The 63696-nt window shown below is 39.8% G+C and overlaps 3 protein-coding genes and 1 pseudogene across 9 annotated transcripts in view; 2 read left to right on the plus strand and 2 right to left on the minus strand.

Annotated features, from left to right (window-relative positions):
• The window catches only part of ATPAF1 (ATP synthase mitochondrial F1 complex assembly factor 1), a 26252-nt gene extending 8628 nt beyond the window's left edge, over positions 1-17624 (minus strand). Inside the window, exons 1-10 of one of the 4 annotated variants that reach the window (XM_025052019.1) lie at positions 17237-17370; positions 16521-16597; positions 14590-14771; positions 13707-13815; positions 10632-10682; positions 9964-10026; positions 7083-7133; positions 5820-5867; positions 2183-2278; positions 207-314 (exon numbers count right to left, since the gene is read on the minus strand). In XM_025052019.1, the coding sequence (XP_024907787.1) occupies positions 207-314; positions 2183-2278; positions 5820-5867; positions 7083-7133; positions 9964-10026; positions 10632-10658 (393 nt within the window). In that variant the 5' untranslated portion in view covers positions 10659-10682; positions 13707-13815; positions 14590-14771; positions 16521-16597; positions 17237-17370. Of the gene's footprint in view, positions 1-206; positions 315-2182; positions 2279-5819; positions 5868-7082; positions 7134-9963; positions 10027-10631; positions 10683-13706; positions 13816-14589; positions 16469-16520; positions 16598-17236 lie in introns of those variants that run through there. The other 3 variants (XM_015595245.2, XM_006919156.3, XM_025052020.1) reach the window with 3 other exon arrangements.
• Positions 8036-8154, plus strand: LOC112485894 (annotated as a pseudogene).
• Positions 17625-20864: 3240 nt separating the features above from the next.
• TEX38 (testis expressed 38) lies at positions 20865-22280 on the plus strand. Its single transcript, XM_006919157.2, has 2 exons — positions 20865-21042; positions 21673-22280. Exons 1-2 carry the CDS (start codon positions 20940-20942, stop codon positions 22278-22280), a joined length of 711 nt encoding a protein of 236 aa, XP_006919219.2. The 5' UTR covers positions 20865-20939.
• A 1658-nt stretch (positions 22281-23938) lies between these two features.
• On the minus strand, positions 23939-57581 carry EFCAB14 (EF-hand calcium binding domain 14). Of its 4 annotated transcripts, XM_006919160.3 has the most exons (11): positions 56411-57581; positions 54757-54905; positions 49427-49572; positions 41484-41582; positions 38680-38790; positions 36504-36608; positions 35299-35490; positions 33734-33820; positions 31464-31575; positions 30303-30428; positions 23939-27445 (listed from the first exon to the last, which is right to left on the minus strand). In XM_006919160.3, exons 1-11 carry the CDS (start codon positions 56587-56589, stop codon positions 27270-27272), a joined length of 1482 nt encoding a protein of 493 aa, XP_006919222.1. In that variant the 5' UTR covers positions 56590-57581; the 3' UTR covers positions 23939-27269. The 4 variants fall into 4 exon arrangements, with proteins under 4 accessions (XP_006919222.1, XP_024907734.1, XP_006919220.1 ...); XM_025051966.1 differs by lacking the exon at positions 36504-36608 and having other exon boundaries at positions 56411-57580; XM_006919158.3 differs by lacking the exon at positions 35299-35490 and having other exon boundaries at positions 56411-57579.
• Positions 57582-63696: the final 6115 nt, after the last annotated feature.

Below are 63696 nucleotides of genomic sequence, written 5' to 3' on the forward strand. Positions count from 1 at the left end.
TGGACTTCAAAATTGTGAATAAGTGATTGAGGACTTGAAGTAACTTCAACTTGGAAGAGCTTGATTAAGACAAAATAATTGTCAACTTTGTGTAATAAACAAATACATGTAGGTCTCTGGAATTTTACCTCTCATGAACTTTGGCCAAAGAATAAATACCTTCAGGGCTACCAGGTAAATCCAAAGAGGTAAAAGTTGATACTTACAAGAAATGTGGAATCCATTTCTGCTGTCATCAGCACGATGCCCTTTTCTTCCTTAAGTTCAGGGTAGTGATATAAAATCAGCTGGCTGGCTGCAGCTTCCCCTCGGGTCTGTAAGGAGGAACACTTAATCAAGGCTCAGTAAGGTACCACCACAACAAAACTGCAATTTCAGAGCAATAGAGAGTCTAAAGGAAATTCTGGCCTTTATCAGCCCCTTGGGTGGCTAGTGAGTCGAAGGACTGGTATGTTGGGGAATAGATAGTCAGGCCTGCCAAGGCACAATGAAAGTGACATTTTGCACAGTGTTATTTGTGTCTTCAATTGAAAAAGGTTTGGCTCTTTTCCCAGAAAATGTTTACAGTAGGCAGTGAATCCTTCATCATGGTCATATATTTAAAAACAAAACAGCACAAGCAGCTACCAAATCAAGTTCTAAAGAAAGCAATATGCCTGTGTAATTGCCACATTTATGGACTAGCGCATTTCACAGCTGAAATCTACTCCCCTTGGCTGGCTCTGAAGACTTAGTTCTTTTAAGCTGTAGCAAACAGCTGGAGAGTTTGTACTTGCGCCAGATTCGTAATGTGCAGTTTTAAAATAAAATCTGGGTGGGAAGTAGGGGTAAAAGAAGAGTAAGAACATCATTATTTCATGAAGAATGAACAGGGCAGTGGTTATTAGACCTCAACCCAGACTAGGAAGACAGGCTGGGTTCAAAGCTAATGCCTTCATATAGTATAGGCGGAAACAACTATACATTCAAAAAAGATCTCTGGGTTTCATCTCTAAAATTTCAGCAAGAGTCCTTTTGATTATTAATACCTAAGTATTGCTAGGGTATTCTTTTTTTAAAAAAATTATTTAAATTAGTTTCAAGTATATAGTACATTGGTTAGATATCCATATAGTTCATAAAATGATCCCCCCAATTGCTCCCTTCCTCCCCTTGCCCTCCACCTAGCCATCATATTAATGCTAATTGCATTCTGCTAGGGCATTCTTAAGAGTTCAGCCGCTCAGTTCTATGATTCTACTATAATGATCATTTTGATCATAATTATGTTTCTGGATCTTTTTCTTATACTTGAACATGAGCTTCATGAGGGCCAGAACTTTGTCTCAGGTATCTAGGTCTTAGCATAGTTTCCAACACAATAGCATAATGATTAAGATCATACACTTTGGAGTCAATAACTTGGAGTCAATCAAACCCAGCTCTACCACATACTAGCAGTATGAACTAACTTCTCGGAGCCTACTTTCTTCTCTGTAAATAGAAATAATAACAGTAACTATCTCATGGGATATTTGTATATGCCAAATAAATGATTGTTAGATGAATTATAAAATAACAAAGTGAAAGCTGCCCCTTCATTCTATGTTGTATTCCTTTTACCCCAACTTCAAAGCCATTATTATGCATGATTGGTTTTTTTGCCAGATCTGGCCTCCAAATATAGAATGTCAATCCTAGTTATGGTCTGATGTAAAATACTTTTATTTTAAAAGCTTCAAATGCTTTGGATCAAACATCTTACTCTAATAGTTGGGAAAAACAAAGAAAAAGGAATGAGGGAAGTAAACAAAACAACATCTATAGAATGGAAACTATGCATCTAACACCTTGAAAAGTGCTAATTTGACTAATAAAATGCACATAAGACATGGAGCCTACCTTAAAGTTAAAAAAGGTAACCATTATAATTCACTCATGTTTGTTAAGTGAGGAGCATGCAGTAAATGTTATAGAGGTCTCAGTAGGCATAGAACATGTTTTGGAGTCTTTTCCAATTTTTAGGACTTGAATGGGGCTTAGAAAGCTAGCCCAACATACCAAGGATGACAATTCATCAATGCCACAGCAAGTACTGCTGGAAGTTAGTAGATAATGCTGTATTTTCAAGCCTAATCAAGGGCTCATAGTCCCATAAAAGGGTAGGCCTCTTTTCTCTAGGGGATGAGCACAAGCCACCTACCTGAATATTTATAAGTGCAGTGAAGTGGAGTTCAGTACTTGACCACTGTCCTACGAAGAACTCATAGCCTTCCCTTCTTGGTAGCGCACATAGAAACTGTGGAAAACAAATATACAAGGAAGTAGATGAATAAATAAAATCATTTGCTCTATGTCCAACCACCTGTATCATTCACTCCATTTCTTCAATATTTGGTTTAAAACACTTTTTTAAATTATGAAATTCATACATGATAACATAATAAACACACATATACTTCCCGACCCACCCAAGAAAGAAAACATTAAATATCCAATTAAATATCCAATTAGAAGCTCTTTCTGTAATCCATTCCAGTCCTATCCGAGTAACATCTATTCTGCATTTACAGTCTGTCATTCCCTTTCAGGTTTTCATACTTTTAGTGTGTATGTATATATCCACAGATAAGAAACAGTACCGCCGGTATGTTTAAAATGTAAATCTTATCAAACTGTATGTATACTTTTGCAACTTGCTTTTTTCACTTCACACTATACTTCTGAGATTTATTGATGTTGATAAATATAAACTCTAATTCATTAATTTTCAGTTATACAAAATTCTCTATATAAATTTACCACAATTTATCCTTCTATTGATGAATATCTGGGTGTTTTTCAGTTTCTACACTTTCTAAAGCTGCTGAATTACCTTTTGTTCAAATTACTGTAATCAGTTCATACTCTATCATCTATGGCTGACTTCAGGGCTCTAAACACCAAGAAATAGTTTTATGCTAGAGATATTTAGAACTGAGGATAAGTGGTGAAAAGAATGAAGCCAGAACACAACAAATTATAATCAGTCCAATACACATTAGTCATGGAATCGTCTCCTTATTGCCAACCACTCAGGCTTAGTTTTATTATTAGATAAGAGAACCTCAGCGCCTATCTCATAGCTGGCCCCTCCCTTGTTAGGGGAAAATATTCTTTTTAGAGCTTTATTGAGGTATACTTGAAGTACAATGTTACACATATTTAAAGTGTACAACTAGATGAGTTTTGATATACGTATACTGCGAAACCATTACCACAATCAACATAATGAACATCTTCTCCAAAGGTTTCTCTGAAAAGTGTCTTTTGTAATTTATACCTCACTCTCCCCAACTGTCCCTAAGCAACCACTGATTTGGTTTCTGTCACTATTGGTCAGCCTGCATTTTCTAGAATTTTGTATGAATGGAACCACCGAATCTGTACTTCTTCTTGGTTTAGAATCTTTCACTTAGCACGTTTTGTGATCTATCTGTGCTGTTGCATATATCAATAGTTTTATATCATTCCTTCTTAGTGTTATTATTCCATTGTGTATATATACACACACCATGATTTTTTAATTCATTCACCTGTGATAGATTTGGATATTTTCAGTATTTGGTCATTACGAATAAAGCTGCTATAATTATTTGTGTACAAGTTGTATGGACATATGTTTTCAGTTTTTGTGGGAAAATATCTAAGATAGAATGGCTCAGTAGTATGGCAGGTACATGCCTAACTTTTAAAGAAACTGTCAGATTGTTTTCTAAAGTGGTCATACCATTCTACATTCTTACCAGAGTTCTTGTTGCTCCATATCCTTACCAACACTTGGTATGATCTTCTTAATTTCAGTCTTGCTAGTGGTATCTTACTGTGGTTTTAATTTGCATTGCCATTATGACTAATGATGCCAAGCATTTTTTGAGGTACTTATGTGCCATTCTACTCAGTATAATGGTGAAGTGACTTATCCATATCTTTTGCCATTTTTTAAATTGGGTTGCCTGTCCTCTTATTTTAAGTTGTAAGAGTTTTTAATATATTGTAGATACAAGACATTTGTCAATATATGTCTTGCAAATACTTTCTCCCAGTCTGTGGCTTATCTTTTTATTTTCATAACAATGTCTTTTGAAAAGTAAAAAATTTTAATTTTTTATACATATTACATAAAAGTTAACATTTTAACTATTTTTAAGTATACAATTCAGTGGCATTAAATATTCACAATGTTGTGAAACCATCACCACATTCATCATCAAAACTTTTTCATCATCCCAAAATGAAACTCCAGTTCATTAAACAATAACTTCCTATCCTTTTCCCCTTAGTCCCCGGCAACAACCATTCTACTTTCTGTCTATAAATTTGACTGCACTAAATACTTCATATATATGTGAATGGCTTATTTCACTTAGTATAATGTCTTCGAGTTTCATCCGTGTTGTACCATGTGTCAGAATTTCCTTCCTTTTTAAGGCTGAATAATATTCTTTTATATATACACACATGCACACACATACACATCACATTTTGTTTATCCATTCATCATTTAATGGACATTTGGGTTGCTTCTACTTTTTGGCTATTGTGACTAATAGTGCTATGAACATGGGTACACAAATATAAAATTGTAATTCTGATAAAATCTAATTTACTGACTTTTTTCTTTTAATAGTTGGTACGTTTTATGATGTACTTAAAAAATCTTTGCTAAATCCAAGACCACTAAGATTTAATCTGAGCTGCTAAAACTAAAACCACTAAGATTCAATCTAAGATTGTTTTTACTAGAAGTTACATTTATATCTATGATCTATTTTGAGTTAATTTTTGGATATAGTATGAGACAAGAGTAGAGGTTCTTTTTTTTTTTTTTTTTTACATATGGATATCCATTTTTTGGCACCATTTGTTGAAAAGATTATCCTTTCCTCATTTAATTACCTTGGCACATTTGCCAAAAAGCAACTGACCACACATATGTTGGTCTACCTCTGGATTCTCTACTCTGTTCCACTGATCTATATGTCTATCTCTATGCCAATACCATATTGTCTTCATTAATGTAACTTTATAATAAGTCTTGAAATCAGGTAATGTAAGTCTTTGTTTTTTTTTCAAGTTGTTTTTTATCTTGGGTCCTTTGAATATACAAATTTTTAAAATCAGCTTGTCAATGTTTTTTAGAAAAGCCTATTGAGATTTTGATTGTAATTATATTCTATGGATTGGTTTGGGGAGAAATGACAATATGGAGTCATTTAATCCATGAACATGGTATATTTCTCCATTTACTTAGATATTTTTATTTTCTCTCAGCAATGTCTGAAACTTTTTTAGAGAACCCTTGAAATTATTACCAACAACAAGTCAGCTGGTCCACCTGATTAAATTCCCCTTCCCTTAGGTATTCTGGTAGTTCATTACTTCAGCAACAATCTCATAATTCCTTTTAGGCACAAATAAATAGAATAGTATGGCCAAAACTGAAAATTGCCAATAAAACAGACACTTAAAGGAGGTTGAAAATATTAAGGTCTAAGGTGTTGCATCTAACGTTCACTTATACAGACAGATTAAGGTCCAGATCAGAAAGGGTTGAGATGTATCTAAAAAGCCAGTGACTTATTGGGCCAAACTCACAGGATTTCATAAGGCTAAAAAAATCTCAGTTATCAGTACAATCAAAATATGAGCATCTTTGTTAAATAAACAGAGCACTATAACCTGAGATTGTTTGGAACATGAAGAGATTGGTTAATATTTGTAAATTTATTTTTTATATTTATTATATCCTTGTTTGGCAGTATTCATAAGTAATCCTTATATAGTCACCAGAAACTTACTGTTGGACAGGACTGAGCTCGGTTCCAGATCAAATCAAACTTCTCTTCCTGTAGGTTAGAAAAGAATAAAATTCACAAACAAGAAAACGTAAAAGGACAGAACCACATTTAAATTTACCAAAATGACTCTAGAACTAAAATATAACTAAAATGATCTCTTAAGTTCCAGCATTTACAAATCCCTCTTATGACAGAGAGGAAAAACCATATGTATGCTCTGCTGTTCAATGTCAGAATTGTGTGTGAAGAGTGTATACTCCAAATGTTCCAGACTCTCCATGGGACTCTGTCAAGTGTCAGAGACATCAAGTCACTAAGTCTGTCTGAGGGAAGGCTAAAAAGGCCTGTTTGAACAATGAGCCAGTGTTAGACATCTAAAATATCATGAAAAGTGCAGATTTTTTGGCTGTTGAACTTATGAAGGGCAAGGGTATATATGTATAAGAGGTAGAAAAAAAAATAGCAATACTCTCATGACAACCAGAAGACTGGCTTTATTTTTCTCTTTGTAAGTTTTCCTCCTTAATCTTATACATACACATCTAAGTTTAGTATATATTTATGTGCTTGATATAAACTTAACCTAAGATACTTCCTCTTCAGGGAAGATGAATTAAAAAAACTAGCCAATAACCCAGTACATCAAATGCTTTCTTATGGTAAAAGTCAGCAGAAGAACATTAAACCAGAGGAAGCCAGCAGTACCCCTTCCCAAATCACATATCTCAATGGTCAAGCAATGGCTAGTAACTATCTCCAAGACAGCAATTTCAAGAAGGTGGGAAGGAAAAAAAAAAAAAAACAAGAAAATACCACTTGCTAAGGGGAAATGCCAGAAAAAGACCAGGAGGAGGCTCTAAGTCAGCTCAGACACAGGTCACTTACAAACAAGCAGGGAAGAAAGCTATGCTAGAGGCCCTGTGTTAAATTCCAATGGCTTCGAAAACACCAAAAAGAAATAAAAGACTTGGAAATCGGAAGGTTGGAAATTACTCAGCAATGTGAACTTACAACATGCTCCCTTGTCAGAGACTTGACTCAAAGAGACATTTCTAAACCAGAAAGAGGGAAAACAAGAGCCATAAATATACCATATGGAGCTTCCAATCTTTAGTGCTCAGGGCATAATAAAAACCCTCAGAGCTATAAATGTAAGTTCTCAAGAGGCAATAAACATAGGAAAAGTAAAGGCGACTGCCTGCTAAGGGTAGAGACCTGACCTTCATGCTATAACACTCTCATTTTCCCCTCCAAACTACTTACAGGAATAACTGCATAGACTGTATCCTTTGCTGCAAAATACTGCTGCCAAATCTGTACAAAAAAAAGAGTATGTCTGTGACATGCTGGTAATCTTTTCCACCTGTGCCAAGAAATGGTGACAGCTTTCATTGCTCAGAGTAATATGCTATTTGATAACGGGGAGGAAAACCCAACATAATGCTTTTATTACTAGTACATGATTACAAAAAAGATTTAATATTGTCTACTCTTTTAGATGATTAAACTGCAACTCTTAGCAAATTCCTGTCAGAAAGATAGATTCTATGACTTTGTTAATCATTTCTCTCAAGATGTGCCTTGTATGTAATAGACAAGCTCTTTTTTTCATATCTTCTCTCTTCCCTCCCAAAACCCATACTCTCCAGCCAGCTGTGGGCCTTCTCAGAGAGCAGGACATCCGTCATTCAGAACCCAGGATCTGGAGTCAGGTGGACCTGGATGCAAATCCCAGCTGCAAGCATTTTCTGGCTATGCTACTTTGAGCAAATTACTGAAAAATCACTAAATAATATCAATATAACCGCGAATAAAATAGTGATAATATCAACCTCACAGGACTGTTGTGAAGACTGCTTGAAATAATGTAGGTTTGTGCTTAGCACAACAGAATTAATTACAATGCCAACCAGAGCCATGGTGCTCTGAGGGCAACAAAGAGGCCCTTAACCCAAGCTAGGAAATAAGTGCCAGAGGAGAGGACACTTGAGGTATATCTTGAAAAATGATCAGGAGTTAGCCAGGTGAACAGGGAGGCTGGGAAGACAGAAGAGACGCATTCTAAGCAGAGAATGACAGTATTAGCAAAGGCATATAAGTAGGAGAAGGTATCATAGCCAAAGTGACACAGAGTGAGCTAGTGTGGAGAATGGGGTCACCCTCCATAAGAGCTGCTCTGCTTTGTTAATAACATTCCTTTTTAAATGGAGGGCTCTGTGTACAGCCATGCCACCCTGAATGTGCCTGATCTCGTCTGATCTCAGAAGCTAAGCAGGGTCAGGCCTGGTTAGTACTTCAATGGGAGATCGCCTAGAAATACCAAGTGCTGTAAGCATTAAAAAGAAAAGAAAAAGGAGTGTAAAAAAAATGGGGGGCCCCAATGGAAGACACTAGTCAAAGTGTGATCTCACCAACAAAGAGCACAGGAGGACTATTACTTCCTAGGACTTGGACAAATCACCCTATCAATGCAGCCTAAGTTGTTTTGTTTTCTTTTTCTCATGTCAAAACATTATCTTCTCATTTTAAGAACAGCATATCCTGCTTATTTTTATTTAACTTATATTAATAGATAGTTCATGAAACAACATTGAAATATATGAGACTGTCAGATGTTTCCTAACATAGTTGACCTTGGTTACTCAAAATTGCTTTAATAAACACAAATTTGTATCTAAATTTATAGGTCTAAATGGTATGTGTCATATGCTCGGGACTCCTAGGCCTGGCTTCTCTCTCCCCACTTCTTCCCAAAGGCAGTTTGAGGTTTCCTTGAGACTTTGCATAAGCCTCTATTAACAGACATTAGAAACCCGTGCTGTTCTTATTTTTGTATCTGTCCTTCCACAAGGCTAAAACTCCTTGAGAGTAGATCTCTCATTTATTTCCATATCTGGCACAGAGTCTGGCAGTTAACAGGTATTTGATAAATTAAATGCCTGCTGAAAGGAACGATATAGTCCCCAAAGGAGAACCATTGCAAATGGCACAATTTCCAATAGGGAATATGATGCAGAGTCAGACATGGGTTTGAGTCACAGCTCTACCACTAATTAAGCTACTTAATCTCTTTATGTTATAGTTTCCTCAGTGGCAAATTGGGAATAATAGCACTTACTTTACAAAGTGGATGTAAGAATTTAATGAAATAGTTTATATGAAACACTAAGTACTGTACCGGACACATAGCATATTGCTTTTATTATTCTGATTCTCTCAATATAGTTAAAATACAATTCATGGAACTCTAAGGAATGGGAATAAATAGTTTATTATAGTCTACTTAGAGAAAAGAATAACAAACATGAAAATTTAAATAGCAATGCAAATCAGCATATACAGAATGACCAAACAGGCAGGCGAGATCAAGACTGCTTTGAAGGAAAGTGTCCAGGAAGCTTCCTGCAGAAGGTCTTATAATAATGGAGAGTCTGAATGTCGAGCAAAGGAATATGGGAAATCACTGAACATTTGTAAGCAGGTTACTAATGTAATACTTATTTTCATTCATTTATTTAAAAACACAAATATAACACTTTGTGCTAGGCACTGTTCTAAATGCTTTACAAATATTAACTAGTTTAATTCCCCAAATAACTATGAGGTAAGCACTATTATTATCTCCACTTAACAGATAAAGAAACTAAGGCCCAGACAGGTTAACTAACTTATCAAAGTCAGTCAGCTAATAAGTGACAGAACTAGGACTTAAAGCAGGCAGCTTGGTTCTAGAGTCTGTGTTCTTAACCAATAAATTATGCTTCTCCATTATGAAAGCTGAACTTTAAGAGGATCCAAGTGGTAAGGATATGAGAGGGGGAGTGGGAGATGAGAACAGGGAAACCTATTTAGAAAGGAAGTACAGTAATCCAGGTATTGAGTGCCGATGATTTTAAATAAGATGTGGGCAACAGGAATGAAAAAGAAAGGGGAAATGGGAGTTGATAGGACATACAGGAGTGAGACTGAGAAAGACAAGTTTTATTATGTCACTATTTTTCATGTAATTCATCACTTTTGCTATTTATGACCACCTTTCATTCTGGCTAGAAAGAGGTGTCAGGAAATGTATGCTCCTTTCTACTTTCAGATTTGGTTCACAGAGCACACATTTCAAATATGCCAATCCATTTTCTTTCATTACCTGTTTTATTTCTTCTGCAGTTTTGTCTTTTACCATCTCAATGTTAAAGATTGAACTGAGAGTCTGAAAGAGAAAATAAAAGGCAATAAACACCCACAATTAAAAAAATAAAACAGCTTAACTCTATTTGTAAGGCTTGTGGGAAGCAGTACATCAGGACAGTGAAGCAGATCTTCAATAAGTAGAAAACAAGTATGAAGAAACCTGCCTGCTCAGAGAAGTGAGCCCCCAAGCCCAAGCAGGTTTTCGCAGTTCTATTCCTGGGAGCATCTGTATGTACTTCATCCTCCCAATGACTACTGCAGCACTTTGCAAATAGTAAGAGGAGAAAGTTTGGTTGTTATCTTTAACTGCTAATATGCCGGGAGTGACCCCTTATTTGCAAATTAAATGACAGAGTAAATATGTTTTTATTTGATTTTTAAAAACTAATTCCCATAGAAAGGAAGAGTATCACTATATTTCCTTCATATTTCCTCTAGTATCCCCAGGACCCACACTATGCTAAGGGTTACATCAAGGACACAAAAATTCATAGAAATATTTCTCATCTCCACAGCTGGTAAGTCACAAAATCACTGAACCACAGTAAATATGTTCAAATTTGCAGCCTCTTGTTATTGATGTTACATGAGGCTTCAGACTTGGATATTTAATTAGAAACCTACCTTGTCCTTAGTGAATCCTCTGCTCATAGACTGTTTCCCCAAGGTCTCTGCCTGAAATACATGATAGACAGGATATTAGTCTATACTTTAGCCAGAAGAAAAAGACCACCAAGGTAGGTGAGGAGTCCAATATCTCATTTAATAATTTTGCACCTAAGAACTCACTTCTCTCCAATCTGTATAGTAACTGTACACGCTCTTCTAAGAGTTATTGTTTGTGAGAAAATTTTTCTTTGACTAAGCTTCTGAGATACAGAAATGAGAAAGGATTCCTTTGGTAGTAATCAGCATCTACTAATACTGAGAGTCCATTCTATATCTGTGACTACGGATATGAGGGACTCCTTCCCAGAACTGGGGCTGCTTGGATTTCCTGTGTTCTGTCCTCTGATCTGCTCCACAGTGAGCCATAGAGAAGGTAAGAAATGGAAAGATGTTATTTTCCAAGGCTGCTTCTGTGACAGCACTTTTGACAGCAGACATCCTCAGCAGACTATGGAGTTTTTTCCAATACTCGGTTTTAATATTCCATCAAGTTAGACTCCCCACCCAAAAGGCGCGAAACAACTGAAAGTGATTATTTTCTCTGCTAGGCCCCTACCTCTGATAAAGGCCACAGTCAGGAAATCCTATTTTGAGTTGTTTCTGACAGTGGGGATGGGCTGTTCTGAGACTTCCACTAAAGTTTCTTAGTTCAAGACTATGCCTTTCAGATGAAGGAGTACAACCTATACCTGGGATTCCGAAGCTGAAAAACATTTTCTGCATAAAACCCTGGCTTCATTACTCTGTGCTTTAATGAATCCAAACCTTTGATAAATGATGCCCATAGAACTCGTACCTACAAATTAGACAAAAGCCCAGTGTAGAAAAACCTATTGGATACACCCTGGTCTTTTTGGTCATACCCCTATACTGTGGCAGCACTTTAATGTAGTCTTTCCTTCATATGTAAACTGTCCAACAAAGAAAAAGTTGATTTCATTTTCATACCACTCACCTTCAGGTGTACTGTGAAAACAAAACAAACAAAACCCTCCATTTGCACAGCTGCTTTCACCTTTCAATCACCAAGCCTAGTGTATTCTTTTCCCACAATGTCCCTCCAATTCATTGTTCATTTCCATTTTAACTTAGAGAAATAAAAATTTAAGGGCCAAGTATAAGCTTATTGCATTTTATCTAAGACACCAGTGATCTTAAGCACCATTATTTTATGTATCAGAAAATGATGCCAATTAAACAATAACAAATATTTTCATTTCATATTATTTTTAAGACAATTTCAGAGATGTTAAAATGTGAAAAAAATGTAGACTTTAGAACCTGTGAAATAAGGTAATTAAAATGATAATTGAAACCACGGTAAATATTGAAATTTTCAGAAACGTACCTATATAACTTGAGAGAAAATTGTACATTGTGGAATCTCATAAGGGTCACCGATAACCATACTGCTCAGGGTTTGGAAGTTTTTATAATTACCAACACAATGCCCCTATACCAGTCAGCATTTGCTGCTTATGTATTCATGGTGATTCCACATATAGGTGGAGGCATCTGATGACTGCATTAGGTCTCAAAGCATAGTTGTGCTCAAGAACTTACATACTAACATATGTATTTTACTAAAAAATACTTTCATTTATATTATAGTTGAGAATTATATTGACACTGTCCCCCAATCCCCACCCCCATAAATTATGTGTGCAGGTCGGTTATATTGTCTACATTTCAGAGTAAAAAAAGAGAATTTAAAAACTTTTATTATAAAAAGAGGATGTTGCGTCTCCTGTGATAGGAACCCATGACTCAAAGTAAAGATAAGACTTTGGGAATAGAGTCATTAGCCACTAGCCTTCCTCTATCTAGCTAGATAAGAAAGACGGTAAGTAAATATTTACCTAAGTGTTGCCATAATTTAAATTCTACATTTTATTAAAAAGTTGAAATTCTAAGTCTATTTACGAAAAGGGGCAAGAGCTTTCCCATATAAATTTAAAGTTTATAACACAGTAATATTTCTAAGAGCTATTATTGACTTATGACCTTGATATTATGTTTAGTATAGGAAATTATATTTGTTAAAATATTTGTAGCAGGAAGTTGTTTGGTCACACAAAGTTGTAAACTATATTTGTCATAGGAGGTTGGATTTGCTCTCCAACCTTGTTAATGATTAACCCATTGACTACTGCTCTTATTCTAATTAACTCAACCAGTTATTAAAAGACTGAATGGATTCTCTTAAACATCAGGATACCCAAAGCAAAAAAAAAAAAAAAAAAAAAAAAAAATTCAAGATCAAAAAAGGTTATTCTCCAAGTAAAATAAACATCTCTCATTTTAAAACACAATGTAGAACCCAAATTTTCCCTTGAAACTCTCTTATTTCAGACATACAGCTCACACCTGGATTATTGCACATTCTCTCTGGTTTTGGCCTCTCTTACTCCAGTTTGTTCTATGCATCATCTTAGATTAGTATTTTTCAAGTCATAGGTTGTAAGATCAATTTACTGAATTGGCCAAAGTTTTTAAAGAGATAAAAAAAAATAATGAGTACATTACATATAGCAAAAGCATTGTCTTGTAAACATTTTGTTTCAGTTATAATCATATATTTGCGTACTGAATTACAATGTAAAATATATTTCTTACTGGGGGGGTCATGGTCAAAAAGTTTGAAAAGTACTGCATTAGATTAATTTTCCTATTCACAGCTTTCAACATGCTTTTCTCCAGCTTTGATTCTTATTTAAGGACAATAACAGCTATTAAGCACTTTTTTGCCCCCTGATCTCTACAGCCTTCTGCCATGTATGCCTTACCTTGATTGCTCAAATGTACCCCTAGGTGCAGTGACTACCTTTTCCATCCCTCTATATCTGCACCGTGACCACAGTAATTTACCAGTAAAAGCGGGATACCATTTATGGATGGGGACTGAGCTAAGTAGAGAGAGGCTATGTTCAGTTTATCTAGCTGACCCATCAATGAGCTTCTCCCAGGATTAGGGTTGGGAGTGGGGATACAGAGCACTGGTAAGCCAACACAAAAAGGGCCAGGTCTTACCTTCTGTTCCACACATTTGATGAAGTCACCTTGCCTGGAGTGCCCCACTGGCTGCTTCTGAAACTCAATGCGCTTCTCCAGTCGGGACTCAAAAGCAGCTGGGTCAGACCTGATCAAAGGTCAACCAAAAGTTAAACCACTTGGGCCATTTCACATTTGGAAAGAACAAAGCATCATGCTCCACTTTCAAAGAGAGGTTATTCAGAGGCTGAAGGATTTGCCCTCAGTTATGCCTGAGCACAGGCCTACGAATCAAGAAAGTAGAAAAATAAATCTGTTATTCAACTATTGTTAATCCTCAAGAGGCCTATGTAACATTTTTTTGCTGCAGGATATTCCTAAGGATATCCACATAGAGCTTGGTCTCTCAGGTACTTACACTCTGGGTACTGGAGTTCAAATCCTCAGGATGGGAAGGGGACTTTGAGCCATATTGCTGTTACTTCCTCAGGCAAGAATCCAGTAGCATACCTACTAGGTGTTTTACTTGGATATGTCTAGTTCTTGAACATCTTCTCCCCCACCAACTCCCAGGTTAAACATCTGTTTATTTAGAAGCAGGTAACTCAAGAGGTTTCAGGTAGCCTATCTGCAGGAGAAAACTTAGCACCTGAGTATCTCTCTGACTCTCTTCCAAAGAACCTGCTTCTGCACATGGAACATTAGAACTTGTCGTTTATGTCAAAATGGGGTTATTCTTCAGGTCTGAAGTTCAGGTTGGGGTTGCCGTCCTTGTTAAGAATTCTTTAGGCTGTGTAGCAGATGATGTGATATTTGGCTCTGTATACTTTGGAGAAGACATTATACAGGGACTCCAGCTCTTTGGCCATGAGATCTGTAGTGTCATGGGTGATACCTGCAAGATCCAAAGAATCTTGCTCACCTCTCTGATGGAGTCCTGAGGACCTTCTATTAAACTCCTTTCCAGAGGTGACATCGAAAACCACTCCCTTCACTGCCATGTACATGAGTGTATCTTCTTTCCTTCCATAGTGGGCCAGCTCCTTGGTGCAAAGTTGCTTCAGGGATCCTTCCCAGTGGGATGTGGCAACTGTTCTGCGAGGACTACAAGTGCCAGGACAAGAGTCAGTGTTGCTGGTTTCCACAGACATACCTGAGCCTCCATGGTGAGTGGAGAGAATGAGGGATGGCTTAGGCAGTGGGATCTGTACATTCCTGCCTTGGACATCTTTTATTATTAAAACGTTCTGAGCCTAAATCTATTTCTCTGTATCTTTTGCCCCCAGGAACAAGAGAAAATGTCTAATTCCTTTTATATGAATATTTGAAAATCACTATTATGTCATCCCCTAAATTTCTCTTCTCTTGGTTAAATTTCTTTATTTTCCTGGGCACCTTTTCATATATATGACTTATGAATCTTTTCTCACTGTGGATCTGCTCTCTGGAAAACCTCCAGTTGGTCCACATCCTAGATACAGTTGGCCTGGAGCTAGATCAAATCTTCCCAATTCACCAATGCAGAGTGTGATGCAAAAATCCAGATTCTGGGTTGGGGTGGAGTCAGCAGGGCACACAGCCTTGTCCTGCTGTTGGCTAACACCAAACCTGTGGCTGGTGCTTCCAGAGCCCAGGTTTTAGTGAATATGCCCCAGCACTAACCAATCAGGACTGTAATTCCTTTTAAAATATCTCATGATATCCTACCTGTTTGGTTTTGGGCCTTAAGGCCGGGCCCTCTCTTGCCTCTTCCCTTAACTTGGCCCAGGTTCTACTGATCCTTTTTTGATCCTACTTTCTTATTTTCCTTTTTATCTGCCTCAACCTCAGCTCTTCCTTTTGGATCCACCCAGCTTTCTATCTCCCATCTCTCACCTCCCCAACTTGTCTCACTCAGACGCTTCTAGGATTTACCCTTTCCCTCTCATTTTCATTCATCCAACAAATTTTACTTGTTGTCTCCTGCCTGTTGCTTACCTTGCTGGGCTCTGGGGATACAAAAATAAATAAGACAGAGTTCCTGCCTCAAGGAACTTACTATCTAGTGTGAGAGAAAGACATGTAAATAAGTAAAGTGCTAAAGGTGTTATGATGAAAATTTGCCTCAAATGGTGAGGTAGTTTAATGCCTCTGTACCTTTGCTGCTGCTGCTCCCCTTACTTGGAACATCCTCCCCAACCACATTCCTGTATCCCTTTGTGCTAGACCATAGTGCTTAAAGGAAATTTTGGTAATAAAACTAGAGACAAGGCTCACAGAATGAGAGCCTTCTGTGGAACACTAAGGAATATGGACACTGTCCAGAAGTCAGTGGAAAGCTCACTCTTCAGGAGATAGCAGTACATGTAAATGTTGATGGTAATAATCTAGTAGGGAAGGAGAGTAGAACCAGTCATTAACTAGTGCATGAGTGAGAACGAAGGGGAGCTGTGAAGTATTCAGTGTATGAACAGACAGCTCTTCTGAGATGCCTGTTTGTAAAAAGAAACAATGAAAAAAGGCTGAAAGGGAATGTAGGTCAAAGAAAGGTTATTAAGATGACAAATATATGAGTATATTTGATGCTGTTAGAAGGACAGCAAAAATATTCATTTATTTATTCCACCATTCTTTCAAAAAGAGAAGAAAGTAACAGTGAGATAGAGGGGAGGAAGGAGCCAAGACTGAAAGTGGGGGAGACTAGTTAGAGGATGACAGCAAGAGTTTAGGTGAAGATGATGGAGTAAACTAAGGCTGTGGAAACAGATGAGACAGAACTCAAAGAAGTTACAGGACTCAGTCTTTGGTTTCCTTTCATAAGACAACTGCCTGCCCACCCTGCCAAATTCTCTCCCAAGCCCCTGTAATTTTCACCTTTGATCTCCTTCAGCTCTTTCCACTTGAACTCTTCAGACCCACCTCAACCTCCTCTAATCTCCAGGTCCTTTCATCTGGAAGCAGAAGGGTAGTGTTAGGAACCTGGATTCCAAGTCAGGTGAATCCCAGCCAGCTGTGTAACCTTGGGTTGATTTCTTAATCTGATCTTCAATTTTCTCATCTTAATGAGTGTTCGATTGATGATCTAACTGTAAAACTACTGGTCTTTGATGCTCTGCTCCCACCTCCAATCTTCTTTCCTTGCAGTCAAGACTCTAGCTAGGAGCTTGGGGACACCAGTTCTAGGCCAGCTGACTCAATATGTGACCTTCAGTAAGTCAAGGCCCTTCTCTGGAAAGCTCCATTTTCCCATTTCTTTAGTGAGGATGGGTGTCTTAGAGCTTCCTGCTTCATAAAGACTGTCATCATGAGTCTACCTCAGCATTTTGAGAATTAGAGCCCCAAGACAACAGACAACTGGGAAAAGAGCCAGGACTTTATAGAATCTCTTAGCTCTGACACTAGTTGTGTGGACATTAGGCAACTGACTTGGCCTCTCTGAACCTATATATATGATCTGTAGAGTAGGGGCGGTAATAACGCCACCCACTTCCCTGGCCTGTTGGAAGCACTGAAAACGCCAGTCACATCGAAAACGTAGGCCGCGCGCTGCCCCTCTTCCCTGCCCACCGCCAGCCCGCCGGGGCCCGCACCTGCGCAGCTGCTGGATCTTGTCGCGATAGCGGTCGTAGAAGGGGTTGGCCTCGAGCTCGGTCCCGACCCTGTTGTCGTCGGTACCCCCAGCAGGCCGGCCCGAGTCGCAGCGCACCGGGAACACGCGCAGCTGAGCGGGTGACACGAGCCCCAGGCCCGGGACGCGGCTGCGCACTGCGCACAGGCCCCGATAGAGGCCGGCCACCTGCATGACGGCCGGACCTGTGCCACCCGCGGCTGCCACCACGGCAGCCATAACCGCCCCCGCCTCCTCCTCGTCCTCGGGTGTGTTGGCCTCGGCCCGCGGCCCGCGCGCCCGCTCCATCACGCTCCGGGTCTGCCGCGCCCGCGTTCCGACGCGGAGGTTCCGCGCGCCCAAAGTTCCGGGCGCCGGGACAGGGCAAGCGGGGCGGGGCGGGGCAAAAGAGGCTCAATGCTCAGGTCCTGCCCAAGCACTCTGCGGTTCCGTGTGCCACAGGAGCCTGCCCGGATTCACGCCCTCGGGCTCGGACCAGTAGCCTCTGCTCTCCAAGTCTCCTCTTGAGAGCCGCTCGATTTGCTGGTCCTCACCGAGCTTGCTCATAAATTCTCTTGGCATTAACTCTAGTAGTCTTCCTTCAGCATTCTTCCTTTCATCAACTGTAATCACAGGAGCAGCTTCTCTTTACTGAGTGTTTCTATGTGCAGGACACTATTTGCTTCACATCCTGTAAGACAGATTTTTCTTCATTTTACAGATTAGGAAACTGAGGCTGAGAGTGAGTATACGTTTCCAAGTTCTACTGAGGCCTGAACTCTTTTCAAGATGCCAGGTGCCTCCGAAGCCCTGTCTTCCTCTGCTTCCTGACTTCCACCTTGAACTCCAGCCAAACTGAACTATTGTCCTCCCCGAAGAGACACCTGGATTTGTCCTGACAAATTTTTATTTAGGCTATTTTTGATCCCTAAGGGAATGCTTTTTCCTTCCTGTCTTAACCCATTGCCACCATTTTCTTGACTGTCCTGAATCATGTGTGAACTCCTGAGGTAAGAGACAGTGACATCGACATCTCCTGTGTCAACATCGCCTTCTCCCAGTACATGGCCAGGCCTAGAGACAGGCCCTCTGCAATGGCACTGATCAGTTTGCCTCAATGGAAGTCCATTCAGTTTGGGTCTTACTTAATAAAAACCCCTCCTGAATGGTGGCCCCTCAGGGGCAGGGACAGAGCCTTCAACTCTACTCAATACAACCTACACTCATGGAGATTAACCCTGTCCTGGGAAAGTGGGATGGACTGTGAGGTTAGTAAGTCCTTCAAGTGTGCTGGCCTATATCTGCCTCAGTTTCCTTGCACTGGCTGATCCCTACGCTTGGATTTGCATGCGGCTGCATTCTCATTATTTAGGGCTCAGTTCATAAGTTGGTACCCCAAAGGGACTTTTTTTGATGTACCCACTATCCCTTATATTCTTTATCCCATTATGTTATTTTAGTCTCTTCGTAGCAATTATGACTATCTGAAATTCTTAGGTATTTATTTCCTTGCTTACATTTATTCAGAGAGCTTACATTCTAGTGGGGTGAGACAATAAATACATATATAATGTTAGGCGATGATTCATGCTATTCAGGAAAAAAAAAGTGAACTAAGAGAGTAGAGATAGAGGATATTTGAGCAGAGACTTGAAGAAAGTGAGGGAATGATCTTTACGGGTATCTGGGGGAAGAGCCTTCCAGATAGAGGGAATGGCAAGTGCAAAGGCCCTGATGCAGGAAAATGCTTGCTCTGCTTGTGGAACAGCAAGGAGGTTATTGTGTGAAGGAGGTATAGGGAGGCATAATTAGATTGCCCAGGGCTTTGTAGGCCTTAGTTAAAGACTTAGGTTTTAAATCTGAGTGAGATGGGCAGTCATGGTAGGATCTGAGCAGAGAAGTAGTAACATGATCTACTTTTTTAAAGGGTCATTCTGGCTGCTGGTGGAATATAAGGCATGGGGCAGGGGCAAGGATGGAAACTCTCCCAAGGGTGACCAATTTGTCCTGGTTTAAGTGGAACTTCCCTGGTTTTAGCATTGAAAGTCCTACATCCTGGAAACCTCTTTACTCTCAGGCAAACTGGGATGGTTGGTCATCCTACAAGGACACCAATAATCTAAGTGAGAGATGGTTGTACTTAGAATAAGATGATACTGATGGGAAAGTGGTCAGATTCCGGGTACGTTTTGAAAGCTAAGCCTAAAGATTTTGCTAATGGAGTGAATGAACATGGATGTGAGAGAATGAAAGGACTAAAGGATGACTTACAGGCTTTTGACCAGAAAGATTGGAAGGATAGAGTTGTCATTTACAGAGAGGAGAAAGGCTGGAATAGGTTTTGAAAGGTAGATGATCAGGAGTTTGGTTTTGGATGTTTTAGTTGGAGATCAGTTAATAGACTGGCAAATAGAGATGCCAACCAGGCTGTTGGGTGAATGAGTCTAAAGTTCTGAGTAGCAGTCTGGGCTGAAGATACAAAGTTGTGAGTTGTCAGTGTGTATACGATATTTAAAACTGAGTCTGAATGAGATCACTGAGGTAATGAATGTAGATAGAGGACAAAGGACTGAGCCCTAGGACACACTAACATTTGGAGATCAGGGAAAAGAGGAGAAACTAGCAAAAGAGACTGAAAAGCAGGAGCCAGTTAGGTAGGAGAGCCAGGTAGGTGGAAGCTGGAGAGAAATCACGTGTTGGGGGACCATAAAGAGGGAAATAATTAAATGGTGCCAAGAAGCAGTTAGGTCCAGGGTAGTAGGGGAGGCTAACCTGGGCTTAATCAGGAAGGGCTTTCTAACTGAACTGCCCATAAATGAATCAAGCTGCCTCAGGAAGTGTAAGCAAGTCCCTGACCCAAGCAAGTTCCAGGGAATTAGTTGCTGGGTCGGGGAGATGTACCTTCAGGCTTAATGGGAGGTAGGAATTGGTCTAGACAACTCTCAAAGCCTCTTGGAACTGGAGATGAATTCTAGGAAGCCGATTGAAACAATTATTTGTCAGGAGTAGGGGGATTGAGCTGAGCATTGAAGGATAAGCAGGTATGCAGTGTGGGGAAGAGTGAGGAGGGGCACTTGTAGGTGGAGAAGCAGTGTGAGCAAAACTCCAGAGATGTGAATAAGCAGGCTCTGTTAAGGAGTCTGGCCTGATCAAAAGGGAAAGGTATGTGAAGGATTGGGAGAAAGGTGAGGTTGGAAAGAGATATAGGGCCAGATGGTGGGTAGCTCCCACATGGCCTGGTGCCCAGGAAATGCTACTCATTGAAGGAAAGTAACAAAAGAGAGAGATTGTAAGAGACAAGGAAAGAGCCATCAATCACTTGAGCAGGTTTTTGCCTAACAACTTGGTCAGATATCTTGCTGGCAGGACTGTCCACAGCTGTGTGTGTGCTCCTCACTGGGGACAGGTATCCCTCCACAACTGCTCCTTAAAGCCTCCGAGAACCTGGGGCCCTTTCCTGGGGGCTGTTCTGTGGGTTCACCATAAGGGCGAGGGAAGAGACAATTCAGTGGGTGGGTGAGTCCCTGACAGAAGCAGTAGACATACACTATGATGTCATTGGATAGAGTACTTTCTGTTAATCCAAGACTTCACAAACACCACCCCTGGAATGCTCAATGCTCAGAACCTAGTGACCTCACCTTTAGGGAACAGTGGAATCTGGGTATTCTTAGAACTCCTATTGGATGGACAGATGGGTAGGTGAGCTCCCTCTCCCCAGAGCCATCGGCCAGGTACCAAGGCTAGAACTTATGGATCCCCAACAGGAGGATCTGAGTCTCCCTGATGGTAAATGCCTCTCCAATCTCTTTTCCTTGTTTTGTGCCATTAGCTTGGGGACAGACACTCAGGGAACACCTTTTGCATGGATGGGGTGATGACTGCCTGAATGGAAGAATGCTAACCAGTTAGGATATGGTTTCCTCTAAGGAAGCTATGGAAAACTAAGGATTCTTTGAGAGCATAGGGGTACTCTGAATACGCTAGAACCATCATACCCACCGAATGGGTAAAGGGTATGGTCAAATGGGTTGGGACACTGGTGTTCCTGTCATCTGTTAAACTGTTACTTCCTTGGTGAGCCCTGCCTTCAGTGAGAGTTCTTAATCAGGAAGATTGGATGGGTCCAGGACTGGGAACCTGAGGCTTGACTAAGCGTGGGTCATGTCCCCTCTCCAACCCCAAATCTAGCTTTCCTTATCTATAAAGGGCTGGGGTGGCCTCTTAAACTCACTGGAAATCTAGCTTTGACTAAATAAGAGAATGATGAGGTAAGTCAATGAGGAGAGAGGGAAGGAATGAAGAGAGTGCTTAAGTGGACGGAATGACTGGTGAATGGTTAAAAAGGAGAATGAGTAACAGCTCAGGCCCCAAGCTAGAGCTATAAGCCAGCTTGCCTCTCTTTCTTTCTTGTCCTAGTGTGGGTCTCACTGTACTTTGGATTCCTGGGGCTGTGTTCTTTGGTCACTGGTGGTTGCATTCTCTTTCTGCACTGGAGGAAGAACCTGCGCCGGGAAAAGCGTGCCCAGGAGTGGGTAGAGGTGATGAGAGCCACCACATTCACCTACAGCCCACTGTTGTACTGGATTAACAAGCGAAGGTACTATGGCATGAACACAGCCATCAACACAGGTCCTCCACCTTCTGTCACCAAGACTGAGACTGAGGTCCAGAATTCAGATCCTCTGGGGGAGTTGGACAGCACTGAAAGTAGAAGCCATGCTGCTCAAGAAAGCAACCCCAACATGGAGGCCACTGTCCTCCTGCAACCTGCATTGCAGCTGGTCCCACAACAGTCCCTACCTTCCCCAATGCTGCGGCCCCAGGCCAGTTCCCCACTCCCGATTCCCGTCTTTCAGGAGGTGCCCTTTGCTCTCTCCCTGTGTAACCTACCCCCAATGCTGAACCACTCAGTGTCCTGCCCTTTAACCACCTGTCCTGAAAGGAACACCCACTTCTATTCCCTTCCCACACTGGCCCATGGGGACCATTGCTTCAGTGCCAAGCGTTTTGCTTCAGAACTGTAGCCTCCTCTGATGGTGGAAGCTGGAGGTATTGGGACAGAGCAGAAAATGGAGCTAATTCAGGGAGATGGTATTGACACAGACCAGGACCCATCTGGATGTCACATTATGAAAAATTTAAAAAAGTCCAAGGCTCCATGGTGTCTCGTTTGTTGTTAGGAGGGCAAAGTCCTTCCCCTGTTTGATGGGGGCACTTTGCAAAACAAAGTGAGGTCACTGAGTCTCACCAACACAAATGGGAACTGGAGGGTTGGCTGTGGGAAGACACACTGAACCAGTATTTGTGATGAACGCAACAGCCCTCTATCCAATATTTATTTGGGACCAAAAACATATGCCAGACCCTGGGCTAGGTATTCACAGGCACTGCCATTCTGTGGGACATTAAGCACAGCTGCTATAAGATAGATGTGGAAGGTGCACGAGCTATGACGATTCATAGTAGCCATGTCACAGACAAAACAATTCATTGTGAGAGCCATGAGCCACACTGTACTTCAGGCCGAATCACATTCTTCATTAACATCTATGTGTACTGACTTCTTATATGATTGTCTCTACATTATTTCTAATATAAGAACACTGCCAAATGCATATCATGACCCTCTTTTTACAGATGAAGACAGTTCTCAAGGACATTTGCCATATTGTTTTTATGTTGCAGAGCAAGTTCTCACATTTACATCTGCCCAGAATCAAAGTTCCTGATCTTCCCACTATAAACCATGGTGTCCCTTCCCTAATGTCGTTTGAAAACACTTGGCAAACAATTCTTGTGTGTAGGGTGTAATTAACTTGGTCCACGGATTGGCTTGGGGGAAAGGCTGTTTAGAGAACCCCCTAAAATTATACACAGAAGTATATCTATAGTTTTTTTTTTTCCTCTCAAAGGATTTCATGGCCCCTCCAATAGGTAAAATCCACTGCACGAGAATATTAATTTTTGTACCTTCTGGAAAATTTGTCTGGAGACACAAAAATAATATTGGCTATTTGGTCCCAGTTTAAAGGTAAGAAAGCTCAGATCTGCCCCAGGATATAAATTTTTTCCTTTTGCTTTGGAAATAAGGAAATCATTTTACCATATTTGGTAAGATACTCAAATGACCTAAACTTTATGTAGTCTTCCCTGAGGGGAAAGGCCACCCAGATGTGTGTGTGTGTGTGTAATCTCAGAATTTAGCAACCATGTAGAGCTAATCTATTTTTCTTCGTGTGAAAAAGCCCCAACCCCTATAAGACCCCTCTCTTCCAATTGATTTCAAGCCCTTTTCTTTTCTTTTATTTAAAGGCTGTGGGACATTTCTTGTAAACATGCTCATACTAAATCTCAAAACATAAAGCAGGCATAACTAGAGCTTCTCTGGTTGATACAAGGGTAGGGACTCACTTGTCCCTCTCCCTGCCCTCTCCCACCCCACCCTGAAGATGCCAAAGAAACAGCCTTCACTTCTTCAGGCCAACTTCTGTGGTTTGTCAGGCAGATTCTTCAACATTACTTGTGCCCACCATCCATTTGTTAGTCCTTGCTTTCAAAAGGAGGAAGGAGTCCATAAAAATAGAGATCAAAGCAGAAATAAATAAATAAATAAATAAATATATAAAATATTTTTTTTCCTTAGTAATCAGGGGAGATGGGGAGCCTTTAGTCATAGACACAGTGGAAGAAAAAGGAAATATTTTATTTAGATAAATTAAAATGGTTGTTTTACTAATATGAAATAAACAAAGTTCAAATCAAGTCATGGAAACCTTGAATTCACTCCCTAAAACAGAACCAAAATTGTTATACATTACCAAAATAGCTCCACTAAAGCAAAGTGATTGACATTTCTTAATGTGAGAAAACAACAAGGTAGGCTAGGTTTGTATAAAAAACAATACAGGCTCTATAAAAGCTCAGGAATACCCAAATGTGTTCTGGTTTGGATATGAAAGAAGGGACCACATCTAGCTGGTGCTGGCAAGCAAGGCAATGAGGTGTGTATTAAATGAAAGCTGTCACTAAAAACAACTCAACAGCAGGCCATTATGAGTATGAACCCATCACAGTTAAAATCTTCAACTGTGACCGAAAGACCAGCAGGGGTGCGCTTGGGTGTGTGTTGGGGTGGGCTGGAGGGGCGGGCGGGTTTCTGTCCAGCAACGTAAAGAGAGGAAACTCCAACAGGAGGGAAAGTAGCTAGCAGTAGGTGAAGGGTGTCCACTCCTCAGCTTTGCTGTTTCAGACACATTCCTAAGTGCCAGGCCCTTCTCCGCCCTTAAGACACCATAGTTATCCCTAAGCCGGGTTCTCTCTTCTTTTGGTTCCTCTCTTCCTATACCTTTTTGCCTCTGATTTATAAGGAGGCCCTCTAAGTAAATAATTATGCCAGACAATACAAGGCAAAAGGAAAAAAGAACCAAGAAGCAATGGGAAACTTAGGGAGGCAGCAGTAGGAGCTGCCAGAGTGACAAAGGCAAAGTATTTGAAACAAAATCTAAAACCAAACTCACCACCTCTCCTCAAACATCTTCTCAGAGCCAAGATATGGCAGGTGAGGCCTGATGACAGCTAAATGCAAGTCATAGGTTGAGTAAGATAATTTACAAATAAAATCCCAATTAACACTGAATAATAATAGATTTATGAGGCTCTTTTCTTAAGCCATGAGTCTGCTCTATTGAGAACAAAGAAGTTCAAGATGCCCTACTTCTGTCTGGGACATAAGGCACTTTCCCAGGCAGTGTGACAAGGGTATTCACAGACCTGAGCGTGTAGGAGGAACATCTCTGCCAAATGTGGTAGGGGGAGAGGATGGTACTATATACCTGGCTCAGGGATGAGGCTAGCCAGACAAGCTTGAGGTGAAAACAGATGATAAACTGAAAAACAAAACTGACTCCTCCATGGATAGCCATATCTGATACAAAAGAAAAGTACAACAAAGAGTTAAGGTGTCCTCAAACTATCTGCCTATATGAATAAGAATTTGTATCTAAAAAGGACAAGCTACATTACCCTCAAGTATATTTCATATAAATCAGTTCTCAAAAAAATACCTTCCAGGTACAGACATACTATTTATGGTACAGTATGTACAAATATAGCAGTATAATTCAATTTATTGCTAGAATGTTGTTACAAAATCTGTAAGGGTGTACATATTTAAAAAGGTGGGGGGACATGGAAGGCAGCCAGAAGAATAATCTTAAAATTACCTAAAGTGCCAGGCTAATTTTATACTACAACATTTCCAAGAAAGTGAAATAGGTCAGATGGGCAAGGGAAATGTTTTTTAAAAAAGAGAGAAGCATAAGCCATAATGAGGTAAGCAGACACATTCATGGGAAAAGACTTCACCTTGATTTAACTGAATTTTAATACTTCTAAGGGAAAAAAAATCAAGGTTAGCCAACACCAAGCTGAATATCATATAAATGAAAAAAAGAAAACAGCCCTTAAGTAGTTAAGGGTGTTTAACTACACACATGGCTAACAGGGCAACTTGAACAAAGCTAAAATGGAAATGAGCTCCACTAGAAGTCGGTGCCATGAAACTTCTCTAGCTTCTCCCTGACTTGGCTTACAGCATAGTTAAGTTTTATAATTTTTTTTACCTTTTGCATTGTCCAAAGACTGATTCTAAGAACAACACAGCACACATATAGGTGACATAAAGGTATAATTCCTTCTAGTCCAGGGTTCTTTAGGCCTACAGAATTATTTAAAGGGAAAACTATCGCACTTGTATTAGATTTGAAAAAACTTGCTATCATCACATGAAGCTCAATGTTCCAGGCCTGTCTGCTACTGTTTGGCATCCTCTGGACATAAAGCTTCTAGCTAATAATTATAAGGAAACCTAGTATGTTCACAACCTTTTTGGCCTTAGCCCACAGGGGAACATATTAGGTTCTTGATTAGGCCCCAAGTAAAATCTCACAGAGTTTCCTGGGTCAAAATTAGAGGCATAGCTCTTCTCTACAGCTCCTGGGCAGCCAGGCTAAGACAGGACCAAGGGACTTCAGCCCTGCTATTCAGAATGGAGATTGTACCAGAGGTGGGGGCGGTGGGGGGAAGTGGGGAGAGAGAGAGAGAGGGAGGAAGGGAGTGTGTGTGCGTGTGTGCATGTGTGTGAAGATAATCTAACTCACTTGCGGGGGCGGGGGGCAGGGATGTAGCTCTCCACTGGATAACTTTCTATGCTCATAAACCTTGAAATAGGATTTAAAATGACAAAAATCCCCAACAAGTCTTCTCTGGTTCACAGGTTGAAATTGGTTGAGGGGATAGGAACAAAGAACCAGATCTCACTTTCCTGAGCCTGGAGGTGGCACTGTACCCAGTGTCCACTCCCTAAAGTTATTCCCTCAGTCACCAGGCCAAATCCCATGGCATCACCTAAAGGAGATGCCCGAAGGAGACGTGGACATAGTTTCAGCCACTACCAGATCAGATTAGTGATTTTTAATAACAAGTCATTTGTTCACATCCTGTTTTAAACCAATCTTTCTACTTCTCACAAAATATATACACAATTCTTTCATTTTAAATATTTACAAACAGAAAAAGTCTATCTTTTAAAGGAAAGACATTTTCTGAGTCTGTATAAAGTGCAGCTAATTTAAGGCAAATTTATGTGAAATATAAAAGGTGGCTTATTCTCTCTACATACACATTTTCCAGTTCTAAAAGGTAAGGTCTCCTCCCTTCAAAAAAAGGAAAGAGGAAAAAAAAGAGGGCTTGATTTTTTTTCTGGCAATTTTAAAATTAAGATCTTATTGGTTCCAGGAAATCATAGATTTCTGAATATCATAAGTAAAATGGTCTTCTTTTTTTAAAAAAATAACTTTTATATAGCATTTCAAACAAGTTAAAAGGGCAACATGTCTGCTACAGGAGTTTGGAGGACTGGAGGATTGATAGGTAAGTAAAAGGGTGTCTTTGTTAGGTGTGTAGACATTAAGCAGTCCGGGGTATACATCCGTTTCTAAATATGCCCGATGAGGCTAGACACCTAAAGCTACTCTTAGCTCCGAGAATGAGTATTTTCCATCTCCATCGACATCAAACTCTCTCAAACTCTCCGGTACTGGTATGGCAGAACCTAAGGAGTTCCAGATTTCCTGGTAGGTCAGCTTCCCATCGACATTCTGGCCACTCTTGTGGAATAAATCCTGAAGATCTGTTAAAAAGGAATTACATAAAGTGTATATGTCTATACATATAGTTATATTTAGTTAACAGTTTAAAAAATAGCCCCAACTGAATTTAAGGCACTAAAAGGAAAGCTACTTTGCAGACTCTGTTTCCAAAAGGTAAAGTTTAGTACCTCACTAAACCAGAAAGACTAATTCTTGATCCTTTAAGAATGAGAGGAATACTGTATGACACTATCCTCCCAAAATAGAAGCAGTGACAGATAATCACAGGAGAAATGAATGGACTGACCTTCTCTTTGTCCAAGACCTTCCTTTGAGATTTTCCAGATTTTTGTTCTTAATGCTAAAAGAGCAAAAAGGACTGCAGAAGCCTAAAGAACTAATTGAAAGGAGCTGAACCTGTAAAACAGACTACGGCATACTGTCTGTTAAAGAGTTATCGCATGACCCAGTAATTCCATTCCTAGGTATATATTCAAGAGAATGAAGACATATGTCTACATAAAAACTTGTATATGAATAGTCATAGCAGCATTATTTCTAATAGGCAAAAACTGAAACAATCCAAATGTCCATCACAACAGATGAATGGATAAACAAAATGCAGTACATCCACACAATGGAATATCGTTCAGCCATAAGAAGTAATGAAACACTGCTATGTGCTACAAAATGGATGGATATTAACATTATGCTAAATTAAAGGAGCGTACTGAAAGAAGCATACATAAGGCTATGGATTGTTTTGATTCCATTTTTATGAAATATCCCAAATAGGCAAATCCAAAGAGATAGGCTGAGAGGTTAGTGGTTATCAGGGCTAGGGGGAGGGGGAATAGGGAAATATTGTTTAAAGGATACAGGGTCTCTTTTTGGGATGATAAAATGTTCTGCAATTATAGTAGTGATAGTTTCACACCCTGGTGAATGTACTAAAAACCACTGACTTATACATTTTGAAAGAGTGAATAATATCTCAATTTAAAAAACCCAGATGACTATATATCTCTTCAAAGCTAGGTATACTGTATACACAGTGTCAGGCTTTTGTGCTCACTTATGTACGTTCCCTTCTTCTCTCTATTCCAGATAAGAGAGAGCAATACCATCAGTTGATCAGTATCTTCTTTTTCCTTTCTAAAATATTATTTGAGCCAATAGGATTGGAGAATTTCTATCAACAATCTCTTCTGGTATTTTCTCAAGGACCCCATAATGAAGAGTTAGAAGGGTCAGTTACTTACATAACATTTAAAAAGGACTTGACAGTGTCCCTTCTTAGATTTAGTCTCTAATACCAGAAGACAGTGAGGCTTATGTTTCTTTAAAAATCTTCCTAAATTCTTTTCCTTTTTTCATTTATTCAACTTTACACTTCGATTCAATAGGCCTCCTGCTATTTGGTACCTAGGAAGAGTGAAAATGGTCTGACAGGAGGACAAACAGTTGTAGCACAAGGTCCAGACCATCAACGAGTTTTGTAAACAAGCTTCTGAATAAGGTCCTACTTTCACTCCTAAGATAGCCTCAGCAAAGCAGCTAAGTAAGTCTCAAAAGCTCTCTGAAAGCCAGAAAAGTTGTTGGGATGCTTGTTCCCACTGCCTGCCACCAAGTGGCTAGCTGGAAAATGGTGTGTGTGTGTATGTGCGGCATGAGTTTATAAAATGTGCTCTGCACTTGGTAGCAGTATACAAATAAAAATCTGAATGCTATTTCAGGTCATTTCAAAAGTGTAGTCATTTGAAAGTATATAAGGCCTATGTTAGGGGTTGAAGTATAACTGTTAAGATGGCTATTTCTTAATTTGCTCTAACAGCCTTTCCTCTCATCAATTCTTGATGTAATAATGGAGAGTGGGAGGAAGCAACTTGTGTTGCCAATAAACATAACTTAACACTCTCCTGTCTCTCTCAAAAAACAGAAAGAAAAAAACTGGGGATAGGAAAAAAGTATATGCTTTTAAATGGCAATGTAAATTTAAGTCTTCTACGCTTAAATTTTAATTGTAGCCTGTAGATAACTCATTCGCTTAACAAATATTCATGTGTACCAGGCACTATGCTAGGGGCTGAGGGTAAGGTTAATTTTTTATTTCCCTAAGAAATTACAGTAGAGCAACATGTGCTAAACAGGGGCAAACAAAATGTTATAAAAGGTCAGAAAATGTCTCCTGGTGGAACGGTATCTAAGCTGAGATGAAGAGCCAGGCAAAGGTAGATGGACAGGAGAGGGGTGATTTTCTAGGCAGTTAGCAAATGTAAAATCTGTAGACCCAAACATCACAATGAGGGATAGAATACATACTGTTGGAAGCAAGGCAACACATTTTTCTGTGAATCATACCTTTCCTACTAATTTTTATCTTGCTGACTTTGGACCAAAGGACTCTTCATTTTTGGAGGGCCCTGACAAATAGGTCAGCTTTTACTTTTATTTTGCTAACCTCACAGTATTGTGTTTGCTTGTTTGCCTTCTCCACTAGACTGTTATATCCGTGAGGAAAGTGAGACTTTCTTATACTGTATCCTTACCGCTTAGCACTGGGACTAATTAGGCACTCATTGAATAAATGAAAACTCTAAAAAAAACATTAGTAGAGAGATAATATAGTGCACTGGTTAAGAGTAAAAACTTTGACATCAAACTGTCTTGGTATGAATTTTGCCTCAGCCAATCAGTTGCTGTGTGGATTTAGGCAGTTTCCCTATCAGTAAAATAGGTATCATACATGAATATTTATGTTCCCAGGATTGTTAATCAGGATTATATGATATAATGTGTATCAAGAATCTAGCTCATAGGAGGTACTCAATCATGTTAAAACAATAAAAATTATAATTTTGAATATTTCTCCTATTACTCCATGGTATAAAAATTTACCTTCGATGTTAGAAATTCCTGGTAGAGAGATAGGTCTCAGCTGCGTAGCTTTTTCAATTTGGTCTCCATGAGACTGTGTAAATTTTGGCAATGCTGATGGCTTTGATGTGAAACTCTGTACGTCCTCTGTAACAAACACATATGGTTTTAGTATTGTCTAATCTGATACCAAATTAAACCAGTACTGAAGGTCACCATTTAGGACCTTCAGTACTGGTTTAATTTAATTGCATATATACTTATTTTAAGAGAAATAGCTGAGAATTAAGTAGCATAGTGACTAAGTGAATATGATTTGTGGGTAATGAAGATTAATCAGTATTATATACCATTAAGGTTTGAAGCTGTGGTCTCATTGGAAGATCTTATAGTACAAGTTAGCATTATACATGTTTAGATGTTAAGAGTTTAAGCTGCAAGTGAGAACAGTATTGGATATCTGATATCCTAGGAGCTGTGCTATAAGCCTGATATGGCAGGATGTACCACCAGATCAGCTGGTGCTAAAAGAATGTTATCATATGATTATGGAGCACAATGTTAGAAGGCCTCCCACTATAGTCTGTCTCCTGCCCAAAAGAGAACAAAAGAGGTTGTATTGTTTTCCCCCAAGTTAAGAATACTAGTGGGGGCTAGGAGTCAAAGCTAACAGTCCAATGCCTTGGTTACATCCTTATAGAGCTTAAACCAGGCTGATGCATCTGCCAATATTGACTAGGTAGGTCCCTACCTAAAGCCAAGGGACTTTGCAACTCAATGATCCTATTATTTGTTAATGGTTTTACAGAAGAACTAATATTTATTTTTAAGTAAATTTTACGCACTTACAGAAATGAAAAGACTCCCATAAACAACATTTAGTTGGTTTAATACACACTATGACAGTCACGTTTTTTGCCTATAATTGGATGCAGACAGCATGGAGAAGTCTATTTCCAGCTAAACATTACCCTTTCTTCCCTTAATAGACTGGAGTACAAATCATGTACCAAATGGGCTTTTTCCAAATGAAAGCAAAGTGTATCAGCTTCATCTCGGTGCGCTCAGGCATCATTCACTTGGTTCGATCAGTCCTGCTGCAACACCTTTCCACTCCCTGTGTGGGAGGCAAGCTGCCCAAGCCTGCGTGAAATATTCAGAAGTCAGCCCTGAATATCTCACCTTCATGGGCGGTCTCTGGAGGCCTGTTGCTCTCAGGTTTGTTTGTGAGAGCGCTGATCAGCTGCAGTTTCTCTTTTAGCTTGGATACCTGAGAATCTGAACTATCTTCTTTCTGCCCAAAACAAAGATCACAGAAGATTTAAGGTGGAAGACCTCATTTGATTCTTCATTATATTCCTAGAGCCTATTTAGCATGTAGTGCTTCACCCCCAGTAGGTTCCCTATAAATACATGCAATGAAGGAATGAATCCACAAATACTAGAGATATCTTTGGTACTCAGTGTTGATGAAGGCCTAGCTGGATTTGAGTCTAGCCCATTAAGGGAACATTATGCTACAGATGGCCTGATTCGCTGTGAACATTTGGCTGATGAGGGAAGGCATGTATGCGTCAGCAGTAAAGGAAATGTACCCTTGCTCAGATGCCTCTGTAATACCCATTTCCTAAGTGAGTAGGATATTGTTTTCTAAGAACTATTTCACATTAACTAAATAATTTTCCTGAATATCTTCACCTTGTGACTAAACTGCTTTAGGTCGAGTTTTATGCTCTTATCACCTTACATAAAAAGCTACCAAACCACAAATATTCCCTTGATCTTCTTTTCTCCTCCCATGGTAATGATTCAACTGGTAGCAGAAACTGTTAGGAACATGAAGAAGCTGTAATATTTCTGATTCAAAGTCTTATTTATATCTTTTTAAAAAGTTCCCCACCCCCCATACCCAGCCTCATTCCCAGGATGGTCTAGAGTGGCATATACATTTAATTATAAAAAGAGAGAAGGCTGGTTTCTATGAGGCCAGTTTCTAACTGCTTAGGCTAGGGTGAAAGGTCCTGATCCTTTGTTTAATTAGAACAACTCCTTACATGCTTCTTTTGTTCAATTATATTTACTTATTTCTCTCCTGTCTTTATTTCTACTCTTATAGTTAACTATATAGTAGATCACTCTTGGTTTACTTAAGGAGCTAATATATGGACATATGTAACTAAAATTAGGTCCTAAATGCTTGAAGAATTTATGGTAAGGAGCTTAGATGAGGCAACGCAAAAAGACTAATACACTGAGATGGCAGTTAAAAAACACAAAGGGTCTGAAAGTAAAGACAAGAAATTTAGGTAAAAATGTGTACTAGCTGTATTTTATTCTGATATCTACTGTTAAAAAAATGTGAACTGTTACTGAAATCAGTACTACTTTCCAATAGTAACCACCTGTTACTTTTTGAGCTCAACACATATCTATCTGGCTCTTAAATTTTCTTGTCATTCTCCAGGTGAGGTTTTTCTAAAAAGTTGTGTTTTTTTTGTTTTTTTGTTTTGTTTTGTTTTTTTTGCAGAAGCAGAAAATGCAACAAGAATTTAGTTTACAGAACATTAAAAATTTAACATGTGATTTTTATCTAGACAATACAAAACTGTTAAGGAAGAAAAACTATAGATGGAAATCATTACATCGAAAACTGCCTATACTATATGGTTCATTTCTAAATTCATTGCTTCTGAACCTCATATCCTCTGACCTTGTCAATATGTACCTGAGATGGTATTTTAACTACTCAGTCACAATCTCTCTGGATTTTCCTTTAGTGTAGCCCAGGTCTTATAATATTAAACAACACTCTAATCATAGAGAATGTTGCAAATAAACTTTCTTTCCCTGGATATCAGACTAGATCACAGATTGCTTGTCCTATCTTGACAATATGTCTGGGATAAACAAAAAAAGGGAAAGCTACAAGGTGAAGGGAACTGGCTATGTAAGTTCTGAGACAGCAATCTAAAAATAAGAAATAATTTTTAGGTTAGACACCATTTTTAGGCTATTTAAGTCTCTGTTCTCCATCATCAGTACACATAACTTACTGTCTTAACTTAAAAGTCATTTCCTTGGGGAAGCCTTCCTCATCCCTGTTAACACCCTCATCATACCCTATACTTCTCCTCTGTAGCAGTTATCATATTTGTGATTATCTGTTCAATTATGTGTTAATGATTTTCTGATTGATGGACTTTGAGCTCCATCAGAATAGGAATCACATGTCTATCCTGCTCACTCTGGTCACCTCAGCTCCTAGCAAAGTGCTTGGCACAGGGTAGGTGCCTTATATTCATTTATTCAACATACTAATTTACCTATTACTTTGTCTTTAAGTTTCAGCAAATGAGATCAAAGTGCTCCTTTTGAGAAAGAAGCAGTAGCTCCAAAGCACAAAGATGCTAATGCCTGTATATTTACTTCAGAGTAAGCCTCCTATTATTTACCTTTATACTTTGGGTTTTTACTGTATCTGTTCTATTGGTCACTTGATGTATAGATTCTCTTTTCAGAGTGGCAGCTCTATCACCCATCTTAAGGGGTAAAAAGAACAACAAGAGGAGATTAAAGGCAAACATTAAAACTTAAACAACATCTAGCACTTTTTAAATAAATTGGTTGTACTTATTTAATGCGTCTCAGAACACTTTCAACAGAAATACCAGTAGGAGAATGAGAGATGAGAGGAAGAAAGACCACTGAGATACAAAGCTGAAAATGATGCTTAGTCTAGCTGTTTCGTTCACAAACTTAAAACTTTGAAGTATAAAGAGAGAGAACTTTTACCTAGAACCATTGTGGGTATGATGCTGTCAGAAGAAACAGTAAGACGGATGGTACTATTAACAATTTCCTCTTTTGATGCAAAATAAAGTAGGGAGGAGAGAGAGTACAGGGCTTTTGGGGTGGTAAGTTTTTATAATAAGCCTTGAAAACCTTTAAGGCCTAATACTCATCAAACCATCCAAAATTCCTAGCCCTCCTGCTTAGTTTAGCTAAGTTCAAAAGGGCTTTTAAAAATAAGGCTCCTTTAATCTTCCCAGCTTTGTAGTTAATTACACACTCCTGTAAAGCAGGAGTGGGAACAGGTCTTACTCCACACTCAAAGCCAAGTCGAGGCAACTTGCCAAGGCTCCAATGTGGCACAGCCAGTTCAAATGCTGCTTTCTATGTGCCAGAGTTCAACTTTATTTGTGGGCTTGCTTTCAGCTTTGGTGGTTACTTGAATTTACAGCACAATTTCCTATATTTGGTTTCCATTTCTTTAAACATGTCTGTGTCTTTGATGTATGAAATCTTTAAGGGTAGGGGCTTGCAGCTATTAAAAAATAATCCACATGGATCCCAGCACAAAGTATATGTAAAAGGCGATTAAAGAAACACACGTTTTACTCACAATAACACGAAAATAAGTAAACGACATGGTCTGCCAGCATTGGTGACTTAGTAGGTCATTCAGTTTCCTCATATGTAAAATGAGAGGATGGACTCAATGATCTCTTAACTTGAGAAGCTGGTCAGATCTGTTTTAAATGGCTTTCCTGACTTTATATGCAAAAGGATTCCCCTAATCTGTAAACAAAGCAGGATAAATCTGAAAGCCGAGTTCGGGCTTCACAAAATGGCAAAATATTCTTTAGCTCTTGTCACTGTCATTGCTCTCACCCTTAATAACTTAGAGAAGATCAAGATGACCTCGCTTGGAAAATGTGCCAGAGCTTCCCTACCAGATGGGTCACTGGTAACATAATAGGCTTGTTATCTCTGCCAACACCTGTGGTGAGGCCTGGGCAAGCAACTGAACCTCTCTACATCTCCTATCCAAATCAGGACCAACACTGCCTGGGCCATTCACATCAGAGAGCTAGTGTAAAGATTAGAGGAGACAAGGATTAAGCACAACACAAACGTGTAGCCTCTCAAATATGACAGAAGATTGAAAAGGTGGTGGAATGTCATTTATGTATACACAGAACACACAACACATCACAAAAGATCTGAAAAGGCTTACCATGCTGAAGGACAGGTTCGCTTGCTTTTCTACCTTGCTCATAGCAACCAGATCTCTTTCTACCAAGTTGACTCTCTGGGTAAGATTACTGACTGTCTCATTCATCCCCTTGAGTTTAAGATCATTCTGCCTCTGGTACCCTACTAGGGCACTGTTTACCTCCTCTAAAGAGTTGTGAAGGTACAGGATATCCTGGAGTGGAAATAAATCAAGTTGTGGAATCCAGCTAAAAATGTATACTAGACAAGCAGGCCAGCAGCATTGAACAACCGTTTTTATGTCAAGTTATTGAAGTAAACTCCTTTTCCTGGTTTGTACCATTGATCGTCTGTCTCTGCTTTGTCCCTCCACTCTAAATCGCTTCCAGTTTACTCCCTCTGGAGTTGTTTGACCTCAGCTAGACAGGAGGGGGAAAGAGGGACGAGGACTACCCACATGATTCACTCTCTGGTCCCAGGAAGCTGAGAGCCTGGGAATTAATTCCCCAATGTTTACCTCACTTGCTGGCAGGAAAGCCTGCTGGGTTATTAACTGAAATGTCCATTAACCTAATTTGTCAGAACAAAACTACCTTAGGAACAATACCAATTACTGAATTGGCTCATGTAGCAAAACCATAATTAGTGCATTATTTAGTACAAGATTCAATTATTTTTATTGACATCCTTTAGTTACTGATTACTACTTAAATAGAAATGATGACATAGGTTTCAAAGGGCATTAAACTCAGGACAGGAATTCTTCTTGTGAAGATTTCCCTTATGCTCTTCAATGTGATTCTGAACTCAATATCCTTTTTCCTCCTCTGTCTTTAGTCTTTAGAGACTCTTTTCAAGGATATGCTTTCTAACATTCTTAGAATTTACTGTGGCTCAAAATAGTCATCACTTTGAATTAATCTGCTATCTACCCATCTTTAACTTGCCTAGATTGCTATTTTTCATAAAGAGTTTCAAAATAATCTGGTCATTCTATGTCTTTCAAGGTGTGAAAAGGAATTTACTCCACTGATCGACATACAGGAAAAAAAAGAGTGCTTAAAAAAGAGACAGGACAGCATCACACATCTCCCTCTGCTCAGCTCTTAGCCAGGCAAATATATACACGGATGCCTGCTGAGGCACCACAACACTGAGCTCAAACTACTCAGGCTGCCTCCAGAGTCCACTGTGGTGGCAGGGAGTTAAGCCAAAGACAAAAACTACCTGTTTCAAATTCTCATTGTGGGTTTTATTGTCAAGTTCTGATGGAGCTGAAGGTGATGGAGTGATCTGGTTGCTTCCACTGGTCTCCTTCGAGGAGTGCTGATTCTATTAACAGCAATAGAGATCAGTACAGGCAGTAAGTTCTAGGTCTACTTAACCATCTGGGGTGGTCCCATAACATTTTAGCTTCTCACATGGGGCATCCACAGGTTAGTCAACATTGCCCAGGAACCTACAGTGTGGCCAGCCCTGTGCTAGGCCCCAAGGGCTCCCGGTAATTCTGGGGATGCCCAGCTTAAGGCATGGACTGGACCAGCAGCACCTTAGGGAACTGAGATCCTCCTAGTGTTTCTCAGTCTCTGAACAGAATGACTCCCTAGGAACCAGTCCTTATTACCTGTACTCCCCAAGAAACTACAGAATCACTATAACATCCCAGGGATCAACTCAGTCTGGACCTGGTTAGTGTCATCATTTCCCCCAGGAATCGGTCACGTAACCACTGGCTGTGGGCACTGAGTACAACAACCAATTACGCACATTTATAGCACATGCCAAAAGTTATGTTTGAGGGTTACACTTCCTTTCCCATTCCCTTCCCACTGCTCAAGTCTCTCTTTGCAGAGACTGACGTATAACATGTTTATATATACATTTTCCCTCTAGTGGAAAAACTCTGTATTGCTTAATCTTTCAGAGCCCATAACTATGACTTATTCAGTACAAAGTATGCCAGAAGGAGGATTACTATTGGCAACCATGGAAGTTTAAAAGAAGTAGATTTAATTATAGCAGAAGGCAATTGGTGAAAATAGTTTCCCTTGAAATCTGAAATCCTGGACATTTAATAACCCCCCTTTTATAAGAAACAAAAGGCAACCACAGAAAAGGAGGAGAGGAGGGGGTAAAAACCCCATGGTTCTATAAAGTATGAATTTTTGCATTAAGAAAAAATATTTTATAAAATATTTAATTACTTGAGAAAATGCTGAAGATATTAAAATAGTAATAATAATGAAAGAATTGGTAAGTTAGAGAGGTCTTTATTATTATGGATCAGTTACTCAATGGCAGAGTTGGAGCTGGAATCTGGGGTGTCTGGACACTGAGATCAATGCTTTTACCCCAGTCACCTCCACTAAATAACAGTGAGAAGTACTCTTTCTGAAGAAATGAAAACTCTCTGTTCTAGAGCTCTGATATAGCCTTGGTTTCCTTGGTACAAACTGCCCTGTTTAAACTTCAAAATCCAAAGCTTGTAAAAAGCATGGGAAGCAGACCTAGAAATGAGTGGAGAAGCCAGGGAACGTCTGTGTGCTTGAACAGTCCCCATTTCATGTACATATAACTCATCTCCCCAGGACAGCAGCGGAGGCTGTGCCATCCTTTCCACCCTTCATAAACCCTACATGGAGCTGAGTACCCATTAGGCCCCTGCATGACTGCAGACAGCTTACATCTGCATAGCATTGAGGACATTCGAAAACAATTCCCGAGCACTGCAGGGGTTTGCTTCTGCCTCAGTTATCTGTTGCTGCATAACAAATCATCTCAAAACTTTGTGGCTTAAAACGACAATTTATTATTTCTCAGGATTCTGAGAGTTGACTGGGCTCAGCAGGGGTGGGGGTATTCTGTTCCACATGGTGTAGGCTGAAGTCACACATATGGCTGCATTCAACTGGGGGCCTGGCTGGAGCTGGAACATCTGAGAGGACCTTTCATCCTCTAGAACTGCTCTTCACTTGGTCTCTCATCATTCCACAGTCTAAGAGCCCTGTCAAATTCCTGACCCACAGACTAGTGAGAAATAACAACATGTTGTTTTAAGCTAATAAATTTGGGGTGATCTGTTATATAGCAATAAATAACAGATACTTTGCCACTTCCCTTTTCTGCTTTTCTATTTTCTTTCCTACCCATTCCACCCTCAGAAACTGTGTCTTATCGCTATTAGCTCCTTCAGCACATTTGCAAAAGACTCAGCTCTTAATTCTACCCACCTTAATGGCTTAATTTACATTGTCAAAAAATCAATAAACATTTCTTATTATATCTTTTAAAAAGGTGTATAATAGGGTCTGTTTAGACAAATGGAAAGTGGGTATTACTACTATTACACAGAAGAGTGGGCAGGAGTATGCTGACTTTCCGTAGCATTTGTAGATTTTCTTACCGTATCACTCTGTAATAACTCCATGGCTTTCTTGTGTTCATCCACAGTTTTCTGTATTGCCTCCACAGCAAGATGGACACTGTTTAAAGTATTGCCGATGGAAGCTACGCTCTGAACAGAAACATAGTTATTATTAGTAATTATAATAAATTTTGAAATTTATCCATGTGTAGCTAGCTACTCAGCATGTAGCTTAGTAGCATTCCATTGTGTGGATACATCACAGTTTATCTCTTCACCAGCTGATGGGCGTCCAGGTTGTTTTAGATATGTGACAATTATAAATAAAGCTGCAATAAAATGTTCATGTATACACCTTTATGTAGGCATGTTTTCATCTCCTTTTATCATATGCTTTCTCATCAATACAATAACTAGGAGTTAATGGCTAAACATATGATAGATGTATGCTTAACTTTTTAAAAAAACGCCAAACTGTATTCTAAAATAGTTATATCATTTTACATTCCCACTAGTGATGTATGAGAATTCCAGTTACTCCATATCCTCATCAATACTGGTACCTGCATCTTTTCAATTTTATCCATTCTAGTGAGGGTTTAGTGGTATATCATTGTGATTTCATTTTACTTTAAACACTGACCTAATAAAGATCAGTGTTTTTAATTACTTCAAATAGCTTCAAATTATGAATTTCATGTAGTTTGTACTGACACAATTAACAAGAATCTATATACATATATAAAACAAGCAATTTTCCCAATTTAAAAGACTTCTCCTAGAGGAAAACCAAATTGTTCCTAAAAAAAAGATATTAGTTTACAAATCTGGGACCCACAGATAAGGTTCCCCTATAAACTGCCTCTACCAAGCCCGGCTGAAGGCAGGCAGATGGCCAGAGCTAACACTGTAGACTGCCACTGAGTCAGGAGAAAATGATGACTTTTGAGTGAAAATGGGCGCAACCATTTGGCTTTGGGATAACCAGCATTGCAGAGATTAAGGAAAAAGTCTATTTGGCAGCATTTGCTCTTTTTCTACTTTAGAATCTCATTGAGTAGAGTTAGATAGAGTAGTAGCTTACTTTGCTTTCATTAGGCCCGAGGAGCCCAAGTGGACTAGGGATTTGGCAATATGATTCAGAAACCATCTTTTTAACCCTTTTCCCGTTTGCCCCGAGAACACTTGCTGGCGGCACCTGCAGCTGCAGTATTTACCCCGCGATAACTTGCGGATTATAGTCCTAACCTTACCCCCAAAGTTTGCCATGAAATATCTCTCTTTTTTTATTATTTTTGCATTGCTCTAGTATATCGATAGTCTTTGGAAACAAATGACATCATTTTATTTATAGCATTCTGTTTTTAGTAATGGTATTTCCATTTACAAAACAGAGTAATTCTCCATGGCTGAAAAAATGTCAAATCCTAGAAACATTTAACATCCCACGTGTGATGTTAAATTAACGCTGGCAGCAAGCTGTACTTTTTTTTTTCTAAATGGGAAATAGGTTAAAAAGAACTGTCCTAAGGGAACATCCCCCAAAATGTTACTATTTGGCGGTGTTGGCCTTTTATTAAGATATACTGACAATTTTATAGTGTCGCATTAGTATTTTTAACCAAGGTCTTTTATATTATTATACTGATAGCCAAGATTCCAAGAGAACAACATTTAAAAAAAATTCACATGAGTACAATGAAGTTATGTATTTGAGATGAACTACCACTTCAGAACTGAGCCACTTGTAATATAAGTAGTGCCTGACATTATAAACACATAGATTTGCAAAGAGACAACACACTGGGTAAAATCTATAGGCTGGGATGTTATCTATGCATACTCTGTTGTTACAGAAGCTACAGGCATTCAAAGACACCTAATGTTAGAGAATCCTCACTGGCTGGACTTACGAGACCATCAGGATGCAAGATGATAGTAATTTCTTGTTCAAGATTATTGTTTTAAAGGAAGCAGCTGACAGAGCCATGTAGAATCTAGAGCAAAACCCTGAAACTAGTATCCTCAACAACTGCAAAGTGCCTGGCACATACTGGAGGAAGCTCCACATTATTCATTATTGAATTAATGAATGCAAGATAATTCATTATTAATTCATTATTGAATTAATGAATGCAAGATAAACCAGTTTCCTTTTCTAATGCAAGTCTTACCTTTTTTCCACTAAGCCCTCGGGAACAGTGGCAAGAAGAATTTGGCCTCATCAAAGCTGTCCCTACTTTATTTTTCTTAAAGTTGCGAGTGAATTGCTTAGAGGATGTGCACCTTTACCTTTATAAAATAATATGTTTCTTTTCAAAAATGCTTTTACCAATACGTACTCCCAGCAGGGCTGTTTAAAAGTTCTCTTTGCTGCACATCCTTGCCAACACTTATCATATCCTGACTTTTTAATTTTTGCATTTCTTCATATAATTTTTTTAGAAAGAAAATAGTAATTTAGAAATTAATAGTAATTTAGAGCAAATCTCATGTACAATTGGTCTGTTTTCATGAAGACACTGTGGATGAGGAATTGAAAAGGCAAATGATGAAAGGCAAACCCACATAGGTTAACCTAAGAGTCCCAGCAGAGCAATCTTGGGACTTGGAGAGCCAAATAAAAAGGTGTGAACCTACATAACTAGAGTTAATGTCGCCTGATGCAAATCAAAGGCTGAACTAATCAGACCAAAACAGAGATATTCTGAACTCTTTAGAAACAGTGATATACTCTATTACTGTCCTCATGGAGCAGCTGATTTCAAGGGTTAGCCTTCCAAAGAAAACTTGTAAGAAGCAGTAGGTTGGTTAATCACAGTGCCCATACATATAGCACTTACCTTCTGAAGTCCCTCTACAGTGGCAGGCAGGCTAATTAAATCTGCTGCTGACTTGACATTGGCTTTCAGGTGGTTCACTGCAGAATTCAACAGAGAAATCTGAAAGGAAAAGAATAACAATGGAAACAATAGAAACAAAATTTGCACAGTGAATGCTTCCTTCATAAACTCTACAATTGATGCTGATGTCAAGGCACCCTTGGATTTCATGCATTTCTGTGATCCATACATTACACTCTATTCAGCTCACAGGAATAGAGGAACTATAGTACCTTGAATAGACTTGAGATCTAGGAGGCGGCAATAACACCCCTTCTTTCCCTGCCCAATTTAAACACTAGTGCCAAAAAAGAAAAAGCAAGTATTATTCTTTATCATACTCCTGGCAGGTACAAGGTCCAAAAACCTTAAATTACCCAAAAGATGATTACAACAGTGATCACAACACAATCCTTCAACGATTGGACAGAAAGAAAGCTAATGATCCAAGACCCCTGAAAGACGTCATTTTGGTAAAAAAAATAACACCTCAGTTATTTACTGAACTTTTGTTCTTGCCCAAGTGAGTACATATATTATAAAGTAAAAGCCCATCATCACAAAATACAGCAACTGTACTCTGACAACTGGAGCAGCGCTTTCAACTACTTGGGGATTTAGTTTTGGTTTAACAATGTGATTAATATTTCAAACTCAATAGCTCAACCAAAGCACTACTTTGTACCCTGAAGGGGCTCAATAAATACCCACTGACTTGCTGACGGATGCACTGAATGTATTAAAATAGAAATTGAATCAAAATAAAATACATCTTCTCTTCTGCTATTTAGGGGTAGAATTCTAAATAGCTGGACTTCTGTCGATTGGAGACTGGGGAACCTGTATAATATTCAACTTCAGGCTGCAGAGATCATATTCTAACAACCATGCAGTGTGGCTCAAAACATTCTTGAAAGATTCTTAGCTTTCCTGCCCCCAATTCTAGGCAGAATGAGGACACAGTTCTACCAATGGCAATTATATTCAGAGTGGCCTCAGAGAGTAACCACTAAAGTTTCTGGGTATTTGTTATACACCTAACACTGTGGTAGGCACCAGACAGATATAAAACGAAGTGAACCTGATCTCCTATTCTTTCCTTCAACAAATGTTTGGCATCTTCTCTGTGCCTGGCACTGCTGCAGGCACTGTGGAGATAGTGGCAAACAACACCAGGAGGTTTTGTTCTCACAGGGCTTACATCATAGTGGAAGGTGAGAGAAAAACAAAGAAGAAAAGTACCAGATAACAGTAAGTACTATGCAGAGAATTTAAGCAGAGCTCCTGGAGTGAGCAGCAGTGTGTTCTGAATAAGGGAGTCCAACGAGGAGTTGGGAATTCTGCTCCCTCTTCCCTTTAGGAGGAAAATGTTCAGGGGCATTGGACCATTTTTTTATTCATTCATTCATTCATTCATTCATTCATTCATTTAAGGCAAGGCAACCCTTGGTTGACCTCACAGATTGCTTACCACAACAAATATTTATGGAGCCTAACTTATACCAGTGATGAACAACACAAGTGTCGGTGATCTTTTGAAGTTTACCTTTTAGTGCAAGGAGATGGACATTTTATATAAGAAAAGTATCAGATAGTAGGATATGTTAGAAGAAAATTAAAATAAGGTAACTTGATGAATGACTGGGTAGCTACTTTAGATTGGATGGTCAGAGAAGGCCTCTATAAGGAGATAAAATTTAAACTCAGATCTAAATAATGAGGAATTAATCAGACAAAGATTGAATGAAGCATATTTCAGGGCATAGGGAATTGCTAGGGCAAAGGCCCCAGTACAGGGAAGAGCTTGCCATAGCTGAAGAATAGAAAGAAGGCTGGGGCAGGAGTGCATAATGTGAGTGAGAAAGGGAAGGGGAAGACGGAGGGAGGGAGAGAGGGAGGTAGAGGTATAGAAGTAGAAAGGCAACATTAAAGAAAAAATTAAGTACTAAGTGTGATATTCAAGAAAGTTCTGAAGATAGTATCAGTGCAGGCTGAATGGGACAGGCTTCACTGAAGGAGTCAGACTGATGGAGAAGTAAGAGTTTTATATATAAAAATAACACAGGTATTCTGTCTAGGTTAGAAGGGCGGATGTGGCATTGGGTCATAGGGAGGGAACAACAGCACCAATAGGCCCAGGAACACTTTTTCTGCATGGCATTTCTCAAAGTGACAACGATTTATTTATTTGTGTGATTATTTGATTAAGTTTCTCAAGAATAGTAATGGCTTCACAAATGGCCAGTGTGGCTGGCTGGCTGACAGCCACCATTTCACCCCAAACCAGAGGAGTAGCTGAAAGCCAGTGTAAGCAGGATAAGGTGAGGTTACTGTTCCACTTCCCCCATGCCCCAAACTCTCAAGGCCTAGGGTATCAGCTGCCTCACTGAAAGAGTATGCTCTGAAGAGCTGACCATGAACTCTCTAATTACCAAACTTCACACAGGACTTTTTACTCATAAGACCTGGACCACACACTGGTCGCTACAACTTAGCTATATTCCCATAAATGGCAAAGAAGGATTCCATCTCTCAGCATTCCCCTCTTAAGAGTGGAATAATGTCAAAATCTGTGGAAAACTGCAGCAAACTACGTGTGTAAGCAGAATGGAGAGACAAACGACACTCTCCCATTACTATCTCTGGGACTGCTTTGATCTCTGATACATTCTAGAATGTCAGATGAGATTCAAGCATTATAGAACTTATCTCTAAAAGTCACACAGTGCAATTCAAAGAGTCTAAGAAGGTGAATTAAGTGGAAACTTAAGGAAAAAACTCACATTCCAGCCAAAAGATGAGTCATGAATTTTATACATATTATATGACTTTTTATTAGCAAAATTAAAAATAGCTACTGCAGACCATTTTATACTATAAAGTCTGAAATGCTGCTTTTTTTGCTTGGGGGGTTAAAATTAAGTATTCTTTAAATAGTAAGCAAAAAAGTTACTAAACATACAATCATCAATGATGAGTGATTATAAGCTCAAGTAGGAACCTGATATCACAGTCTTTCAACTTTAATGAGCACCTACTTCATTCTATAGAGGATATAAAGATGGAGGTCAGAAAGGAAAACTGGAACAAAAAAACAGGCTCTTAGGACTTGAATATTTTAATGTTAGCACCACTACATAACTGTGTGGCCTTGAGCAAACTACTTAACATCTTTGAACCTCAACCACTTCATACCACCACCACTTCATAGGGCTATAGAAGCAAAAAAGGTCTCATTTGTAGTGCATCTTATAGTGGCCTGCACAAAGAAGGCATTTAATGAATGATAGTTATCATCATAGTAATTATCTTAATTGTCATCATCATTATCAACATCACCATCATCACCATAATCACACATAAAGAACAGAGTATGGTATAAAAACTTCTAATTAGTTGCATACATGAATACGCTGCTTCCCCCTTTTATGCAGTTTTGCTTTCTGTGTTCAGTTACCATTGTCAACTGTGGTCCAAAAATACTAAATGCAAAATTCCAGAACTAAATTAATTCATAAGTTTTAAATTGCGTGCCATTCTGAGTAGCGTGATGAAATCTCCTGTTATCTCTCTCCGTCCTGACAGTACATGAATCTTCCCTTTGTCCAGTGTATCTGAACTGTATTTGCTACCTACTTGTTAGGAGTGACTTGTTGTCACTCAGGAGCCATCTTGGTTACCAGATTGACTATTGCAGTATCGCAGTGCTTGTGTTCAAGTAACTCTTATTTTACTTAGACCCCAAAGCTCAAGAGTATTTTTAATTTTGCTAATGCTAGCAATTTGAATATGCTAAAGAGAAGCTGTAAAGTGCTCCCTTTAAGTGAAAAGGTAGAAGTTCTTAATAAAGAAAAAAAATCATATGTTTAGGTTACTAAGCTCTATAGAAAGAACAAATCTATCCACAAAATTCATGCTAGTTTTGCTGTTGCACCTCAAACTGCATAAGTTACAGCCACAGTGTGTGGTAAGTGCTCAGGTAAGAACGAAAATACGTTAAATTTGTGGGTAGAAGACAGGAACAGAAAACGTGTTGCACTAGAACACTGAGCCTGTATGAAGACTGCAGCAAGGTATCACCTGAAACGAGTGACACCGAGCCATCACTGCACATTAGGGATGGTTACAAAGATTCAGGAATAGACTTGAACTGAAAAATGCAAAAATTACTAAAGAGAAAGAGTGCGCATGTGCACACATTCACATAACTTTTGTTACGGTATACCGTTATAATTGTTTTATTTTATTGTTATTAATCTCTTACTGTGCCTATTTATAAATTAAACTTTATCGTAGGTATGTATATATAGGATAAAATATAGTAATATAGAGGATTTGGTACTATCCTGTTTCAGGCATCCATTGGGGGTCTTGGTACGTATCCCCCTTAGATAAGGGGGTGAACAACTATAATGATCACATAAAATACCTGGACCGAGTACCAAAAAAGAGGTAAAGCGTACTACCAAAGAAGGGCACTCAAGATCCTTGATATGGTTCTTACTCACATATCCTTACTTATGGCCTCTTTCCACTAAAGTCATTATTGCCATAATAAATTACCAAAATTCCCTAAACACACTATGTCTTTCATTCATCTATGCTTTTGTACATGTAGTCAATTCTCATTATTCACAGTAGTTCTAGAAATTTGCAGCTAACACTGAACTAGTGATTACTGAACCACTGCTCCTAAGAGAAGTACCGAGCTAGCTTCCTGAAAGCCCTCTGGTCACAACATTTATTGTCAACTGATCAATATAATACATAATTTTGTTTTATGTCTGTTTCTTTTAAAGACATCTTACTTAATGTATATTGTTAAACTCATGCCTGAAAAAAGCTTATCTAACACATGTATTTTCACTGAAAGACGCATCACAGCCTTCTTGCACTTAGGAATACTAAACAGTACTTTAGCACTGTTATGTAGACAATTTAAGCAGCAGAATCACAAAACAAACAAACAAACAAAAACCCCACAAAGGTGCAAAAACCAGGGAACTAAATATATCATGAAAAGGAAACTTGTTTACTGTATGAGCTGAAACAAGGCAGAGTGTGGCCTTGTTTGATGTCAACTGAAAACATTCACATTGGGTGACTCAAATTTTTCATCACTGTATGCCTGTCAGTGAATGACTGACTGCAAAAGCACCACAAGCATAGATTTTGGGATCACAAACACATTTTAGTGATCGGGTGAATTTGCAAGCATGGAATCTGCAAATGAGAATCAAGTGTATTAATGTTTTACCTAGAATACCCTCTCTCTTTTTTGCAGAATTCATTTGGCCGACTCCTATTTGCCATTCAGGACTCAGCTGAAGATATCTGAGAAGCCTTGCCTGACTCCAGACAGTCTGGGTTAGAAATATACTTAAAAATGCCCCCACAGTGCTCATAGGGACTGGCTTTTTACTGCTTATCAGGCTGTTTTACGATTATTTACTTTTCTATCTTCTCCATTAACTGTAAGAGCCTTGAGGGTGGGAATCACATCATTTCTGGTTTTGAATATAAGACCTAACTCCACAAAAGCTGCTCGTTAAACATTTGTTGAATTAATGGTCTTCAGAGAGAGGGGAGGAAACTCCCTATAATGGTTGAGAATAGTCCTGGGTATGAAACCAGAGGTTTCATAAATAAAACAGAAAAGTAAATGAGATTTTAACTACTAGTTTAAAGATTTTCTATGAAAAATTTGATTTTAACTTATTTCAAACTAAAGGCTTTTTTTCCAGGCTGCATTAACTTAAACTCATATTGTGAGAAAGATAGCTCTTGTCAAGTGATATAATACATGTTCTTGTTGTTTAAGCTACTTTGACTTTTTTAATTGCCACTTAAAGCATCTTAATTGATATACTTACCCTTAGATACAGAAACATGGTGAAATATTAATTTTATTTTTATACCTATTTTGATTTAGGACAAATGCCTTTTACTTGAACAGATCATCAAAGATATATAACACTAACTTTAGAAAATCACTCAGAGAATGATGAGTTCCCTTTGGACCGACATAAAGCTCTACTTCACCACCACCTGCCTGTCCTTCTGTGCCCATGCCAGCAGAGAATTTCTCTGCATCAAGATGGTTTCATCAGTCTGTCCCATCATCTCTGAAGATCTACTGAAGCTCAAATGGAAAGGGTTTCAGTTCAGTCTTTCCCAGTTTTATATATGAAGCCCTAGGACTGAAGTAAACTTTCCTATATACCTGCCTTCCCAGGTACTCTTTGTATTAAAAATAACAGCCAGGTTAATAAAATTATTCTTTTTTCTAGATTCCTGGTTAAAGAGAACTCAGAAACCAAAATATGTAGCAAAGATTTAAAAACTTGTGTGTCCTCTCATACCAAGTACAGACTTCCCCTTTGACTCTTCTCATATGTTGACTTATAAGGAGATGGGAAATAGCTGACATTGCCTGCTCTTCATCCTGAAAGATCTCATCCTCCCTCAGAATTATAAACTCCATGACTGACTGAGTAAATGGAATCCATGGTTTGCCCCAGTGAGATAATTATTTCTCAATGCTTCACTGTGTTCCATTTTCACTTGATGTAATCTCTGGCCAAACTTGATCATTTGCCTTGTGAATACAAGCAAGGCCATAGTTTATCTTATTCTTGTTGCAAAAAAGAAGAGTGAATACTTGCTTCTCCCTCATTACTAAGAGTTCAAGGATAAATGGTAATGAGTAAATATTAGGTGTTGTAACCATCAATTTCATGAATTTAAAAAAATGAAATAGAACTGAATAGAAAATCAAATATCATAAAGCGTAATATTATGAGTAAGCTAATGTTTTCAGAAACTTTTAATTTAGTTACATATATGTATATATGTATGTGTTTACTGGATAATGATGTAACATTTATTGTGGGTTCCAGGCAAAAATTTTAAAGTCGCAGACCCAGGCCACTGAATTCTGGTCTTACGTGCTAAACCATACCAAAGAAAGTAGAAAGAAAGTAGAAAGAAAGTAGATTAATACCACTCTCGAACTACTGCTGAAAGGTAGGGGTAGCTTTAGAAATATGCATAAGTACTTTATCTTAGCATAGTGCTCCCTGCCACTGGCTGATTCTGAACTTTGTGACCGCAGTCTGAAGAACAGACTGTCCTCTTAGCCTCAACAAGGATGGCGTATCTATTTTTAAGCACTTTGCAGGTGTACCATTCATTGAGTACTTGTTTTCTTTTCAATGCACATCTTCCCTAACTAAACTGCAAAACCTGAGGATAGCTACTATAGTTACCCAGTGCAACTGTATACATACAAGATGCTTGATCAACAACCTTTGAATAAGTCCTTTTCCTCCTCTTTTGGAATCAATGACTACTGAGATCTGGCCAGTTTAGGGACTGGAAAAGTTTTTGCTCTAGGCTTGCTTGCCTGGACAAGGTATTTAACTAACTCTATCACTGCTTCCTATGCTATGCTAGATAACTATCATTTGCTGTGGATGGTTTCCAGTTTTGTTAGTATGGTGCATAGCACTACAATCCATGGTTGCGTCTGTAAGTTTGTAAACTCTCTTAAACAAAATAAGCTCTCATAATCTAATACAAATAGGCTATCCATTTCTCTTATGGCACTCTTTTTTTTTATTTAATACCTACGCTGCTCTTTAAAAAAAGTTGACTCAAGAATTTCCAACTCCCTCTAAACTGCTCTAGTTGGTTAAACTACTCCTTTGCAGAAAGGGTTAACATTTTAAATATTTGGTAAATGCATAACTATTACCTATTTTACTCAACTTTAACATGTTAGGATCACAGTAGGCAAAATACCATTTCAAAAAGTAAAACAATGCAGAATGTCTTACATCTACAAATTCATACCAAAAAAAAACTATTCGCAACTTACACAGAAATAAAATCACTTTTGCTACCTGCTTATTCATTTCTGTGATGTTTATCCATACTTTGCTCAAGCCCAACTCTCCAGATTCAATCTTCTCAAGTTGTTTTTGTTTGCTGAGTAGTTCTTCATTAAGTTTGGGAATTTCTTGGAATGAGCTTTTCTGATTAGATTCCACTAAAAGCAAAAAATAAGAACAATCATAAATATTCATAAAGTTCTAAGGTGAAAACAAGGATCATACAGTAGGAAAGAAAGTAGATTAATAAAAGTTAACACTGCGTGAATAATGGCTGAATTCATATCTATCAACGGCACTGTTCTTTTATTTATGTAAATGTGTATCTTTAACACTAAAGCTCTCTTTTAACTGGGGCTATTTCATTACTGGCAAAACAACTTTTAAAAAAGTCAGATGGCAAAAAATGATAACGATGAATATCAGCAGAAAGAGTTGGACTTGAATCTCCACTCTGTAACTTACTGTGATCTTGAGCAAATTACTCAAATTCTTTGAGCTCAGTTTCCTCATCTGTAACACAGAGGTAAAATATACTTTACAGGATTTTTAGAATCAAGTGAAACAATGGCTGTAAAGTACTAAACATAGCTGGCCAGGCATACAGTAAATGATAAATGTTAAGTATTGATCAGCTCAATAAAGGAGCTTTTTTGATTAGTCAATGAAGATTTATAAACCTTATTACATTAATGCTCACGGTGAAATCCTAAGTTATATCTGTAAGTGCTTAAGTCTACTTTTTTTCTATATCGAATTAATCAAATGCAAGGTGGGTTCTTACCACCTTTCAAGTACTGTTATGAGGACTAAGATTTTAAATCTTTTTTCATAAACAACAGAGAATTTTCTTAAGTCTTAAATCAACCCAAAAGCTCAAAGTGAAAGAGAAGATAAAGGAAGAACATGTTAGGTGATGTACGGGGTGATATTTGGCCTTTCCTTTGGGAAATAGTATTTCCTGAATGGTTTAGAGATTTGTCAGCCTAAAGAGAGGCCTGAAAGAGTGCTTTCTCTTCTTCAAAGAGTATCTTTCCTTTTCATGGAAAATAAAATATTGATAAAGGCTGACTCTGTAGAATAAAACCTACATCACTTCTTTTAAAGCCACATACTGCCTGATTAGTTATTATCTGTTTTCTTTAAAACCAAAAACTGGCACATAGAGCAGATATAAAACAATTTACTAAAATGTAAGCACCAAGACTTTTTGTTCATTTCTGTATGGTCAGCACTTAGAATATACCTGGCACATTTTAGGCACTCAGTAAGTATTATTGACTGAATAAATCTGGCCTTTGCTTACCTACCAACCATGTTGCTTATCACTTTACCTACCTCTTCAATCTACTTTATAGCTGAGAAGATGTTCCTGACACACCAACCTCTTTAAACCTTGGTGACCCTACACCCTTTATTCTTTCTGTCCAGATGCCCTTGGCTTGCCCCTTCTTCATTTCTGTCACCTTGGCCTAATTAATTCCTTCAAGATTTAGCACAAATAGCCCACCCCCTCCTTGGACCACCACATCTTTATCACTCCTAACTACCAAGCACTTAACACACTGTAACTATATACTTGTCTGTCTCTTCCACCAGACTGACAAGAGAGCTGCTTGAGGACAGAGACCAAATCTTATTTGTTATGTGTTCCTAGGACCTACCACAGTGCCAGGTACACAGAACTCAAATGCTTGTCCAGTGAAATAATGGTAGGATATGAAATGAAGATAATGTTATCCTATTAAGTTAAAAAAAAGAAAACTCAACAAACAAAACCCAACAACAAAAATCTCCACAAAAATGGGGTTGAGGGTGGAGGATGGTATCCCTACTACAAACAAGCCCACTACTTGAAAATTCAGAATTATTCAAAGAAATTAGATACATTTACCCATTTTTCAAAAAATGAGCCAAAAGATTTCTTTATAAACAGGCTTTAAATGTAACATTTGATTTATACATGGTTTGCAGGATTATATCTATCTCACGCAGTAAGAACATTTTACCAGTCTAAATTAATGCAATTAATGCAACACTTAGCATTTCAGTGAATTTCTTTCACATTTTCAGTTAGGTTGCAAAGTAACTCATCCCACACATGTCTGCCATTCTCAGGTGGTCAAAGATCCCAAGTGAGGGTGAGGGGGAGAGTCTCTTTCTTTCCTGCAGTCTACACAAATTAAGTAGAAGGTAGGAGAAAAGGAAGTAAGACAAGCACCTAAATAACCTGAGTTACAATTACTAACAAACACGTAAAGCTGACAAGCCTTGAAAACACTTTGGATCCTGAGGATTGCATGAACTAAAAAGGGATCATATATGAGTTGAGGCTTTTTAGGAGACAAGCCAAATTAAGGCACTCTGACTACAGAAATGAGAAGTGTAGCAAACAAACAATTTAGGAGTACTAATTCATGTTCAACATTGAAAGCAACTCATTTAAAATTTAGTATACTAATACTCAGAACTTATTGCACACTAACTTCGGATGGAACATATATATTGCCAGTGGCAATATTTTATGTCTTTATATTTTGCAGTAAAGTTTTATGTAAATATTCAACTTGCTATTGAGTCCCTACCATGTGCCCGGCCTTAACCCAGCACTAGTACATAAAAAGATCTTGAAGCTCTCAGTCTAGTGGAGCGAGGTGTTGTCACAGTTACTATACAGTGTGATAAAGCTATGACAGAGGAATGACCAAAGTGCTTTGGTAGCAAAAAAACATCTTTATGTTTTACAGATAGGAAAGCAAAAGCTCAGAAAGAGTAAGTGACTCGTCCAAGTTTTACAGCTGGTAATGAGCAAGCCAGGATTCAAGACTCAATCCTTTTGCTCCTAGAACCAGGACTCTTTCTGGTATACTCCAGCTAATACCCTCATTAGCACAAGACCATTTTTAAGTTCTGTACTAAATGACCAAACAGCTACTCTGCCTGTATCATCAAAAAGGAGATGCTTAATTAATACTTTCCTTCTCTTCTTAATTCTTTTCTATCACTCTAGCATTTCATAGTTGAGTGATAGAGGGAGGGCTGAGAATTGAATCTTCCTCAGAGTAACTGTAGAGGTCTTTTGGAGTACCTGCTTCTAGAAAAAGAATACTGAGCTAACAGTTTCAAGGCCAGCCAGTACTTTTAGCTTAAGGATCAAGTTACTTCTTGATCACGAGGAAAACTACCAAGCCTTTCTGCTCTGCTTTCTATTTCAGATATTTCAGCAGCCCTATCTCCTTTCCTCACAAGTGTCTTAGAAAATTTATTGAGATAAAGAACAATGGGCTTTGAATTTCTCAAAAAAGTAGTAAAGCCAGATTGGCAGATGGTCATATTTGAGTCTGTGACTGCCACTGTCCTCTTGAAAAACAAGAAGTAAAAATTGTTGAAATATTTAAAGCAGAAGCATAATTTAAAGAAAGATTATGTAAGTTTAACAAGATTGACATCAGGAAATCAAGATAATGGTTTTCACAAAAAACTCTTGGGCAAGTGGTCCACAATGGTTCAGCCTATGGACTGAAATATGCCTCAGGCCCTACCCTCTATCCTCCCTCAGGAAGTCCTGCTTCAGATATTTCTATTGTAGCAAACCAAAGCCAACAAAGCAGCTGGATTGACAATTCTAAATCTGCTTCATTCAGCTGGCTGACAAATGTAGTCAGGGTCCCGGGGGAATGTTGCTCACTGATAGAAAGCAGGTCTCACAGTCCAGGGTACAATTCCTGGACACTCCTGATATAGTATTTCCAGGGACTGGTATTAACATGTGCTCAATAAATATTTGTTGCTGACTGACTGCCAGGTCTATTACATGTATGCACTTTAAATATGCATTTCTAAATAAATTCTCTGAAAATCTAAAGTATAAATTGCATGGGTGTCCTGTAAACATAGGCACAGAGGAGTCAGAGAAAGGAATCCCTGAAAGGTAGAATCGAGCAATGTTTTCAAATATAAACATAAATAATTTCTGTGATCAAAACAAGATGTAGCACAAACCTAGGAAGCCCACCTAATTACAGAGAGATAATGGCACAGACAGGTGTCTTCAGTTTTTACAGTTAAACATCTTTCTGAGAACCTCATTTCTAAGTTATGATTACTATTTGTAAAGAAAACACTGGCCTTAGAAAAAAACCTGCAATATTGCTAAGGACAACCATTAAGGAGGAACAATAACTAAAATATATATCTCATTCTTTCTTACATTGTACCCTGATTCCACCAGTTGATAAAACATATAGGTGAGGATGATTCTGGCAGAGAATTATGACTTACCCAACTCCATTCTTTGAATCAGAAGCTCAGAAGAAAACCAAAGTTAGTATTTCGACATTTTTGTTTTCAAGCAATATCACTAAGAATGTCATCACACTAAGGATTAGCGTCCCTATGTCAGATTCAAAACCTGAATAACTGTAGGCAGCAAAGAGAAGCTGGAGTGAAGGAGGCAAGGATGTTATGATCTCCTAAGGCTTAAGATAGGAAGTAAGAAAACAACTCTAATTCCAGTTCTGGTGCCACTTTTCTTTGTGACCTTGAGAAAGCTTGGTGGTCAGTTTCCAGGTGTGCTCATGCTGCTACGGTTAGAGTATTTGTGACTAACTTGAAACTGGTTCCTCAGCTTAGAAAACTAACCCTTGAAACCTAGAACCAAATATCTCAGTGTTACTAAAGTAAGATATTTAGGTTAAATCTGGTAGAAGGCATCATGCAAAGACATCTTTAAGAAAAAGTACTTTGGATGTGCAAAATACTTTATAATTCAGAACATGGAAAACTCTTTAACTTAAAAAAAGTCTCAAAGTTTAAAACTCACTCAAGAAACAAATATTTGTGACTTGGCACACGGTAAGCACTCCATAAATGTTGGCTATTATTATTATTGCTCATTCTTATGTTCCTATTGTGTTTTTAAGGAGGAAATTGACAGACTCTCACATTCTTTCTCAAATGGCCCCATGAGGAAGAAATAGCCTAGTGTTGCTACTGCCATTTTATATTTGTGGAAGTATCAAGTGGCAACAGGTGAAGGGTAACCAAGGTTCCAGACTCTTGGACCTTAGTACTTACCTTCTGTACCCTAAATGTTGACTTCAATGCCATTTTTCATATGCTACTTGTCCTAAGACATGTGAATAAGAACTATTTTTTGTTTATGTGTTTAAAAGAAATAACTGTTACTGTAGTCAAGCCGACAGCTAAGAAAGAGTATAAAAATGCTGGAAAATGTATAATTGCTTCAGAAGTGGGCAAAACTCTTAATTTGGCATGGTCCACTTTGTCCTAGAACCTGGAAAAGATTCCAAGATTAAATTCAGAAATGTGCAGTCACTTACTTGTTCTAAATTTTTCCTTGAGGGCATCCAGATCCTCCTTCAGAGCAACTTGCATCCACACCAAGCCGACGCAGGCCACGACACAAGCGGCAAGGATGACAAAAGCACAGAGGGGATAACAGATCTTGCAGCATCGTACATAGTCTCCCCTGATCATAAGAACAAATTCAACCAGGAGTACAAAAGTGATTATGAGCACAGCTTTATTAGAAATAGCATACATGTGTTGCCATGCAATTATCTTTTTTAATGAACAACCAGTTGATCTACCAGGGAACACAGGGTAACACACTTAAATCTGAACAGCATTGAAATGACTGGAACTAACCTAGCTGAAAATGACTAAATAATATGACCTATGAAGAATTCATCTATTGGATACAAAAGTTTCAAACTTCATATGAAATAGAGGGAGTTCCTGTGAGCCAAACTTCACATGAAATAGAGGAAGCACCTGTGGGCACTGCAGCGCACTGCCATCACTATTAATTCGGGTCTCAGGTTAGGAAAGTGTAAAGACTAGAGCTTCTCTGCAACTCCCTCACTGCACTGTAATTTACCTATCTACTTCTCTCTCTCAAACACATGCTCACCCCATGAGGACCATGTTTCAGTTTATTGAAACTTCATAAACTTTTGAGCAAGTTTTACTGTAAATGGAATGAAAGAAATAGGAACTGTAGGTTTAAGTGGACACCTGGTACACTCTAGCTTCTTGGCTCAGACAGAAGAAAACACAGAAAGGGGGTTAGATTTCATACTAAACTTCAATCAACACTTAAGGTCTAAACTAACTCAACAGGGTAACTATTCCAGATGAGCTATTCCACTTCATCAAATCTTCACAACCTAAACCTAGGATTGCCCTTAACTACCTAATCTGGCAAAGCTGATTAGAATCCAAATTCTTTAACAAAACAGAAAGAAAGACACTCTAAACAAACCCCAAACAAAAGATTCAACCTCTTTTAGCACCCCAACCTTCTGCCTAGCTCTTGCTTCAACATCCTCAGTACTCTTTTCTTTTATGTGCTCCCTGAGAGGGTACAAGGCACCTTCAACGTTCCCTTCAGCCCTTTCCTACCCTGAGCCCCAATTCTCAAGGTCCTTAGTGCTCACTACTGGATTTGTCTAGTGGCTGCGCCATCTAAGTGGCTTAAGAAAAAACTGCCTCTTCTTTTTGTCCTCCATGTCCCATTACTCTCAAGGCTCATACTTGCTACAGTATGTCCCTCACCATATTCTCCCATCACCAAGATCCTGACTCAACAAGTAAATAATTTGCAGTCTTAAGGTCCCTGTCTTTCCTACACTTTTAAAAAAGGTTAGTTCCAAAAGTTTCTCTGCTCCCATGTCCCTATTTTTAGCTTCTTTGCTACTCTCAACTTGGTCTCTAGGCTCTTGGCACATTCCCCAAGCCCACACTTCTATCCTTGATTCAGAGCTCTTCTTTGTACACTTAGAAACAGATCTTTTAACTTATCCTTCATTCAGAACCTGAGCTCACCTACTCCTTAGCAACTTTTCTCCCTCTTTGCCCTCCAAGATCTATATTCATTTTTCTTCCTAAGAATTCCCTTCTTTTTAATTTGCCTCCTTAGTAGTGCAAGGAGATGCCTTTTCCCATCCCATCCCTCACCATTGCATCACTCACTTGACAAAGCGAGAGCGATTTCCAACTACACCAAATTCTTCCTCCTCCGAGCTGGACTCAGAGTCTGAGTCAGGAGGCTCAGTGCGAAGCAGGCGGTGGCCGGAACCTTTCTTGGGCTTCTTTCTTCGGCTGTCCCCAGCCAAGCCAATCAATGCATTGAGCTCTTTGCGCTTTTTCATCTTCTTGTGTGGAGTTAGTGGAGCACCCACTCCTGAGCTGCCAGGATCGTACCCGACGCCCAATTCTCTTGCTACTTTGGAGTTGCCTTCCAGGGTGGGGGATCCTGGGCCAGAGCCCCCTGGTCACTCCCACCCAGAGGTGGGACTGACCAGATCCGTTGTGGGCTGGAGACTGGAGTCCAGAGGAAACTGGAACTCAGATGGGTGAGGGAAGTCACATAGAGATGGCCAGGGAGCTAGTGATCCTAATGGATAAAGTCCTGGGCATGGAGTTTCAGCTAAGAGTGTGTTAAGGGGTAAACCGCTGTCTCCCAAAAGGGATGAAAAGCCAAGTCAAGTATGAGCGATTCTCAGCTCTGATAAGTAGATAATATTTCTAAGGGTGATCCAAGAGCTGGGGAAGGACACACAGATGGGTGTTTTGGACTTCCGGGGCAGGATTTCCAATAGAGAGGGAAAAGAAACTTGCTCTTGAATGAGAGGGAGAGGCGCAGAAAGAAACAGTGGGAACGCGCTAGTCTCCCTCTAGCTGGAGAGGTGGCAGCAGGATGGGGCTCCGGATACAGCCTGGGCGCCGAGAAAATGCCCAGGTCTGGGCTGCTCACTGTCCTCTGGCCTCCGTCCCGAGTTTGAAGGAAGCCCGAGACTGAAGAAGATCCAGAACTCGGCTCGGAGGGCTCGGCCTGAGAGGAGCCAGTTGAGCACCTGGGGAGATCCCAGCCCTGCTGTCTGGGCCTGGGGGGCGCGGTGCGGAGGGGCGACCGCGTCTCAGCCCACCCGAAGCGCTCCCGCACCGAGTTTGAGGTGTTTCGGCACCGGCGACTCTCGGCAACTCACACGCGCCGCCTCCACTCCGGCCGCGACTCTGGCCCCCGCTCCAGCTGCGGCCGTGGCTGCTCCGGACGCACTGGTGGCGGCGGAGGCGGCCGCGGGCTCCAGCCCCGGGCCATCGCTACAGCCCCAGCTCACTTCCTCTTTGACATCAGCCGCCCGCACCGCCTGCCAGTAAGCTACGTTTCCATTGGCCGCCAGCCGGGTGACCTCACACCGGGGGCGCGAGTGGAGGCGGGGAGGCGGGGCGTTAAAGGGCCCTGGCTCAGGCGAGGGCTGGGTCCCGCCCACTGGTGGGAGGCCCCGCCCCCAGGGGGGCGTGTCGCCCACCTGAGCTGGGGAGGAGTTTTGTTTTCCACGGGGCATGCAGAGCGCCCAACTACTCCACTTGCTTGGAAAGTTCAACAGCTGTCTGGGTCCCTGGTTGTGAACTAGACTTTCCCAGCCTAGAGGCTCCGCCCCTCTGACTCGCAGGCCGTTTATTAAAAGTTTAGGCGTATTACAGATTCATGACCTGGTTAAACAGTCATTCATTCCGTAAATATTTACTGAGAGCATACTAAGTGTCAGGAGCAGTTCGAGCGCTGGAGACATAGCAACGAGCAAAACAAGAACTGTCCCTGCCTTCCTGGGTAGGGATACCGGATTTAGCAAATAAAAATACAGGACACCCAGTAAAGTCGGAATTTCAGATAAACAATGAATAGTTTTTTAGTGTAAGCATATTCCATGCAGCATCTAGGGCAACCTCATACCGAAAAATTAGTTTTTTGTTAAATCTGAAATTAAAATTTAACAGGGTATCTTTTATGTTATCTACCTACCCTATTCCTACAGCTTATATTCTAGTGGGAGAAGAGCGACAGCAGGCAAGCATATTAAGTGTCAGGAGGTGATAAGTATTATGAAGAAAATTGAAACATAAGGGGATGGCAAGTGCCTCTGTGATAAGGGAACTTTTGGTTAGAGACTGGGAGGAAGCGAGGGAGTGAGTTGTGCCATGGCCATGAGGAAGAAGTGACCTGGAAGACCTGGTATGGCTGAACCTGTAGAGCAAAGAGGAAAGAGGTGGAAAATGAGGTCAGACAAGCATCAGGGGCCAGATTGTGAAGGGCCTTATGGACTGTGGTGAGCACTTAGGGAAACCATTGGTGCTTGAAGACAAGAGGAGACATGCTTTGGCTTAGACTTTAAAAAGATCACTCTGGCTACTGTATGGAAAAGAGAACTAGGAGAAAGGGAGGGACAAAGGAAACTAGTTTGTTACAGTCTACATAGAGATGATGATACGATAGACTCCCAGGATGGCAGTAATGGAGACGGTGAGCATTCTGGATGCTTCTTGATGGTAGAGCTAATAATATTTGGTGATGGATTACATGAAAGGTGTGAAAGAAAGAGGAGTAATGGATTACTCCAGAGTTTTGGAGTGGAACAACTGGAAGAAGGGAACTGTCACTTACTGAGATGGTGAAGAGCAGGTTTGAGGCGAGCTTGAGAAGCCAATTCAGTATTCGAGTGGGCTTTTTGGTATGTCTATTTGGAGTTTTGGGCAGGGGTTGGGGCCTGAAATATAAATCTGAGAGTCCTTAGATATAGATTTAAAACAAAGTGCTTTGAGCTACTTGGAAGAAAGTCGCTTAAAGTAATTTTTATACTCACATTCTTATTGTGGCAATTAACTGTCTTTGTTTAGGGATACCTACCCAAAGCCTGGGACTGCTTCTTTTTCATTTTTCTTTGTCTAGCCCAGAAGCAGGCACCTAAAAATAATCATCTGATAAATAGGTGATGCTTACATAAGTGGGCAGAGTTGTACAGAGGTATGAGTGGAGTTTTGGAATTAAGAGATCTATGATTAAATCATGCTTCTAACACTTACTATCTCTCTCAGCATGGAAGCTATTTAAGTTCTCTGAGCTTCAGGTTTCTCCTCTACAAAATGAGGATTAACATCTATTTCACAGGATAGACATGAGAAGATGTGCTTTTGAAGTCCCAAATCATGGTGCAGTTATTTCATTTTTATTGTCTCCTTTTGTTTCCAGAGCTGTGCAGCCCAATGCAGTAGCCACTAGCTATGTACTATAATATAAATTTACATTTAACTTAACATTAAGTAAAAGGTTTACATTCGTTCCCCAGTCTTCCTGGCCAGTGTGCTCCATAGCCATGTGTGGCTAATGGCTATTGGGTAGCACAGAATAGAGCACTTCCATCAATATAGAAAGTTTTATTGGGCAAGTCTTTATTGGCACTTCTTTGAAGATCTGAGGATGAACAGGAAAGGGTCCTGACTTCAGGAACCATTTCACAAACACCCTGTGGTAATGAGAAGCCCAGACAAGAGAGATAGCTGGTGCAGGATAGCCCTTCCCATGGGCCTCCTGTGTTGTAGGTGCTACATCCTCACCAAGGGAACCAGGGGCTAAGGAACCCACAGGAGTGAGGCAGGGGCACATGCTTCACCCAACTGCAATGATTTCTGGTCAGTCAGACCCTGCCATCACCGTGGGTGGAGATCTCCCCCAGGACTGGCCAGTAGGCTGGTCATGGGTGGGGAGGCTGGAGGAGTGGAGTTGAGAGCTAAGGGGATGCTTTTGCTGGATCTGTTGTTCAGTTCTTCTTTCTGCCTATTTGTCTATTGATCTATAGATGACATCCCTCACATGTTGGGTAAACATCCCATAGGCTGCTGAGTCACCCTTTGAAACCGGCTGGCCAGGTGTTTCTCTTCTCTCAGAAGCTCTCGCCACCTCTCTGGGCTCCTCCCTCACATCTGGGACCGTGAATGTCAGAGATTAAGCCAACCCTCTCAAAATAGGGGCTACTGCACTAAAAAGCCCAAGTGCCCTCCTACACCGGGACTCCCAAAAGTTGTGACCCATCTTTTAATTTTGGGATGTTCACATTATCACCCTGTGTCTGTGGAGCCCTGTTACTTTTTTCAAAACTTGCCTGAAATGCAGTGTGAGCTTGGGTAAGTCAATTTGCAGTTTCAGTGCTTCAACTTTCCTGTCTGTAAAATGATAATAAAAATATTCCTTGCCTGGCTTTCTCCTCAGTGCTTTTGTGGGGAAGAGGCAGCATGACAGAGCTTTATTTGCTGTGAAGTATCATGCAGGGTGGGTGACACCTGGTAAATCCTCCTAGCAGCTCTGTGGGGAAGGTGGGCAAAGATGACTTCCCTGCACTCAAAATCCCATCCTGTGTAAATGGCAAAGCCAAATCTTGAGACACTGTGCTACCTTGGAAGACTCCACAGAGCACTTTCACTTGGGAAAACTGAGGCACAGAGTGGTAGCAAACCTGCCCAGGGTCATAGTTAGAAATTGGATCCAGGGCTCCTAATTCCTGGGCTAAAGCTCTTTATCATCTCAGAGTCCCCTTTCTCCTGGGATCTAAACCCATGTCTAAATTCTGCCACTGGCAGCTGTGTGATTTGAACAAATTACTGAGCCTCTCTGAGCCTCAGTTTCTACTTTTGTAAAATGGTAGTAATAAGAGTAAGAAGGACTGGCTACGTAATTTGTGCAGCGCAGTGCAAACTAAAATGCAAGGCTTGTTAAAAAAGCAGGAAAAATATTTTTTCCTTTTGTTATTTCTTGCTCAACCTGTCATGCTGTTTATTACTCACTATCGAATGTTGTGCACCCTTGGGCATGGCGATACTCACAGGGGCATGAGACCCTCGTGGCTTGGCATGCATTCCCAACCTGACCCTCTCTCTGCCTGCATCCAGCCCCTGCCTGAGACAGAGGAAAAACAGGGGAATGGGCAGCCGAGAACCCATTCTGGGGAAGGGAGTGGTGGGGAGGTGACGAGAGGTAGGACTGCATTTGATCTGAAGCTCCAGGTCCCGGTGCATGTTCTATTGTTCCATTAGACTTCATTTGCAAAACACAAATTCAAAAATAAAGTTATTAATAATTCAAGATGGTGATCACAGAGTATCGAACCCCAATTGTGGGGTACTCTTTTGAGTGGAGGGCCCTGTGCACCTGCACTAGTCGTACACCTGGGAAGCTGGCCCTGATAATACCTAGCTCACAGAGTAGCTCCGAAGAAGTAATATGCTGGACTCATAATAAGTGCTCAAGAAATGTCAGTTGTTCCATTCATGTGATTATTGATTATTAAATGTGATTTATTACAGGTTTCTTAAATGTGATTTTGCTGATGACCTAGTTATGATAATAGATCATCATTTACCTGCTTCCATTTACACCAAGAACTCTCTTTGCCTTCATCTTTCTTGGCTTTTTTGCTATGGTTAAAGAGGGGGGAAGGAATAGAAATGAACATTAAAAAATACTTAGGTATCAGGCATTTTGGTGTTAACCCTAATTGCTAATAAGCTAATCCTCACTAGGCAAGCATTTTATCCCTGCCTAACTGAGAAGAAAGTCGACGCTTAGAGATTACAGAAGGCTTGCCCAAGAACACACAGGACATCAGTGGCAGATATTGGGACTTGAATTGGGATCTGTCTGCCTCTGAAGCTTGAGTTCTGTACTTGGTGCCAAACATCATGCTGGTAGAACCTGCTGCCTGGGGCTTAACTGCAGCTCCTATGGGAAAGAACCACCAGCTGAAGCATTTTCCTGCTCCTGGGATGGCCTCATCTGCTTCCCTCAGCCCCTTACCCATTCTTTTTGCTGCTGTGCTGGCAGCTGCATCCTGTACTTTGATGAGAGGCCTAAGGACAATGGAAAGGTTGGGTGGTAGGAAAGAGGCCAAGCTCTAAGCTAAACAATGGTTTCTCTCCCGGTGGGTCCCAGGCAGCCAGAAGTAGTAACTGGTTCCCAGCATTATTGTGGGCAGTGTGAGGGCTACCCCACTGGGATTCTCCTATTCCGGACACAGCCTCCTCTGAGTTGCTGCAAGCTCTTGTGCCTCAGTTGTGTAATAGCCTCAGTTTCCCCATCTATCAACTGGGTTTTAGTACTCAGAATAGGGCCTAGAGCTAGGAGGACCTCAGGGACTGTTATACTATTAAAAGAGTAGAGGAGACTCTGAAAAGTCTCCAGGCATTGTTCTTCATCTTGGTGACTCCCATCCATCCATCCATCCATCCATCCAACAGTCCTGCCCAGAGGGAGCTCCTACCCAGTGGGAGGTCCTGTGTGAGGCCCTGGAATACACCAACAATATCTAGGTTCTGTCCTGTAAGAGTTCCCAGGAAGCAAGCAGGCAACGGCCCCCAGGGGAATTGCCAAAGAAGAGGTGTATACTGGTGGGAGAACAAATCTAGAATGACTTGGTTTATTTCAAGATGAGAATAGTAATCCTGGGAGGAAAGAATCTGCACTGTGGCATCCAGCCCACCTGTCCCTGCTCCTGTCCTCTTCCCCTGGAACTTGAGCTGGAGAGGAGCTACAACTAGCCGCAAATGAGCCCTGAACCAGCATATCTGGGTTTGAGTCTCAACCTCTCCACCCACTAGCAGTGAAACCTTAGGCAATTCCTTTTCCTCTCTGAGCCTGTTTCCTCATCTGTAAATTGGAACTAACAATGCTCACCTGTTGGCAGTGCCTGTGGTAAGAATTACATTTAAATGATGGACATTAGACAGCTTCAAGGGAATTGATAAGTGAATTGAGTAGACAGGTTGGCCAGGAAACAGACCTCTGAGGAGTCCTATTGAACCAGGAAACTTAAACAGCACAGGCTGGGAAAGAAGGTGATGGGATTGTGAAGGGAGGGCTCTTCTAACTGAAGAAGGTCTGTGTGTGTGTATGTGTGTGTGTGTGTGTGTGTGTGTGTCTACTAATTCCATCAAGCTGGGTGTTTGTGGATGAAAGAGTAAATGACGGGAGATACTGAGTCAGCAAGGCCACTTAGGGTGGAGCAGGGCTGCAGTGTTAGAGGAGGCTATTTAGGCCCTACAAAGTTCTTTCTGAGGAAACAGCACTGGCCTCGTATGTCTAAGTCAGCCTAAGACTGTAGCTCCAGCTTCATCTGATACTTGAGAAGACTGACAAGCTAGGAAGACAATAAAAATATAAATGGCTTTGTGCTGCCCTCTGCTGGTGCCTTGGACAACTGTACATCTTAGATGGAGACAATTTCCATTCAAACAAATGATAATTTTTAATTCTTCTATGTCCAGCCTTGCATTGGGAGATGGGGACACAGAGAAAAGATCATATTCCTGCTTTTTAAGAGATCCTGGGATGTGTGTGTGTGTGTGTGTGTGTGTGTGTGTGTGTGTGTGTGTGTGTGTGTGTGTGTGGAAGGGGGGAGCATAGGACAAAGGACGGACATGGAGGTTTA

Source organism: Pteropus alecto, unplaced genomic scaffold (assembly GCF_000325575.1).
Source record: "Pteropus alecto unplaced genomic scaffold, ASM32557v1 scaffold25, whole genome shotgun sequence".
Classification (NCBI taxonomy): Eukaryota; Metazoa; Chordata; class Mammalia; order Chiroptera; family Pteropodidae; genus Pteropus; species Pteropus alecto.

Coding starts and splice junctions, on each gene's coding strand:
- TEX38 (XM_006919157.2), top strand. CDS start 20,940: ATGGACAGATGGGTAGGTGAGCTCCCTCTCCCCAGAGCCATCGGCCAG. Junction 21,043..21,672: donor GGATCTGAGTCTCCCTGATG/GTAAATGCCTCT, acceptor TTCTTGTCCTAG/TGTGGGTCTCACTGTACTTT.
- EFCAB14 (XM_006919160.3), bottom strand. CDS start 56,589: ATGAAAAAGCGCAAAGAGCTCAATGCATTGATTGGCTTGGCTGGGGAC. Junction 49,573..54,756: donor CAAGGAAAAATTTAGAACAA/GTAAGTGACTGC, acceptor TTTTGCTTTTAG/TGGAATCTAATCAGAAAAGC. Junction 27,446..30,302: donor AGGAATTTCTAACATCGAAG/GTAAATTTTTAT, acceptor CCTTTTTAACAG/ATCTTCAGGATTTATTCCAC.